Source organism: Chenopodium album, chromosome 15 (genome assembly GCF_948465745.1).
Source record: "Chenopodium album chromosome 15, dcCheAlbu1.1, whole genome shotgun sequence".
Taxonomy (NCBI): Eukaryota; Viridiplantae; Streptophyta; class Magnoliopsida; order Caryophyllales; family Amaranthaceae; genus Chenopodium; species Chenopodium album.
The window spans coordinates 5,884,249-5,956,337 of record NC_137848.1 but is presented as its reverse complement, the minus strand read 5'-3'; the positions used below and the strand labels follow the sequence as shown (position 1 = coordinate 5,956,337).

The following is a 72,089-nucleotide window of genomic DNA, read 5'->3' as shown; positions in this document are numbered from 1 at the left end:
AGATGTATATTTCACAAAGGTTACAGCTTATGCAGAAACCACCTTTTCTTTATCTCTTCGACAATCAGCATTGAAGAAATCGTAGCAGGGAGATTACACCTCTGCTTGGCTTCGAGGTTGGGCCAGACAATACGCAAAGACTTACCGATGTGTGCTGTGCTACCGGTTGAGTGTTTCATTAGTCTGTCTCAACATCGTGCTCAGTTTGTTCAAGGGTTTTTCCTGAGGATATTTTTGGTGATCACGCGGTGTCGTGTACTGGTATTGTAGGTCTTAAACATCGACATAATGTTGTTCAGGATATCCTTGTTGATGTTTGCTATCGATCTGGATTTCACCTAGAAAGAAGGTTATGGAGGCAACGACGAGTCCCTCAGACCTGCAGATGTGTCACTTTATTCCTGGGATCGTGGTCGTGATGTCTGTGTTGACTTGACAGGGTAATCTCCTTTAATTTGACTCAATCTGGGCTATTTGATTTTGTTCATGGACGGGTTGTGGCTAATGTGGCTCATCGAAAGCGAGTCAAGTACGAATTTAGTTGTTGGGAAATTAGATATGGTTTCTTTCCCTTCCCTTTTTCTTCACTTGGGAGTTAGAGAAAGAGGTTGTTGCGCTGCTGAAGCGGGTTCAGAAAGTTCTCGACAACTCTAGACATTGGGGCTCGTGCTGCTGCTCATATTTTTAGTAGGATATGATTTGCGATAGTTAGAGGAGTACGTGGGGGCCTGGATTGTATCTCGGCTTCTCTTAACTTTTTATAGGTTGTATAAGTTTGTCTTTTTTTTTTTTTGAAAAAAGTTTGTCTATTTTTGAGATATAATAATAATAATAATAATAATAATAATAATAATAATAATAATAGTGTCAAGTTGTCCGTAATACAGAAAATCGTAAGAACTAAGAACGATGGTGATATTAAAGTTAAAGTTGCATTAATATACGTGGACCAAACATCAAAACTAAGAAATTTTAATAACATAGCTAGAAGCACACAAAATGTCTTTGCAAATCACTAAATACCATACAATTATTTTGTGTCCCAAAATGGATAAACCTTGTAGCAAAACAAGTTTCAATATCCGCCAAGAAACTTTTTGTAGCTTCAAGCTACACCACACTTCCCTCTTTCAACTTTATCTCTTTGTAATTCCAATTCCCCTCCTTCATTGAAAAACATTGTTCAAAAAAATCAACCAAAATGAATATAAATCAACATAAATTATATAATTATATAATTATCTCTAAACATTTTGGGTGGTTGTGGTCTTACCATTGCTTTCCTTGTTGCCACGTGACAATATTTTATGCTGAATTCTAGTTTTTCATTCCTTAATCTTGACAATGAAATCCAATTTTATTTATCGAAAGAATAATTTCGTTTCTTAATACTTATAACATTTTTACATTAATTATTTAATATTGTACATTACTTAATTTTAATCCAATAGTTTTAAATGCTACAATAATTAAAAATTTTATAAGTTGATACTACCTCCGCTTTTTTAGTTGACACCGATTGACGTTTACACTATTCACAAACTACACTTTGTCTAGCATTTGTGATTCATAGCTACGACAAAATATAGTCAAGTGGGATCTTGTTTAAATCATCTCAATGCATATTTTATTAATATCCACTTTTTATAATTTTACAATGTCGAGAATTAGAGATATTAATCATCAAAATAGTGCGTTGACAAGGTTGAAAAGAGAAATGTGTCAACTAAATAAAAACGGAGGAAGTACTTTTGAAAAATATAAGTTGGGTCAAGTTTAACCATATTTTACCGTATATGATTATGTGAAAATTGAAGTGTTGTAAGAATAAAAAACGGAGTAAATTTTACTTTTCCTACTTAATAAATAAAAGGAATATCCTTATTTTCTTTTCGTGCATTTTCCCATTTGTAATATCTCAACAGTAGACGAGCCCCATTTTTGGCTACTTCACTCTAAGCAAGAACTCTCAGGTATCCTACTTCTTCTCTAATTTGCAGGCCTATTTCCTTTAATTTTGTTTTTTAAAAAGGATCTTTATGATTTATCTGGGAAATTTTTTAGTGAAGATATTCATATTATATGATTAATTGTGATTTTCTGGGTGTTGGGGTTGATATCAATGATGGATTTTTTTATTTACTTATTTTTTTTTTTTTTTTTTAATTTGTTTATTTGTTGAGTATTGAAATGCATGATTACCTAGTTGAAATTAATTCTTTAATTTGCTTTTAAGGGATTGATTTTAGTGATTAATTACATTTGCAGGCCTATTTCCTTTAATTTTGTTTTTTTAAAAAGGATCTTTATGATTTATCTGGGAAATTTTTTAGTGAAGATATTCATATTATATGATTAATTGTGATTTTCTGGGTCTTGGGGTTGATAGCAATGATGGATTTTTTTTTTTTTTTTTTTTTTAATTTGTTTATTTGTTGAGTATTGAAATGCATGATTACCCGGTTGAAATTAATTCTTTAATTTGCTTTTAAGCGATTGATTTTAGTGATTAATTACATGATTATACAATTTATGTGGGTTTGTTGGCTGTATTAGTTGATTATGGTTTTTTATTAGAACTTAATGATGTTTGTTATTGAGTGATGAAACATGGAATTGATGGTTTGTTATTCAAAAGAGGATGATAAGTGTAACCCACATCGTGAATTTTTGCTGTCATTATTTGCTTGCTATTTCGGAAAGTGATAACGTAATTGGGTTCGTTCAATATCGCTGTAGTTTTCTGTTTTTTATTTTTCAAAATCATATTATATATGTCATATTATGAATCAAAAATTAGTATAACTTATTATAATCATAATAATTTTGGAAACTAACAACAAAAATGTGGAAACATACTTTTTTTCTAGTTTCTTTTTTGTTTTTTTGTTTTCTTGTTTTCATGATAACAGAAAACTGAAAACAAAAAACGATCATGAACAAGCCAAGTGCGTTGATTTTATAGCCCTTAAATAAGTTGATTTTGGCATGGTGTTATCAATTTATTTTCAGTTATTCAAACTTTTTGAAGCAGATAACTCTGATGATCAAGATGACTGAAAAGCTGCTTGATTTTAATGTTTTATTTGGCTAAAGAACAGTGGTGACCAAGCATGGGAATGTGTCTAATGGAGTTTGCAGTTTGTAGAAAAATTGCATGGAAAGAAATGTTTAACTATATATTTGCCTAGTCTTTGATGTATGTAATAAAACCTGTCTGTTGGTATTGCTTGTGTAATGCTTTCTTTCTTTTCTTTTTTTTTAAAAAAAAAATATCTAATATGATTGCCACATTTGAATTTCAGGTTTATGATCTGAGCTCATATTACTTGGTGCTGTTTAGTCTCTCTTTTTTTATTGAGGGACATATATCAGCTTGAGTTTTGGCTAAAATGTCAAAGGGACTAGACTATGAGGGATTGAATGAAAATGTGAAGAAGTGCCAATATGCTGTTAGGGGTGAGCTGTATCTTCGAGCTTCTGAGCTCCAGAAAGAGGGGAAGAAGGTAAATGGAATAATGTCTTTGTACTCCATTCTCTGGGCTTGTTGAGACCCCTACTTGATGTGTGATTTTTCTGTTGGGATTTGAGATCAGATTCCTCATCCATTTGATTCTGTCATTCATATTTATATCATTTGTGAAGAAATATATGAATAACTTATCTCTTTTGTTTTGGGCGTGATAACACTGCTTCGAGTGTTCTGTTTCTCTTGCTACTCGACATTACACCTCCTGGTATTAAATGATTTATTCTATTAAACTTACTATTTTAAATGACTAGCCTTGAAGACTGGCCTTCTGCCTTATGACTTGTAATACAGCTGAAAATCCATAGTTAATCTTGTGATTAGTCACAAGGCATATACCTCAGTGATGAACCATGTCTTGAACTAATTCTTCTGCATAATCTTCTCTCTAGACATTTTAATTTAGTGCTCTGTCACACTCAAATCTTGTCTTATTTTCTGACTATTCATGTTCTCATGCAGATCATCTTCACAAATGTTGGAAATCCTCATGCATTAGGGCAGAAACCATTGACGTTCCCGCGCCAGGTTTTACATAATAGGAGTTATATTAGTCACTTTGTGGTTCAGTATTTAAGTTTGTGTATTAACTTTGAAAAGCGTATTCTTCCAGGTGGTTGCTTTGTGTCAAGCTCCATTCCTACTTGATGATCCTAATGTTGGAATTGTATTCCCAGCTGATGCAATTGCAAGGGCTAAGCATTACCTTTCTATGACTTCAGGCGGTCTAGGTACATTTTAAACTTCTGTTTCCTCTTACTGGTGTAGGGATATGCCAGAATTGCTACAAATGAAATCTTATTCATGTTTGCATCTATGTTCTTATCTAATGAGGTTGCATGCATCTGACCATCCTAGATTGTACCGATAATGGATTTATGTTACTTTGTTAATCTAATATCAAGTCAATTTCCATACATCACCCAAGGCGGCTCATGAAAGAAGAGAAGTATCTATTAGAAGTTTGGGTCTATTGCTTTCACTGGGAAAATATTGATGACACTGCTGTTATCCATTATGTTGCTGGATTGGCTCAGTCAATCTGCATTCATGCTAGTAAATCCGTTGATACATCAATATCATTAATATTCTTGGCTGATTGGCATTTCTCCTTGTCGTCGTCTAATCTTTCTGATTTTGTAGGTTGTCTACTACTATACACTATCACTATTGTCTGTAATCCAAATACCTTGCTGATTCATGCAAGTGTACCCCCACCCCAAAATCCCAACTTTACCTCTTTTTCATGTAACAAATGTTCTTTGGGAAATTTTCTTTGGTGAACTCCAACTTTTTAATTTTCTCTATGGTGAACAAAGTTTTATAAAATTATCTTTGGTACTCGTAAACTTTCTATACTTATTACTTATGACATTAATTATTATATTTTATTAAAAATTTAACTATAGTTAGGTTTTTTTTTTAATTTTTAACAATAACATTTAACTATAGTTAGGTTTTTAATCATTTTTTAATAATTATACTTAAAAAAAAAAAAAAAAATCAACCACCCCTTCCCCCACCCACTGCCCAGCCCCCCCCCCCCATCGGCGCCGACACCCTTACCCAACCCTCGACGCCGGCGACCCTACTTCTCCACCTTTCCCCCAGTTTTTTGGCCCCCCAAACCCTTTAAACCCATTCGAAACCACCCTAAAAACCCAAAACCACCCTAAAAACCCGAAACCTCCCTAAAATCCGAAATCCTAGAAAACGGGTAGAACGGATTTTAGGGAGGTGTAGGGTTTTTGAATGGTTTTGAGTGGGTGATTAGGGGTTTTGGGTGTCCGAAAAACAGTGGAGGGGTAATTTCGGTGAGGGGATAGAGCGGTTTGCGGTGGAGGTGGGTGTCGGATTGGGGAGAAATGGAGAAGGGGTGGGTGGGTAACGAGAATGGGGAATGGGGAACGTCGCCTGCCGAGGGTGGGGGAGTTTGGGCGTCTCCGGTCGAGGGTGGGGAGGTCGGGCGTTGCCGGTGGGGGCCTAGCTGCCGGCAAGGTGCTTGGGTGGGGGAGGGGTTTGGGTTATAGTTAAGGATTTTTATTAAAATAACACTTACCAATGGTAATCAATAATTTAAGTTTACCATTGATAATAAAATTTTAAAACGTTTACCACTTAGAAAATGAAAAGGTTGGAGTTCACCAAAGAGAATTTCCCATGTTCTTTTTGTTAGATATTTCACTTTATACTTTGTTTTCATTCCCTTTCTGCATATACGTCTTTTATTACCTAACAAATGTTCACCTCCCTTATTTTATATTTCTTTGTCAACTTCATCTTTCATAATACCTAACATTTGTTCACCTCCCTTATTTTATCAGTCTCTAGGTGCCTTCAGAACCTTACAAAAAATGCAACTTTTGATGCCAAGTTATACTATAGTTCATGAAATGTGGGGTATATGTAACATTTGTTATTGTATGTTGAATTAGGTGCTTACAGTGATTCAAGAGGCATTCCTGGCGTAAGGAAAGAGATTGCAGAGTTTATTGAAAGGCGGGATGGGTATCCAAGGTAATTTAATGCATGTTTCTCATAGCAATGTTATTGATTATCCAGTACTCGAGCCTCAATATGTCTCAGTTTGCTTGTTGACTGTATGACTAATGTTGATTCTGCCTGATTTTCAGTGATCCAGAACTCATCTTCCTAACTGATGGTGCTAGCAAGGGAGTGATGCAAATTTTGAATGCTGTCATTGGAGGCCAAAGTGATGGGGTAAGTCTCTTTTGATCCTTTTTTTCATTTACTTGCCGATATTTTCCCTTTATTTAAGTAGAAGTGTTGATCTCTGGTCATTATTGCCTTATTGATCTATCTTTCTTTCAGATCCTAGTTCCTGTTCCACAGTACCCCCTTTATTCTGCTTCAATATCATTATTGGGTGGTTCTCTTGTCCCATATTACCTGGAGGAGACTGCCAACTGGGGCCTTGATATCAATAATCTCCGTGATGCAATTCAACAAGCGACATTCAAAGGAATAAAAGTAAGTATGCTCTCCTGAATCATGATGTTTGATTTATAGAAAACCGCTAATAGTTTCAGAAAGAAAATTGTAGCAAAGCTGTATTTGATATGTGTGTTTATTCCTAAAAGTTTATCCTCTCTTGCTAGTTGATAAATACTGTACCCTTTAGTTTTTGGAATGCCAAGATTTTAAGGTTTAAGTTGAGGTCATGACTGATGTACTGTTATTGGAATATGTGCTCTAAGTACTACTTCGTACAATTATCTCGGCTTACTGATGGCATGCTAATCTTACATTTTGGTTCTATATGCCTAATGCTATATATATGTGAACTTCTCAAAAAAAAAAAAATTATTTATTTTTTTCAATTTGGTCATTGTTTTTGCGAGATAATATATCTTATTATTAACTTTCATGTTGGTCAGGTACGTGCAATGGTTATTATTAACCCTGGAAATCCTACGGGACAATGCCTTAGTGTACCCAACTTACAAGAAATAGTGAATTTCTGTATTCAAGAAAAGTTGGTGCTTATGGCTGATGAAGTATATCAACAAAACATATACCAAGATGAGCGCCCCTTTGTAAGTGCAAGAAAGGTATGTCATACACTCATACAGAATATTTCAGCGATTGGTAAAATATGGTTCAGGTTCATTTATCTTTCCTTGAAGAATTTAAACTTACCTAATTTCCTTTTCTGGAAGGTTTTAATGGACATGGGCCCACCAATGAACAAGGATCTCCAGCTTGTGTCTTTCCACACAGTGTCAAAAGGGTATTGGGGTGAATGTGGACAGAGGGGTGGATACTTTGAGATGACAAACATTCCTCAGAAGGTTTGTCTTTGTCCCAAATTTTATGCTTTTTGATGGAATTATCTTTTCTTTATGTATAATTTATTTCTTGGTGGCATGAAAAATCAGAAATAATGACTCCACAGCTCACAGACCTCAGTTCTCGCAACTCTGTATAACTAGTGACTTTAAATACCTCATATTACAAAAATTGAAATAAAGCAAAAAAGCCGTCTTTTAATCTTAGCAGTCACGAAAAGATGGGTCTGATTACAATCCTTAGCAGTCCCGAATAATCTCCAGTTGTTTGCTAGTGGTGTTTTTGGCATGCACTTCATGAACAATCTGCATAGCTATGGCTGAGGAGCACCCTTTAGTTACCAAAAATGTTCAGTCAGTCATTTTCTCATTGATTGCGAGTGGAAATATTTTCAAAAATTTATGCTCAAGTAACTTATCTTTTTTACGGTAGAAAGCAAGTAAGCAACTGTTTGGTTGCTTCGTATGAATGGATCGGAAAGTGTATACGCCATCTGATGTTGTTGGTCTCCATTGCAGTCAGTTGATGAAATATACAAGATTGCCTCAATTGCACTAAGTCCCAATGTACCAGGGCAAATATTTGTAAGTTTCTCAAACTTATTTGCAGCTTTGGATGCTCTTGTTTTTCCTTAGGCAAGGTTTTGGATTCTGTATGCACAAAATCATTGTTCTTTTTCCCTTTGACAGTTAGGATTGATGGTCAATCCACCAAAGCCTGGGGATATCTCTTATCTTAGATTTGAACAAGAGAGGTAATTGGTTTACACTTTATTTAGATAGCAGTTAGAAGACATGATTTTATTCCTTCCTGTTCTATTCACGATTTCAACTGAGAAGAAGAATCTCTTATATCAAAGAACAATTTTCTTAACAAGCTTTTTGAGAGGAAAGAAATTTGTATAGGGCTTTATTAGGATGGAGACAAAAACCCATCATGCAGAGTATATAATAAATGCATAAATTTTTGCAGCAAAGGAATTCTGGAATCATTGAGGAAGAGAGCGCGAATAATGACTGATGGGTTTAACAGCTGTAGAAATGTTGTGTGCAATTTCACAGAAGGTAAAGAGTAATTTCCATCTTTTGTGTGTATTTGTGTATCCTGTATTTATTTCTGAACAGAAATTCATCTGCGAGATAAATCCTTGATTCAGGTGCCATGTACTCATTCCCTCAAATATGCTTGCCACCTAAGGCTGTTGAGGCCGCCAAGAATGCTGGCAAACATCCTGATGTTTTCTACTGTCTCAAGCTCTTGGAAGCCACCGGCATCTCCACTGTTCCTGGTTCAGGGTTTGGGCAGAAAGAAGGGTACTGGAACATTACATTCGTATTTGTTATGTTTTTAAAAAAAAGTATTATGCAGCCTTAAGTTACAATTCACATTTAAAATCCTTTACTATTTCTCCACAACCTAATTTTACAAAACAAAAAAAACTGTTGTCTTGTCTCATACGTGGCCCTCTCAGTAAGTCAATATATAACAGACGAGCATCTTGAATTAACTATCATAGTAACTATGATTAGGGTATACTGAGTAATATACACCAATAATGATTCTTATTAACTACAAGCTGATAGTGTTTTTATCTACAGAATCGTTATTCTCTTCAATATCTTGCACAACTGTTCAATTAGTTTGTTAGCCTATTTTTTCAATGTGGAAGAACCTGTCAAACTTGAAAATGTACATCATTTTCCCAATTGAATTTGGTAAACTTATAGCTTTATAGGCATCTGGTGCCCTTTCCTAGGAGAGTTTGGCCACCTGAACTTAGAATTCACAGAACCTGTTCACTCTCTATGTATAACTTTTAACTTCTTTCTTCACTGGTTGAGGTCGAACACTTAGCCACTTAGGTAAACAAGGTTCCATGTTGAGCTTCATTTCTGATTATTTGTGTACATCTATTGAATTTTCTGCATCCTATCCAAAGAAAAGGCTTCAAACCCAAGAAACTTATAAAAGCCAAAAAAAAAACATGATAATGATGTTGAATACTAAGCTATTTTCATTGTGTAACAGGGTTTTCCACATGAGGACTACCATTCTACCTGCTGAGGAAGACATGCCTGCTATCATGGAGAGCTTTAAGAAGTTCAATGATGCGTTCATGGAGCAGTATGAAGATCAACGAGCAGGTTACTCAAGGATGTAAATTATAGGAGATTTCTTTGAAATCCCTTACTTTATGTTATGGTCATGATATGATTCAGTGTATACTCTCCCTCTCCCTCTCCCTCAAATGTGCTTGTAAATTTAAACGCAAAGTTGACGTACACTATGCAAATCAGGATTCTAAACTTTGTATGATTTGTAAACGAATTAGTCGCTTCTGTTACACAAGCTCTCGGTTTCCCTCAATAATGAAGATCATATAGCAGTAATACACAGCATGTGAAGTTGTCTATTGGTTTTCACTTCAGGTTCAATAATAATCTGGTTACTGACAGGAATTTAATTCCAGTATATTATACAGAAGATTTCTTAATTTATCTGATGCTGTCACATGGTATCAAGAATACATAAAACAAAATGGTAAGATTTTGAATAATTACTACGTATAACATAATGGCAGTATTTTTATTTGTTTTTCTAGAAACAGTAAAATGGTTGTGTATTATTAATATTTCCAGAGAAATTGTGTTCCTTCATTTTGTTGAGTGGAAATGGCATTCTGCTTATTACTAATATTGGGTTAAGCTCAATCTTAGGGGTGGCAAGTGGTATGCCAACTACATCTGTGTTCTATTTTCCTTTTTCAGTTTCAGATCTTCAATCTACAGTTATTTTATATGGATAGTATAAAGGGTGTCGGCTTTCATTGCAAACATTACACTATCAACATGGCTATTAATTTCGGACATGAAGGTATATATCATTAGGATATATTTGGAATTATAAGACGAGGGAGGACGTATATGATAACGTGTGAAGGTGTAAAAATCAGTTAATGCAACTTAGGTTGCTTCTTCCCTTGTTTTGAGTCTCCAAAGACTTTTGGTAAACCATTAATTCCAAACATAACGTAAAGCCAAGTGATCAAAGTCATTGTATTGTTGGCTTTTTACATACCAATTGCTATTTGCCTTACTAGAAAGTACGAGGAAAGATTATTTTGTCAAATAGCTTGTTTCTCATGTTGAGAAATTTAATTATTCTCTTTTTCAATGCTCCGAATAAATATTGTATAGCAACAAATTATACTTGTAATGCTAGTTGAGTCGATTGTATTGTCATATTATTGTAAAATGTTATTATTACGGATTTACAAAGTATAATTTTTTAAAATTATAGTCGTCTTAAGTAGTATAATTTCTTTAAACTATAGTCGTCTTAAAGTCGCTATCTACAGCGCGCATCGCGCTCGTTAACCACACTAATATCAACTAAAAGTACAGGAGAAATACAAGAGAATTTGTGATTTTAGATGGTGAGACTATGTAAAAATATTAACTATAGAAGTCGAAAGTATTCACTACTCCATAAGATATAATCATACTCGTACATATGTCAGATGTCAACCTACAAGAGAAAAAGTCTGTAAAAACTCATGCAGTGCGTGGTTCCTACCGGCGCCTGCACCGTGCATTGTACAGACGTTTCTCGCGAAAAGAACATATTATACAAATGTAAAGAACATACAACTATAGTGAAATATACATACTATTAAATTGTAATGAAAATATACCTAAAGAAAAAAAAGAACATATTTGCACTAAAAAAGAGTGAAAAGAACATATGTCCATGTTCTTTGATTGTCAGTATGATGTACTTTTATATGTGATATAATGTTCGTTGTTTATTGCAAAATGTTCTTTGAATTATGTCTTTTAATTATGATGGGTATATATTAATAATTTTCATTTCCTAATATTAATCATGTTCTTTATTAATATTGCGAATGTTCTTTAGATTAAAAAAAAATGTTCTTTACAAAACAATTATATGTTCTTTACAAAATAATTGTATGTTCTTTCCGCGTTTTTTGTATGTACCAAGCATGGTACCACCGCCTGTATCTTAAAATATTCAAAACTCAAGAAGTAAATTTATTGCTTACATCATAAATATCTAGCTATGTTCAATATTTTTCTCAAGTACTAGATCGGAGATCCTGTCGTAGTGCCACCATACGAATACTTTTTTTTTTTAATTGTTTATTTTTGTCACATAACCGTGCTACTTGTAATAATGTCATGATATTGAATTTATGGCCATCGAAAAAGGAAATAAACTTGAATTTATGAGGGTAATCTTATTGAGGTAAAATTTATAAAGGCTCCCTTTTTGGTAAATAGTGTGCTATAAATAGAATTCACTTCTTCTCCGATAAAATTGTATTTAAATTTTTTTTCACCCTAATATAATTTTTAAAGTGCATAAAAAGTCATAAAAGACAATGATGTATATGAAATAGGGATTTAATTACATACTTCTTTCGTTTTTTATTACTTATAACAGTTTGATTTTTACACTATTCATATATTCCACTTTGACTACCTTTGGTAATTTATAGCTAAGTAAAAATATAGTCATGTGAGTATAGATCTTGTTCGATGCATATATTGAACAATTTGACGCAAGACTTTAGTAATTGGTCTAGTTAAAAATTTTGCATCTCACAATCATGAGGTTGTTGACTTGTTGGATCAAATCTCATTAAGGACATTATTACTTTACCCCTAGCCTTTCCCACCACTCCCAAATGATCTAGGCTGCTATTTTGTGTTGAGTTGATTAGTGAGAGGTTTTAGCCTGACTGGGCCACCCTTTTCATTACTTACCCCAAAAAGTGGTTACTTAACTTTAATACTACTCCCTCCGTCGCTTAATTAGATGTCTACTTCCTTTTATTACGTGAGTAATAAATGTTAAAAATAGGTATCTAATAAAGGGACGAAGAGACTAATAAAATTGAAGAGACTAAATGTAATAAATGAGAGAGTAATGTAGTGGACTATCGAGCATTCGTAGCATGGGACAAACTCAAATTAAATAAACGACTCAACAAGAAAAACGGAATAGAATTAAAGGACGGATACAATAATAGTAATAAGTCATGCAACATACACTAAGGTCCAAAGTCACTAACTTATAATTTCTCCATCAACACGCCCCCCCCCCCCCCCCCCCCCCCCCGGGATAGGCGTTGTAGAAGACACACCTCACACCTCGATTTGTTGGCACTTTATTGTATCCTTATTGTGTTTCCTTCATTCTTTACTAAATCTTCCATCCAATCCTTTTTTAAATTAATTAATAATTTGACTCAACGATATTCTAACAACTTGCAATTTGGCAAAGACAACACCAATAATATGGCAATATTGGATACTCTAATTAATTTATTATTAATAGTAAAGTTAACGTTGGACATATTAATTGCATTTGTTATCTTGTGTTAATTAAAATAATTAAATATAAATATTTTTAGCAGTTTCGTCACCTATTAAATAAAATAAAATCATATAAAAATTGAGTAAATATGAGAATTGTGAATTCTTAAGAAAAAATTTCATGATTCAAGAATAATGGTAATGGCCTTTTTGAGAAAAATTTCGCATTAAACTGTTAAATAGTTTTAATGATAAGAATTGTTTAAGCATTATTATTTGTGTCCATAAACATACATTAAAAAATTTCTCGTGATATGCACATTTATTATTTCAAGAAAATTAAAGGGAATGATCATGATCCATTGAACAAAAAAGCTAGTTCGAGTATTATATTATGATATACGCGCGGTTTGAATAGGTAATTTTTGTCCCTCTATTATGTTTGTATTAAACCTTTTAATATTTGCTATAGGTATATACGTAGAACTTAGATTAGTGCTCCTTTATTGCTTTCCAATAAAAAACAGGGTGAGTACTACAAAAGATTAAAAGTGCATTCATCTAATTTAAAAAAGAGAAGAATAAAGATGAAAAAATAAAAAGTTTAGGCCTTAAGTCACTGCCCAATTATTGGTAAAATGACATTAATACCCTTCTCAAGAGTCATGTTTATCATGATCAAACTCATTACTACTAAACTAGCATATAATCACTGTCACTGTATAGGTATTACATATTTATCCTTAATTTACTTTTGGATGTACATGTTTGTCATCATATTATTTAATTTTATATTACATTTTATATGCGCAGTATATAAAGATTGGTAATTTCTTTTTTTTTTTTTATTTTTTAATCTTGTTTTTCAAACCAATTTTTCTCTAAAGAGCATCCCTAACTTGATTGTCGAAGGAGCGTTTTCGAGATCACCCCAAGACATCTTACTCTAAGGTCTTTTAGTTTTGCAGCCTCTGATCTTGAACACACTTGGAAGAATAACTCTCAGCCGCTCTAGTTAAAACGACACCAGACCAATATAAGATCATCCCAAAAGTACCCCTCCTACTAATATTTTTATTTATTTTTTTATTTATTATTTTTTTTTTTTTTTTATTTTTTATTTTTTTTTTTTGAGGAACTCCTACTAATAATTTTAAAATGAATATTCTAGCTGTTTTGGAAATATAAACCATTAACAGTCTTACAACTAGGTTTGGGAATCGAGAGGACTAATAATTGCACAACATACTGTATTACTCCAACAAAACAAAGTTTAACCAAATTCAAGTATACTCACATACTTAAGGATTGCTGGTCACTTTCTTAGAATAACTAGTTATAACTCTATTAATCATTTTAATACACATTATATATATAATAGTACTTAATTTTAGGAACTTTACTTTCCCAAAAAATTGGATTCCTAATCTTCCGAACATGTTACAAAATTGCTGCTATGCTATGCATGCATGCAACAACTTTTCTTTGGAAATTGACAATTTAAGAAGACTTTCACAACGTCAACATAGCTCACAAGGACATATATATTCTACATACTAACCTTTGACTTTTTTTTTTAATACTTGTAGTATAAAATTTGCCATAATTTATTGCTTTTTTCTTTTCTGATGAAAAGTTTCCAAGGAGTGGGGATGCTATAAACTTCACCTTATACGAAGCTGATTTTGATTTTTTTTTTCTTATTTGTCTTTAAGAAATCTTTTTATTGACTACCTTAGCTATAGATGATAAGTAGATAAGTACGTTCGTTCCTATTTTCCCCTGTATTTTACTTTCAAAAAAAAAAAAAAAAAAAAAAGTAGATAAGTACGTTCGAAAAATTAGGTTTTTCAATAATTTAATGGAATTCATCAAGTAATGTTTAGTGAGTATGTTACACATTTTTCTCAGTGTTTATCTTTTGTCTTACTTTTATTAGGTTAGTATTGCCAACCACGAAAGTATCACAATAATATGATTTCGAAAGACTTTTATTACACTGCAAACTGAACTATCAATGCCACTTACATCAACAAACCCCTCTACATGATATATAGACTTACTCGCCATAAAATAAATAAATACATAAATATTTCCAACAATTGTACATTTGTCTAAATCGAAAAACTCCAATATTACCTTTCTTACACGTATATTTAAAAAATGTAAAATTCATATACTCCGTTATAACAATATCTTAAATTTTTAATATAAATAAATAACAGTAATCTAAGATATTTGTAATTAACAAACTCAGTGACCATTGCCTCGTTGGTTTAATACTAGAAACTAGATCTCATTGTGGCCGGCGTAGATCACAAGCCATCATATTCACCATAAAGAAACAATAATAGATAATCTCAATACATTATCCACTGTAAGTTTGTCTAATTCGAAAACTCCATTGTTACCTTCCTTGCTTACACGTATTTCACAATTAAAAAAAAAATATATAGTAAATTTAATACTCCGTAATATCAGTATCTTAATCTACATAATAGTGTAATATTATTTATAATTAACAGAATCAATGAACATTGCCTCGTTAATTGGTTAAACACAAGAGACCCTAGTGTGTTAGGATGCATCTATGACATTACTGAATTACATACCTTATTCATATTTCGAAAACAAAGCAAAATTTATATTGCTACTACGTACATAATAACATCAATAATTTAATATCCTCTGATTTACGTATGTACTCCCTCTTTCTCTTATTTACATGTCTATTTCTTTTTATTATGTGAGCAATAAATGTTAGAAATAAATATGTAAATAAGGAAAGGACGGAGTACTAATCTATCATATAATTCGTATTCTATAATCAACAAAACCAATGATCCATCCTTGGATTAAACACTAGAAACTCTCATTGATTGGATCCGATTGTAAATAATTCACCAAAATCAATTTAAAGAAATCACTAAAATCAAGAGAATTGAAGTGAGTAGACTAGACATTGATAGAAATAGTGCAATTGAAGATCCCTAAAACCCACAAATAATAATGCCGCCAAGAAGAAGGCAAAGTCAAATAGAGTAGACTGCCCGTTTCCAAATTCCGGTCAGCTTAATTCTCGGGCACCCACCCTTAAATTGGAGGGAAAATTATAAACTCAACTCACGAGTTTCCTCGGGTTCCCTTTTTCTCTCTCCTCTCCTTTATATAACTCCTTTCAACTCTTCCTCTTTCTCTTCTTCAATTCCTCCTCTTTCTTCTTAAACGCGTTTACTTTCTCTCTCATCTTTTTTCTTTTTCTCTAAATTAAACCCTTTTTCCTAAATCCTCCAAAACAAAACCTATTATTATTATTATTATTATTATTATTATTATGGGGATTTCTTCTGAGAAATCGTCGAATTCGGTGGTAAACGTGAGGACTCCTCTGATGCCTATCTATACGAGTAGTGGTCTTAGTGTCATTGAAAGTGATGGAGAAAAAGAAAACGAGTCGACGGGACCGACGACTCCGACTTCGGAAGGTTCGAGAATCCCCTCGAAGCTTCCTTGCCCGCCACCCCCTCGAAAGAGGAGTGGTGGCGCATTGTGTAAGAATAAGGTGTTAAACGTGAAAAGGGAGTTCTTTATTACTCCTCCTGATTTGGAAGCTGTTTTTATTCGTCGTCATAATGTTGGCTGTTAATTTAGATAAGATTAAACATAGTCAGTTTTTTTAAATATTATATAAAAATAGTTATTATTACAATTAGATAAAAATATATTGTAATTTTGTGATGACTTAGATGCATCACTTTAATTAATTAGTATAGCTAGATGTATGGAATTATATCTTAGCTTTTTTTAGGCATCTAGGTAGCTTTGAATGAGATTTTATTTTGATGTGTATATTATTATGACATCCTTAAATTTATAATTACTGTTATTTTTATTAGTTTTATTGCTTGCATTATCGCGATTTATTTATATTTTTAACGGGTCTTTTCTTGTTTTTGCATTGATATAGTTGTGTTTTTCATACTACTAGTATATGCATCTTACAATTTTGATGTAGATTTGTTTGTCGACTATATTTTTCCTATCGGTTCGCAGTTTACAATAGCTAAATGGGTCGTTTTTTACATCATACGAAATATTGTTTATTCGGGTTTTTTTGCATGCTATGTGTATTTTGGTGCAGTTTTCATTTATGGAGTACTCATTAAACTTTTTCGCTCATTTTGTTGGGTCAACGAGAGAGACTAAATAAAAACGTCTTTCAAGCATAAAATTAAAATGCAACTATCTACAATGATTAAACTTGTGTAACAGTTCTTTAAATGCTTTTAATACAAAAAACTTCTTTATTTTAATAACAATGAATGATTTCAATATTGATGCTCTGACAATGTTTTTACATTTCTCCCAATTCCGTCTCTAAATGATAGTCCCTTATGGGTAAATTTTAGTCCCAAAATGTTCACCCTATTTGTTTTTTCCAACAATCATTAATATTAATTTTTTACCAAAATTCCCTCCAATTTGCAACAATAGTTGTGTAAATTTAAATTTCCCATGTAATTGTTTTCCCATATAATTTTATTACTTTCTCTTTCTACTTTTTTGCATACCCAATGTCAATTTACTTTTTCAATGTACTTATACTATTATTATTTTTGTTTATTAATTCCCGTGAAAAATACTCATAAAGGACTATCAAAAAGGGACGAAAGGAGTAAAAAAAGTATAACATATGTCAAAGCAATGATGTCGATCAAACCACATAAAAATGTACTTTTTTTTTTTTTTTTTTTTTTTTTTTGGAAACCACATAAAAATGTACTTAGTTATCTGTTAAGCATCATCATGACACCATTTATCCTATGTTTAGATAATTTTATCCTATAGTTTTATGTACATGAATACATGATAAATTGATAATATAAATGTTGTAGCATATAGGATTAGGAGCACATGCAAGTCAATATTGATGCTCTCTCCACTACAATGATAAAAGGGTTGTCCAAAAGATAAGTAAAAGGGTGCAAGAAAATATATTTTTAATGAAAAAGGGGTTAAATATATTACATTAAACTCTCTTCTAACCTTTTATCATAACACTTTTTCATGGAATATATGCTTCTCTAACTCGTTAGTGCTCCAATATAGTGTAAAACTTGTAAAAATTGCCTAAGACACTTTGTAAGAATAAATCCCTCTCCATTGCATGGATGAGGCCCACCAACTACATAAACCAAAAGATTGACCTCTTTTTTAGACTTTACTCTCCTTAAGCTCAATGTTATATAAAAAATAAAGCTAATAAGAAGGAATTTATTTATTTCTTGATTACGATAGTACATGTCGTGTGAATTATTTTATGCTATATTTGTAGAAAATTATTATTTCTGTTCTTAATAAGTATAACTATTATACGATCAGATTAGATCGATGTTACTATAACACGAAAAAACATAGGTGTAACACTTATCATGCATCCTAGTTTCTTGAGTTAAAACCAAAATTTATTTATCTCATAGTGATACCCCACTACACATGTGTTGCTTCTACACCATCTAATAAGGGCTAGGAAGGTTCTCAATCTTTTACTCTCATGCTTTTGTCATAAAGCTAGCTTCATATATTTTTATGGTTATTTCAAATAAAGGACAAGTCACAAATGGATGGGGAGTAGATTAGAATCCTATGTGGGTATGAAATGGACCCTTTATCTACTTATTTATTAGTAGTATAGTAGTAATATACATGTATATAGTAGATTTTCAAAATTCAAACGTTTGTTCAAAGTCTTTTGGACCAATTAATGGACCTAGCTTGCACTTATAAGTTACTACAACATAATAAAGTGGCATTATTAATTGAGTTGTTGTGAGATAATTGTGACGTGGTGTAGTATGTTACTTGCACAATGAGCCGAATGAGGTGCATGCCTATGGTGTTTTTACTTGGAATTGACGGAGGATTTTCCAACTAAGGATCTGTTTTTTTCAGATTATTTTCAGTTCAGTTCAGTTTAATTCTTAATTTCTTTCTCTTATGAAATATTCAGTCCAGCTCAGTTCAGTCAATCAGAACAGGCCCTAAAGATACGTTAAAAGTTTTTTCTTACTCGATGAAATGGTGATCGAATGATATTTTAATTAGAAATTATCTAACAAAAAAATTGTGTAACATACAATAAATACGGATCAAGTATTTGAATTGTACTGAGTGAGTAATTAATTAACAAATCGTATATTTGCTCACACGAAGCACGTACGTGTGTGCGTTTCATGCACATAATGCATGATCCACACATACACAAAGTGTATTATTTGAGGCACGTGTTTGGACGATAATTTTTTTCCTAAAGAATAAAATCAAGATTTGATATTAAGTTTATTGTCATAGAATATAGATCTAAGCAAAATTATGAAATTATAATTTTTACTTAATTTACTTATAAATAAAGCCAAGCCAAACGAGCATCAAGAATACCTGGCCTAAATGGTTGTACAACTTGGTGTAAAAATACATTTATTGCAAATAGATATAAAGTGATTGCGGATTCTCATTTAAGAAAGATATAAATATAACATTTGAAGCAAGTATACTTATAGTACAGTGTTGGCTTTAACTTCTAATCTATTTGTCAACCTTGACGATAAAATTATTTACAAATAAAATGTTTTTCTGAATGTTACTAATCAAAAATAATTAATCTAACAAAAAAATTGTGTAGCTTAGGCCCCGTTCACTTCGCCTTATTTTTGCCGAACTGAAATTATTTTAACTGAACTGAAATTGTTTTTACTGAACTGAAATTACTTTTACTGATTTTCAGTTATATTTCTTCTTTAAGTTTACTGATTTTTACTGAACTGAAATTATTTTTACTAAACTGAACTTATTTTTGCTGAACTGAAATTATTTTTACTGGACTGAAATTATTTTAATTGAATATTATTTTTTTAAGGTGAAGTGAATAGGGCCTAACTGATATGTACGGCGCATTTCGTAGTAAATAAGAGTAATTATTTTTAACACACAACAAAAGTGAGATACATGCAACAAAAAATAAAAATGTACGTGGTAAGTATGTGATTTTTGATACAATATTTCTCTTAACACTTTACTTGATTGGTCTAGAAATGAACAAAGTTCGTTCAGAAATATTATGCTCAATTAATAATTTAATTTTGAAGCTCGGGCAAATAAGCATCAATAATACCTTGCTTAATTCAAAGTAGATCTTGGTGCATATTTATTCAGAGGATTTTGAGATAGATATTCTTGTCGGAAAGAGTTACAACGGGGAATGCTAGCTCGATCTGAATTTCAATCTATTTATTTGTCAACCTTGATGACAACGTCATTAAAAATAATGTTTATTGTCCATTACTTATACAACAATAGTACTCTCTTGGTTTAAGTAATGCCTGTATATTTGTATATAGATTGTACATATAGACATATATATATAGTATGAACACACATAATTAATTTGGAAATTAACTCCATTATATATGAAGTATATAAAAAATAAATAAATAGCTATACATTATATTCATGTTATGTATTTTCTTATGTAGTGTATTGAAAACTCCAAATAACAAGCTCAAAGCAGAGTAAGGTTATGTTCTTTTGAGTTTTTGGGCAGGCAGAGCTAAGTAAAGCTGATTGAGTCAGCAAAATAGAGTAGAGTAGAGCAAATTAGATTTCAGCAGAGTAGAACATAACAGAGCAGAACAACTCAAAAGAACAAAGCCTAAGTAAGTTTACTATATGTACATTATTACAACTAAAGTAAAATTTACTATATAATATTTCCATAGTTCATGTACAAGTCACTTTTACGTATTGATTTTTTTTTAAAAAAAAATTCTAATACTAAGGGTTTTTTCTATTCAGCTCTAATCAGTTCAGTTCAGTTCAGTTCTTGTGCTAATTTATTTGTTTTATATGATTAGACTAATGATATTGTTAATGACAATTTAGTTTAGACATGTCTTTGATCTTTTATGTCCAATCAGTTCAATTCAATTGTTTTTTATAAATTGAATCATGTCCTAAAAACTAATTAGTCGTAAAAAAAATCAAGAATAACAACAAATAAAGGAGAATCAATGAGTGGGAAGTGTCAAAAAAATGATGTGACAAAGCACGAGAGAGAAAGCAAAGTTTAATATGGGGAGTTCGATTCCTCCAAGTATTAAAACAACAAAGACAAACCTTGGGATTGGAGCCAAGCTACTGACTTAATTACTCAATCATAATCTAACACGTACTATTATTCTTACTTTTTAACCATTTTTTTTAAAAGAAAAACTTTTTAACCATTCCTGGTTCTAGTGGATTTTCCTACGCAAGACTAGATCACTAGAGGGATTAATTTGGATGTTCGAGTCAAGTTCAGTGAGCCAGGTTAGACCGGGTCTAATTAATTTCAAATTTGAAATAAATTAGATTATTATGTACTTATGAGTCAAAATCTAAATTGAATATTTTTTCAGGTCAGATTTAAATCAAATTAAGTTTTTACACCTTTATAATCTATATAAAAATGTTACATCATACGAAATATATTCATATTCATACAAACTTGTAAAATAAAAAATTATATTGGTGACCACATGAATTGTAGCTTGAAAGTGCATCATAAAAATAATACTATTGTACATTTGTATTATATGTTAACCTTTTCAATAAATATATAAATAAATATGTACTTAGTACTTTAAGTTGCTAACTATTGGCCTCATACATCTATTGATGGATCGGATAAGGATAAAAATCAAGTTAATGGAAGAATAGGATCAATAATATGCGAGAATATCTATTGGAATCTGTAAGCATGATGGCAAATGGTAATTTTAATTAATATGGTATATGCTTACATAGTAATTTTATATCTTGGTTCATGTTGTCATGCATGCATGCCCAATTGTATGTATGATTTTTCTAACATATTGATATATAGCCTAGGAAGACAAAAAATATTAATGATGATTATACTTCAAAATATATATTTATTTATATCTTATGCATTGTCCATGGTAATTTAATACTTGTTCAACTTTAAGTAAATAATACATAACTTTTCATAATTTTTTGTCAATGATATCATTGATGTGTAATACAGTAATACTCTACCGTTTCTACATTTATAATAAAATTCTTTTTATATCCGTCTTCCTAGTATATGTTGCATGCTAATGTTATTATAGGGCATATAATTTTCACAACTAGTCCCTCTGTTTTAAATACTTGTTCCATTTCTCTTAGACACGTATGCCGATAGCTCGATATTAATCTTTGATTAATAATATCTTTAATTATTAATAAGGATAAATTCTAAGAATTGAAAATCAATAATCTATTGATTAAGACAATTCCAACAAGTACCCACAAGACTATATTTTTTCTTATGTATAAATCACAAACATTAATCAAAGTAGGACAAATAAATAGTGCAAAAAATAGAAATGGAACAAGTATTTAAAAATTTTGAGAGTATAATATAGGCTTATCAATTTGAAGCTGGCGTTGTTATCATATCATTAATTGAAGGTATAAAGCCACATCATACAAGAGACTTAGAGACCTACATACTCTTGTTTAACTAATCACTCAAAACATCGATCTTTAATACTTCATATGAATTTCTAAATATATATATTTGGTAGTACGTACTACATGTATTAAACCTTTTAAATTATTTTATTACACCGTAGTATTTGATTAAATATCTATATTACCACAAAACATACAAAGTATATTGTACTCCGATATAATTATCATAATACCAATGATTGGTGCTTTCAATCAATCTCTGCGAGATCCCCAAGAAAATGAAATTAAGATAAGCCTATGATTCCAGATAATGGTGGCTAGATTCCAATTAACATGCATGTTAATTTAGATGAACCACTATGAGAGGGAGATGAATTGTAATAGGTTTCAATTAGGTCAATCTTTTGCTGAACTTAAAATCAGAACATAAAAGGAACTTAAAGAACACAGCAAGTTTTTAAGAGGAAACCTTCCAGGGTCCAACTGGAAGTAAAACCTCGACCCTTCTCAGGATTTTCACACAAATTCCACTATAATAGGGGAACTCCTAGTTACATACAACCTATTAACACAGACCTTTCTCGCAAGTTTCTCAGTGGACTACTTGCTACCTGATAGGACCCTATCCTACCCAACCTAAGTCCCACTTAGGTTCACTCAGCACTGCCTACACTCGACTTCACAGTAGAAGCTCACTCATTGTGCCCTCACAGCTACCACACGAATTTTAGAGACTTTCAAACTCCTAAAAACATACGAATTTTAGAGAATTCAAACTCCTAAACTCAAATGTGAATTATCAAGAATTCACAAACACCCCAAAACCAATTACAACACAAAGACTCACTCTAATAAATAAATGGAAAGCTACACATGAAACCCGAAATCAAAATGATAAAGCTTAAACCTTTGGCAAACTTACTCTTAAGCACTAAGTGGTTATCATGCTTAAAACTCTCACTTTACTTCGAATTACTTCTTCTTTCTTTATAGAAGTTCAATTCCACTGCTTACAAAGTAGGGTTTTTGGTAAACTAATAAGCCAAACAGAAATTCGGACTTATCATTTCAAAACAGAAATTAAAACATTCTTAATTTCATGTTTAGGAAAACCTTTTCTAACCACATTCGTTTTATTAAAAGATGAGGTTTTATATGAAAAAGATAAACCAAGTAAATCAGATATTAAAAGATAAAATCAAACAAAATACTTTTTCATAAACTTAAACTCATCTTTTACGAATTACTTAGCTTGCCAAGCTTTATCCGATTTCTAATATGTCTCATGCATAACTACCAGATATATATTTACATCAACCTAGAAAACAAACTTATATCTTTTATACAACTTAAGTTATGAAGTTCATCTTTTTCAGTTGATATCTCGAGCTTTGCACTGGTCCTTGATTGTTGAGGTTGTGTTCCATCGTTACACTGGAACCAGGTCGTTACAACTTGTTGATAAATTCCTGTTAGGGAACTCCTTGTACTTCCATCCAGCTATCTTTAGAGAACTTCCTTCTGGAACTCTTCTTCTGACTTTATTTGTCATCCTGGATCTTCTAAAGTTCCTTTGTTTCAATCCTTACTTCAACTCCCAAAGTTTTACTTATCCTGCAAACATCACAACACTATAAAATCCTTATTAGATAGAAGTTTACTCAATCATCAACATCATCATCAAAACCTCATAAGGGTCAACAATGCATGTACTATTGCAAAAATGAAATTACGTTAAAATAGATGGATTGGTTTGGAGGGTAGGCTTATCTAGGTTGTCTCAATTTTTCCCCTCTCGCAGTATATGATCAATTAAGTATCCATCATCCATGACCAATAATCTAATCACTAAATAGAAATTAGCTACATATAGATCATAAATTAATTAATTAAACTAAAAGGCAACATTAGGTTAATTGATGTTATTCGATTTTTTGTATGTAACATGTAAGATATAATATTTCTATATTTCAATAATATGATACATGCATGTTTTAATTTTTGTGAATAATTCAAACTAATTTAAGTACCGTCCAACGCACAATTGTTACTAACTTTTATAATGTAACAAATTGCAATACTAATTTGTGTAAATAATGGTATACATACTATTTTTTTTTTCATGCCTTAGCTTCTACCAATATCAAGGTTATTGAAGCATTATACGAGTACTTTATTTTTTAAAAGAATAAAGTTTAAGTTTTGTATTAAAAAAATTAAAATTTAGATTAATACCAGTGTTGTTATATATTACTACAAATATAGTATATGCATATTATGTTACAAAATTTAATTAAATTTTTTCTTTTAAATTGAAATAAAGTTTACTGTAAAAATAGTAAATTTGAAAGAAAGAAAGAAAAAACGATAATATTATATAAGACACTGTTTACTTCACCTTATTTTTGATGAACTGCAATTAATTTTGCTAAACTGAAATTATTTTTACCGATTCTCTTTTATATTTCTTATTTAAAGTTACTGATTTTTACTGAACTAATTAAAATTATTTTTACTGAACTGAAATTGATTTTGCTGAACTGGACTGATTTTTACTGAATTGAAATTATTTTTACCGTATATTATTATTTTAAGGTGAAGTGAACAATGCCTAAATCTTAGATAGTAGTATTATTTTAATAATCACTCCATATGTAATTTTTTTTAATAAAATACATAAAAGATATGTAAAAATATTCCAATTAAGTGTATATGGAAATATTATATTATAGGTAATAAATATTTTTCTTGAACATTTTACAAAGAAAAAAAAATGGAAAGGAATGAAAAATGGAAGAAATAATTTCAACCAATAAATAACTACATGTGTCATTTTTGGTTTCTCTAAGTTATTGATTTCTTATTTGACATGCAAACCATATCTGAATTTAACCTCTAATAATTTCATATATGTACGTACAAATGCTGTATTAGTACGTACTTCATTTTTTTATTTTTTTATTTTTTTATTTTTTTTATTTTTTAAATACTAATCTAATTATTTCATTTCTCTTATTATTAAACAAGATAAGGCCATACATTATTTGCATTATTTTTTTTGTATTGCCTTGATTAATGCTTTTATGCTGTGAAAAGTTGTATGTTGAGTTTGATTAAATAATTGCATGATACTTACACATCAATATAATTAAAGAGAACAACTAACTTTGGAAAACATACATTGGATAAACCACTTTTGTTTGGTCATTGGTATCAAAAGAAAGAAAAGTTTTGTAATTTTGTGTTTAAAGTTAAGAATTAAACAAGTATAAACAAGTTTAAAAGACATGAATCAAATTCTAAGGACTAAAGAACAATTCTACTAATTAACAATTGACAATGGAATGAATATGTGGTGCTTGCTATAGATAATACAAATGATGAGACAACAAAAAGTTAATGGGAGTTTAATTAAGAATTGATTGCGACTACAGAACGAGGGGCTTTCTCGATTTTTTTTTTTTTTTTTTTTTTTTTTTTTTTTGTGTCTTACTCCAAATAAACTGGAGTAAATTTACATGAATTGAAGTATAAGTAACCCCATTAGACCTGCTTATTGGGTGGGTTAATTACGGGTCAGGTCAAAGAGCGTCATTTTTTATAAGGCCAATAGCGGGTCGCGTGTCAATAGTGGGTCGATAATGGGTGGGCCAACAAATTATCAAATAAAATAAATATTGGACAAAGTCATTATTAAGGGTCTATTCCGATTTACTGAATAGAACTTAACTGAATAGAACTAAACTAAAATGCTTGGAGCTGAACTGAACTAAACTAAATAGAGTTGAAATGAATTTTTTATGAGAGAAGGAAATTAGGAACTGAACTAAACTGATTGGAGCTGAACTGAACTAAACGGAAATGAACTGATTGGAGCTGAACTGAATTGAAGTGAACTGAATAGAGCTGAAATGAATTGTTTATGAGAGATGGAAATTAGGAACTGAACTGAATTGATTAGAGTTGAACTGAACTGAAATTAAGCTAAACAGAACAGGCCCTAAGTATATATGAATACGAAAATACATCAATACCCATTTTCTATATCAATTAAATTGGACAAACATTTTCACACTATTTTAACCCTGCTCAATAAGGTCTTGTCTATTAAAGATCATGTTCATTAAAAGCCTTCTAAACTTGACCATAATTTAATTATCGTTGGACTATCCTACCTAAACTAGATCTAAATTTTTAACTTTAAGCTATTAAGAGCTTTTAGTTGTGATTTATGTTCTTATCGAAATGGAATTGAACATGGATGCATGCCCAAATGGATATGCTATATCTTTATGCATAAAACCTTTTCATATACTTGATATATCATATATTCAAGCTATACTTACACTTTATTAACTTGTTATTATGATAACTTAATTTTAATTAGTAGCTTTTCATTTAAATACTCCATTTATGTTTCAATTATACTTGGTAGTCACATAAACTATTACGGACTATAAAATCTTACTTAGATTAGGACTAAGGGTTTGTTCTCTTCAGCTTAATTTCAGTTCAGTTCAGTTTAGTTTCAATCAGTTCAATTCAGTTTAGTTCAGTTTCTAATTTCCTTCTCTCATAAATAATTCATTTCAGTTCTATTCACTTCACTTCAATTTAATTCAACTCAGTTTAATAAATTAAAACAGACCCTAACAAGTACTTGTAGGAAATTACCACAAAAATAATGAGTTCAAAATCGTATGCCTATCTATCTTGAGTCTTGACTAATCAAGTATTAAAATGGAATGTAATATGAAGAATAAAGGGGCCCACCATAGTCAAAGCTCCATCAAGAATAGTCGGTGGAGGTGGAGCCCATCAACCATACCAACTTGCAGAAATTGGCACAAAATGGATGAGATAAGTGAAATTAAATGTTGGTTGAATTTGCTTCTTCACTTGGGTAGTAAAAATGTGTATAAAAACGGTTGGAATTTAAATGAACTGGGCTTGTATGACTGGTTTGGATGTGATAGATAATTCATCATTATTACCTGATTATTCCATTCCAATGCTACTCCAATTCCATCGATATTTCTATTCTTGTTTCAGACTACTACTATTCTTTGTCAGATTTTGCCTTTTCTTTCATATGGATCCTCTTCCAACCCTCGATATATGGTTCTTGTTTGGTAAATGGTTTATAAATTATTGGAATGGTAATAAATTGTACTCCATATTTGCATACTCATATTGTCATATGCAGTTGATTTCGAAAAAATCATGCTTACCTTCAAGTTATTAAGCTCCTTTTTCTTTTAACTATTACATACTCAGTTTTAACTTTATATAGATATAACATATGATTACGATTGTCAAAATATTCAAAATACACTCTATAATCGGTTGACTTACTTATTGGCATTGTTGCTAGGTGGCTACCTTTTTCTCTTGGCTCGTGTGAGGTCTATCACCACGTGGTACTAACTTTTTGGGGTTCTATAAATACCTAATTTCTAAATTTCGTGGGTTTGCAAACATTTATTATAAAAAGCATCCATTTCACATCTTAACTCCTATGGATCTGTATTAATTACACTGATAGAGGGATTTTTTTAACATGTGTCCATTATCACACGTCAACACTTAAAGATTCTTTATTAATATAATTTTTTTTTTTGAAAGACTTTATTAATATAATTATTCTAACAAATCAAATGAGAATCTTTTCATAGAATAAAAATAAGGAAGTTCATAGATGTTTCTTTAGGGTTCACCATATCATGTTTACTTCTTCATATATAGGTTTTTAGTTAGCGAGTAATATTTAATGGAAAATGCTATACATAACCCTTAGGGCTACATATAAGCATTAAATACACACTACAAAATCGTAAAAATTTAGGAAATCATTAAAATATAAACACTAATAACACTGATTTACGTGTGTTTTTGTCATAAATCCCTAATTTTATAAAATTTTCAAGAGTATCATTACCCATATTTAATTATGTAAATTAAGATATGCTACATAAATGGATACTTTAATCATTTGAGATAATTGACATTCATGTAGATAGTATGAATATGAGCTTGTTTGATTGCAATGGGAATTAACTTTCCATGATAATTTGCAAATCATGGAAAATTATTTCCCTCTTTAAATTCCTAGGAAATTGCTTTATTTTGTTTGGTTGGCATTTAAGGAAATTACAATTCCTAAGAAATTTGAGTTACCAAGGGGGAGGTGGGTAAATGAATTCCCACATTATGTCCTCCACTTTGCACTTTTTTTGGTTAACCAAACAACACACCAATAGTACATTTTCTAGGAATTTTGAGTGCCTACATAAATTTAATGCAACCAAACAAGGCCTGAGTGTTACAAAACTGCCATTTCTGTAACAATGCCTTTTTGTCTGTGCTTGAATTAAATTTGCTATTTAGGGGTGAGTAAAAATCCCGAGTAGGGAAATTGGAATGATTAGAAGCTGACAATTTTACAACTGAAATTCGGTCTTGCTGTTTTAATTCTAGGTAATAAATTAAGGTTGGATTGGGTACTGGTTATAACATAGTGCTCCCTCTGCTTTTAAATACTTGCTCCATTTCTCTTAGGCATGTATGTCGATGCTAATCTTTGATCAATAACATTTGAGACGATTCCAACAAGTAGCCACAAGAATATATTTTTTTCTTATATATAAATCACAAACATTAATCGAAGCAGGATAAATAAATAGTGCAAAAAGTAAAAATAAAGCAAATATTTAAAAAGGACGGAGTATTTATTTGAATGTATTAGAAGCTCAAAATTAATAAAATATAATAATGCATATAAAAATTTAAGTACTAGAAGCTTAAAAATGAAATGAAAAAAAACCTGATAATTGTATATAAATCCGGCAACAATTCCAAATTCGCTTTAAAATTCAAGGAATCGGTTGGACTAAGGGACTGTTCACTTCAGCTTAATTCCAGTTCAGTTCAGTTCGGTTCAGCTCCAATCAGTTCAGTTCAGTTCCTAATTTCCTTCTCTCATAAAATGTTCAGTTCACTTTAGCCAATCAGTTCAATTCCGTTCGGCTAAGTTTCAGTAAATGTGAATATGCCCTAATTCCAATCCCGATCCGAATTAACAATCCCAACTAATCTCAAGTCCAAAACCTAATTCTCAAGTTTTCTCTACTAAAAGTCTAAAACTCAATAAATTATGAAAGTTCCTAATTTAAATTGAGCATTTTGGATCAGCCCAAAAAACTATTATTGGACCAAGGACTAGAGCCTTATTTGACCTAAATTACTCTCAATTGCATGGTAAACCCGAATATTACGCTATGTTAGAAGTTACATGTACAACAAAATTAAATTGTCGTATTCAAAGTGATGCAAATTGTTTTATATATATAAAAACACAAAAAATTGGAAATTGTTCATCTTCTTCAGTTGTATTCTTCACTCACAAATTCACAACCAGCCAATTTCACCTGCCCCGTCAAATCCAACGCCTGAAATTCCTGCAAAAATGAAGCAAAAAACATGGCCATTTCGATCCGACGGTTCTCCATTCACCGCTCTTCCCCTCGCTAAAAACCACCCAATCTCCAAACAATTTTCAGCAAACCACCATTTCTCCAAATCCCACTCTCCCGACCGTCCGATCAAGGCCCGAATCACCTCCTCACCGTCCGATCATCACCACCGTGACTTCTCATCCCTTCCGTACGATCTCCTCAACAAAATAGCATCTGGGTTTTCTCACCGAGACTTAAACGCAGCGTCTTTGGTGTGTAAGTCATGGAACGACGGGTTGAAGCCGTTGAGAGAAGCGATGTTGTTGTTGAGGTGGGGTAAGCGGTTTAAACATGGGCGGGCCGGAGTTCGGGTCGACATGGAAAAGGCGTTGGAGTCTTTCTTGAAAGGGGTGGCCCGTGGGTCGAGTCTTGCTATGGTGGATGCGGGTTTGGTTTATTGGGAAATGGGTCGAAAACAAGATGGGATTGCTTTGTATAGAAGAGCTGCTGAGCTTGGTGATCCTTCTGGTCAGTGTAATTTGGCTATTGCTTACTTACAAGGTAATTAACTCCCTAATTTCAATCAGTTTTGTTATTTTACTTTCTTAATTTGCATTTTTTTTTTTAGTTTGTTTTGGTGTATTGAGTCGCAAATTGTAATGATGTAGACGGGATTTGATTTCGGGTCTTAGGTACTACCCAAAGACCCAATTCTTAGATATTCATGTTTCTAAAATAGGATGGTTTAAGTGTGAGAAAGGGGTAGAATGTAAATTATGGTGGTTTTGTGGAGCTGTGATAAGTGAGAGTGTTGAAATGCATTGGTGTAGGAGTTACATTGTGCTAAAGTAACAAAACTACATAAGAGTATTGATGGTAGGGTGGTAAAAGAGTGGTTCTTGGAGTTATATGGGAGGAAAGTTTCTTTATTTCTAATGTTTTATGTTTTACAAGGTTAACAAAACTGTGGGGGTTCATTGCCTAAGATAAGGAGAATCAAGGTTTGGGTTTTGGATGTGATTATATAAATTAAGCTTATTGTGTGGATAGGTTGTCATGAGGGTCTCTTTACAAAGGAGGGGTTGAGCTAAAGCTTAGGGAATTAGTTGTTGTAGAGGAAGTTTGGAGCTTCAGTGGTTGAGTTTGGATACAAGACATGATCTAGGGGAGGCAAGGGATTGGATTTGGATGGGTATCTGTTTGGAGGAGCTTGGCGCTGTGTTTCTTAGCCACTTCTAGGATAATTTGGGGGCTTGTAACTGTTAAATATTCGAAAGGTTAGTGTGTGCCCCCGTAGCAAACAGTTGTCTACGGTAATAACTCTAATAAGCTGGAACTGTGAGAGAAAGGGAGACTATGTTAAGCAGAGTCATTACCCTGTCCAATTTGTTTATTTTATTATATTTCATATTATAAATTTACAATTTCAGTTTAATTCTGGTGTATAGAGCCACGAAAGGTACTAATGTAGACATGATTCAATATCTGGTCCTAGATGCCATCCCAAGCCGTTTAAAACAACTAAGCTAGGTGATCTTCACATTTTCAAATTAGGAAAGTGAAAGTGTGAGAAAGCAGTGAAATTTAGTGGTTTTTGGAGCTTTGACAGGTGAAGATATAGAATGCATCTGGTGTAGGGTTTATTTGGTACAAATTTACAAGTTTGGTATTAAATGGAGAATTGTAAGAATGGTTTTTGGGGTTAAATGTGAGGAATGTTTCTTAATTTTGTGTATTTCAGTGTTTCCTGATAACAGTACTATGGGGTATTTTGATTATGATAAGGAGAAGCAAGATTTGGCTTTTGGATTTGATTCTAAGAATTAATCTTTTTGTGTGTTAGTTTGTCATTATTCACTCCTTACAAAGGAGAGGTTTTCGGTTGTGCAAGAGAATTTTAAGCATGAGATGTGTTTGTAGTGTGTGTGGTTTGATGGAGAAGTCGGTAGTTCATGGACTTAGGGAGCTTGATTTATTAAGGAAGTGTGGAGGGTTAGTTGCGTTAGTTTGAATGGTAAAAATGACTAGGCGAGCAAGAGAATAATTTGAATATCTGTTTAAAGCTTTGAGATGCGGCTGTTAGCTACTTGTCAGGGGAATTTGGGTGCTTATACGTTATATTTACTATTAAATATTCGAAGTGGTGTATGACCTGTTGCAAAGAGTTGTTTATGGTAATAAACATGTGCAGAGCTGTGAGAGAAAGGGGGGCTATGTTGACCATAGGCATTTTCAAGCCCAGGGCCAGAGCTGGAAGTCACGACTGCTTCCTGGCTTTGTAAAGTTTGAAGTTGGTGTAGGCAGATTGGGAGATTGTGGCATGGGGATGAGGGTGATTGTGCGGTCCAAGTATATCATTATTATGTGCAGATTGCAGTGATGTAATGCAAAAGAATTAGAAATTATAGAGGCTGAAGCTAAACCGGTGCTTTGTAATTTGAAGCTTATGGCGGAGTGTAGATACAATAGTTTTGTGGTTGAAAGTGTCTGTCAAAGCATCATTCATTTCAAAGGGAGTTAGAAGTCCCATTTTGTTTCGAAAATATTTTAAGTTGAACTCTTGGTTTAAACTTTAAAGTTATCTTTTGGTCTTTTTAGGATAGTGCCATAGAGGGTATAGATTCACCCTTTTAATTTTTGAAGCTTGCTGAAGTTTCAGTTATTTCTAGCTCAGCTTCATTCAGTCTAAAAGTACAGGGCCTTATTGGAGATGCACTTTATTATTTGTTTGCAAATTGTAATGAACCGACTCAGGAAAAGAGGTATTTATGGGTAGTTTAGTATGTTAGTAGTCATCAAATGTAGTACATAAGGGAAATTATGCAAGGAACCAATAGATGCCACATGGGCACAAAAAATGACAAACTTTCTAGAATCACCTTAGAAAATATAAATACATAGGGAGAGGGACGGAGAAGAGAATTGTCAGAAATTTGGTGTGAACCTTCGAGAGAGTTATGGCCTAAAGCCATTGTTAGAGAGCTGTGAGCTAAACTCACTGTTGGAGAGTAATAGCCTTAAGCTATTAAACCTATCTTTTGTAATCCCTTCTCCATTATCAATCAAAATATAAAGCTTTCACCTTTATTAGTCCTTAGTAATCATATAATATTTATAGTCAGAAAATCAGTTCATGACACAAATGCTAAGACCTAGTTACCGCTTACCAGAGATTTTAGTTCTGTGGTTCAATTATGGTCTCATATCTCCAAATAGGATCAAGTGATCAACATACTTTGTCCTCTGGCTTCTGCAATGTAAATTTGTAGTACAAATACTTGCTATGTCATTATCCTCGAGTATTTTGAATTAATTTTCCTGAACGAGCAAACTCTTTTTTTTTTTTTTTCGTTCAGCTGAGAAAATTTGAAAACCTATTTAGACTTCTGCCTCTTAACAATGGTGAAAATGTGATACAGTGGTACAAGTGTGTAAAAAATGCTTTTGAATGTTTGAATTGTGCATTAATTGATTTATATGCATGCTTGTGTATATGTAGCTGACTTTGCAAATCCTAAGGAAGCTGTCAAGTGGTTGTTGCAATCTGCCTCTGCTGGACATGTCCGTGCTCAGTACCAACTAGCACTGTGTTTGCATCATGGGCGTGGGATTGAGCGAAATCTACCAGAAGCTGTACGGATTTATTTTACCGTTTTTAAACTTTTGATTTATTACTTCTTGCAGTACAACTGGTGTTAACCAAAAGAAATAGTATTGTGTTGGCAAAATTTCTGAGATGCAGTTCAAGGTTGTTAGTTACAAGACACAGCAGATGATTGATCTTTATAATTTATTTTGAGTAGGCGAAGTGGTACCTCAGGGCTGCAGAGGGTGGATATGTTCGAGCTATGTACAATGTGTCACTCTGTTATTCAGTTGGTGAAGGGTTTGCCAAAAGTCATCCACAAGCGAAGAAATGGATGAAGCGTGCTGCTGATCATGGTCATAGTAAAGCACAATTTGAGCATGGACTTAATCTTTTCTCGGTATGTAGCATCTCCCTTCGCAAAAACTTGTGTGTTTAATTGTGTTTTTTTTACTTGTACCCATGGGCCTTGGGCTGGGCCACCAATTTAAATTACAACCCCATCTCATTCAACCGCTGATAACCCCCTGCCTACAATACTCACCACGCCCCCCCCCCCCCCTCCCCCCAAAGAAAAAGGCAAAAACACACATACAAGGGTGGATGATGAGCGTGCTCCCACATCAACTAACCATGATTCTCGTGTGTATTCTTATATCTTATTGCTTTATCTTTAGCCAAAGTCTGCATTGGGATTTAGTTTGAGAATTCTTCTGCTGCTCCTTTGGCAGGAAGGGGAGTTGCCAAAAGCTGTTGTCTATCTAGAACTTGCTAGCCGTGCAGGGGAGACTGGTGCCTCTCATGTGAAGGATGTCATTGTGCAACAACTATCAGTTAATTCACGTGATCGTGCTATGCGTCTTGCTGAAAATTGGCGTGCATTGCCTTCATCGCGCTGACCAGAATTTATGGACGACTTTTTGTAAAATCCCCCTCCCCTGTCTCCGATTTGCTCCCTTCTGCGGAGGAGCTATGCCTCATTATTCACACTTGGTCATTTGAGGTAAATCATGTAAGCAGTAAGTTACAACTCAAATACTAGTGCATGTTCTTTCATGAAATGTGCCTCAACTCCTCAAGTGATATAAGAGGCTGTATTATATAAACCCTTTGGCCTTTCCTTCTAAAATCTAATAACTTTGTACCATTGCTTGAAAGTGGATCTCACAAGCTTAACTTTAAGTTCAAATGTTCATGGTAATGCAGCAACTATTCTTTCAGATTAATTTTCTAATAGCAAACTACTCGTTCAGACTTTGTCTAATTCTTTTCAGATCAATGTTAGTTGGATGGATCTTACGCAAACAAATTGCAAGTTAGATCAGATTGTACAGCAGCTTCAAAATAAAAAAAAAAAAAAGAGAAAAATAAAAAAAAACAATATAGCAACTTTTGATAAAATTTCTGATCATTATTGGTTAAAGTAATTTTTTAATCAACAAAAACCTAAAATTGCAATTTAAAAAAATAAAAATAAAAATTGCAACACTCATTAGGCTGCAAAAACAGTAGAGGGCCTCCTTTTGTGAACTAAAGCCAGACCCAAAATCATTTGAACTTCCTGTTTCTGATATATAAAGATCCAGACCATTTTGAATACTATTAGATAGATATACAAAACCAGATTATGAAGAATATAGGATAAAAACTAGTTAATTTTGTCACAAACGTTTATTTTTTGTCTGTTAATGTCACTAAAGACCTAAGTATCCCTGGGCTAATCTTGTCAGCAATAGCACCCTTGTCTGAGATTATTAGAGACTTCTCTTTGACAAGAGTCTGCAGCTCATTCAATTCAGAGTCGAGCCTTTCTTGATCTGCAACAACAATAACAAAATAATCAAATTAGACATTATTCCATCAACAATGTCCTATATCTTTCAAATAGCATTACAGCTTAGCTGCTGTAAAATAAAAACAGTTGGTGTGGTAGAATTATATGGTGACTTACTGTGAGGCATTAAAAGTTCCTTATATTCTATAAGGTTCCACATTCACCCCTCAAAATAAAAGTCACTACACCCCAGTTTTATGATATATAATTGTAATTTGTAAGTCTGTTTCAGCAAGAGTTGACACTAAAACCTAATAGCGTAAACATGTTATAATAGCTTATAACATGTTGATTATAATAATATAGTGGTCTCTTGTATGTTGTTACCTTCTTTTGAAGTACAAGAGTACCGTAGACGACGAAAGTAAATCCTTGTTTTCAGATAGCACATGATGAAAGAAATTTTCTAAAACATATGATATAAAATAGGTCAGCGAGTCTCTGTCGAATTTCCCAACTTGTATTGAGTCATTACTAGATGAATTCACCAGGAGTAAGGCCAAATTCAAAGCTATGTTGCTCAAAACTTTTCAATCCACCTTAAGAATTCAAGTCAGATCCTAAGCATTCAGACATGGATATGGACACTTCATTGAGTTCATTCTCTGTCAAATTTCTCTATTAGCTCTAGTTGGCCTAGAAGTGCATTTGTAAAACTAAGCATGATCTGAGCTTGGCTTGGCAAGGTTATATAGGAGATCAGGGCCTAAGTATACAATTGGTAGCATTTTTACGGAGCTATTAGGGCAAGGGCAAAGATTGTAGTGGAGTAAGATGGTATGGTGCAGATTATCAATGCCCGAACATGGATTCAGCCTTTGGTTGCCTATGCTAGAACTTTCGTAATCAGTGAGGTGGTGAAGAGATAGAGACATAAATACTTTTTTTTATTTTTTATTTTTTATTGTGATCATAATAAGTAATGCATTCAGAACATTAAAGGAGGCTAGAGATCAGATCTAATACTACTGATTATCATGTCTTGTCTGGCATTTGGTTTTGTACCTGTGTCAGACACAAGTGCCTGAGTCTAAGTAGCATAGATAAATAACTAGCCCAGAAAATTTCCCAGGCAACTCAAGACTTCAGGGTTGCAAATGATTAGCAAGCAAGTTAACAATCAGTTGATAAGATTCTAGAGTTCACAGTCAGCCATTTTATGCAACTTAGTGCAAGAGTTCAAGGATTTGAATGTTAAAGCCATACAACTTAGGCATGAGTATTTCTACTAGACAGCTACGAGTTAAACTTATCCCAACCTAACCTTATCAGATAGATTTCACTTAGTCACTTTAACATGTAAACAGAACAAGAAGACTAATAATGTCAATAGAAGAGAATGCAATAACACACCTTCCTCTAATATGGTATGAGCAGCATGAAATGGAACCTGAGCAAAGACATCTGTTCCAGGGAACATCATCCACATATTTTCAGTCGCATCATGATTTCCACAGGTTGGACAGACTTCTTGAACTAATGTCTTGGAACCATGGCCTCCAATCTCCTTCATAATAGACTCAAATGGAGAAGGAACACTAGTTTTTGTTGTACGTGCCTTCTTCCTAAGTGCTGTTAATGCCTCCCTGTTCCCATTCCTTAACCTGTCATTTTCCACAACCTACATCTTCACAATGAGAAAACAAACTCCTTTTTCTTGGGGATGGGGGTTGAGGTATTATGTAACTAGCTTTACTCTTATAAATTCCATGAAGTGGTGCAAATTCCAACTGGAATAACTCTTATGGACACTAGCACACTACTAACTAATCAAGCTGAAATTTTGGATTGCAAAAGTAAGTGGCATAAGTTTTTACAAAAAAGTGTAAAGATCAAGCAAAAATTTCAGATGTAAGATCTATTTTAATCAAGAAACAACTTTTAATACCATTTCAAGATTTACCACTTCAACAAAATTACACGAACAGGCATTCTATCATGTCAAAAAAGATAAAATAAAGTAGGGATTAAAAAAAAAAAAAAAAAAAATCCAATAGTCATGCACAGGGACTACTACTCTACTAAATAAGTATCTTGAAAATCAAGACGGTACAACATTACTACCAACACATTACCCCAATGCTTCCAAAGGGTCCATAATTTGTGTGTGTGTGTGTGTGTGTGTGTTAGGGGGGGGGGGGGGGGGGGGTTGGTGGTGGTGGTAGGGTTGGTCTCAGATGCAGCCTAATAATTAAGACAGATTTTTCTACTTTCTAATTGACCCTATATCCAATATGAAAATCATTTCCTAATAATATGACCATCAAACTTAAGCATCCTAATTAGTTAAGTAACCTGGACAGAACCAATGCAAAAAGTTAACTCATGGAGTCGGGTAAAGTACTACCTTGAACACAGACAAGAGACCGTGCTTTTTCACAAATCAGCTTGGTCATTCATAAACTTATTGTTATCATCAAACAAACCTGACAGTGTGAGCTCAACAATACTCCAAAACAAATCAGCTATCTGAAGATGATCTCAAACAACCAAAATCACACTCCATAAAAGACAAATGGTAACAAGGCTTCAGATACAAGATCAATTTGTAATAAACCACAAACACGGCGTAATCATTATGCAAACACAATGAATGATGCACTTGTTGCAGTAAAAAGCACCCCCATTAATTACAGAACACAATAATAAAGTAGTGAACTCATCAACGTTAAACTTTGTCCAAATTACCCCCATAACAAATTCCATCAATATAAAATAGAAAGCGACAACATAACAAGGCATTAAAACATGGATGAACCATAAATTATCACATTCGCGCCTTACAACTAGCACAAAAACATTGACAATACAATCAAACAGCAAGAATGCTAAAAATAAATTATATGACCAGGCATATAGAGCTTAAAATAATACTGACCTGAAGCCGTGCCAAAATCAGATGTTCAGCTTCAATCTCAAGCTCAGTGAGTTGTTGCTGGACTTGTGTTACATTTTCATTCATATTCTTTCTATTTCTTCAAAGAGCAACCTAAAAATTCAAATAAAAGAAAAGAAAATTAGTATAGCATAAAATAAAGACTAATAAATGTGGGATACAAAATTACAGGCCCCAAAAGGCCAAAACAGTGGTGGATCTCAGGATTTGGGGAATGGGGGTACAAACTCAATTAAAAATATTACTTGTATAATTATTCAATAGAAGAAAAAAAAAATTCAATATTAAAAAATATAAAAATTACAGGAATGGGGGTACAAACTCTATTAAAAATATTACTTGTATAATTATTCAATAGAAGAAAAAAAAAAATCAATATTAAAAAAAATAAAAATTACATAATTCGTATTACATTACATATAACTAAGAGAGAAAGATTACATAAGTTCAAATAAAATTTTACAATTGCATACGACGAGTTTTCACAATTTGGAATCGGTTAATTACATCGTCATCATAAGCATTAACTTGCAAAAGCAAGTCCCTCTCAGTAAATGTAACTAAACAACCATTCAAAAACTGGTCCATCAAGTTATTCCGCAATTTATTTTTCAAAATTGTCATCGAGGAAAAAAAAAAAACTCTTTCCACACTTGCAGTTGCAACCGGAAGAATCACGGCTAGTTTTTAAAAGCAGGTAAAATAGTTTATATGAATTGTGTTTCTCGGTTTGAACTAACATCATGGATGGTTCCCCAAGATCTTTGTGACTTCCAAAAGTATTCTAAACTCCAATTTATCATCTTCCAATTCTAGCATATAAAATCAAAACCCATAACTAGTCTAAATCTAATAGCCATTTCATCTTCCAGTTCTACTGTCATTTCATCGAACAGGTGGTGGGCATCATCCCAAATAGGAAAAAGCAAGGAGTTTTTCGATTAGCATTTAGCATAGCAATGCCCAGAACTTATTTCTTCTTGATTAAACATTAAATTTGAAACTATATGAACCGATAATCTGAGGATATGGAGCTGTATAGTAACAAATGCAAAGTAATTAATAATAAATAAATTAGCGAAAAATTGAAAGAAGGCAAAAATCAATAACACCAAATATGAATTAGGGGCAAGAATTAGAAGAAAATAGGGGTAAAATATATGAATTAGAGGGGAAAAGAGTACCTGAGAAGTTGGGAATTATGAGAGTTGTGCGCTTTCTCTGTCAATGGAGGTTGATTGTTGACGGAGGCAGCTGAACGGTGTATCAGGCTTCGTGTTGTGACTTCGGGCTTGTTATTTGCGGTAATGTGGTACTCCCTTGGTTTTATTTGCTCGTCCCGGCTCAATTTACTTGTAAAACATATTAAGAATATGGCAAACGTTAAGGGTATGTTCTGATTTATAGAACTGAGTTGAACTGAATTAAAGTGATTAGAGCTGAATTGAATTGAACTGGATTGTTTATGAAATAAGGAAATTAGGAACTGAACTGAACTGATTGGAGCTGAACTGAATTGAACTAAAATTAAGCGGAAGAGAATAGACCCTAAGTCGTTAAAGAACGCCCCAGGCTTTAGATAAGATAATTAAAACTTAAATAATCAACTTGAAATAAACATTAATACATCGATGCATGATTTTGGCATGTATTTCCAAATTAATACCATTTTATAAACTATTTTAAGGGATTATTTAACACCCCCGGAACGTTCATTAGTAAGATCCTACAAATATAGGAAACCTTAAAAACAAAATTGGGTCAAATAAAATGTCTATTGACTCAAAATAAAGGGTTGAAACTCTTGAGATTATTTAAATCCTACTCCCTACTTTATGGAGTTACTTCATGTTAAGATTAGATTTTATACTCACGACATAATCCGTAATTTTTTTAGAAAATTTTTTTGATTTAGCTTTAGAAGATTTAAAATTTTGCCTTGTAATGGTTTTAAACAACGATTTATTGTGTTTCGGTATTTTGGTTGTTATTGCTTCTTAATTTATTTGATTGTGCTAAAACTTTGTTGTTTCTAACTTTCTAAACAATCAATTTCGTACACTTAACTCCAATTAGAAACTTGATTTTGTTTAGCTATTTTAATTTTATTAAATTCAAAATTTAACATGTATTAGAAGACCATGAAAATTAAGTATGCAATCAAAAAGGAAATGAATAGGACAGTGGCCTATTCATTAACTTATAGCTTGTAAGGCTTGTATTACGATTGTTGTAATAAAATTGAATAAAAGTTATGAATTGGCCAACTCTACACTCCAAAAATCATCCTAGAAAACAACAAATGAAAAACTATTGGTGTGCAATTTTGATATTTCCTTTGATCATGTGCTCAGTTGTTCACTGATTTTGTAGCAATTGCAATTTGCAACCGGGCTACTCCAAGTTGACAGTGGTCCATGAGGCTTGTTTTGTTTCTTCAGACACACATGGCACTACCTTCCCAAAGTAAAGGCCTTTATTATGGAGCAAAAATACAAATTGGAAGCTAGAAGCACACTGTCTGAATCCATGATATTTTGTTATGTTGCTGCCTGTTTGCTAGTTAGGCTGTCAACTCATTATATAGCATGGGACTGATGTGAGATATGTAGAAAAAATACCGAGATTAACACTTTGAAGCTGTAAAGCCAATTTCATCATCGTCCACTAAACAGACAAAGACGAGTTTCAAAGAAGTGCCTATCAATCTTTCTCTAATGTCATCTACAAGAAAATTCAGAATGTCGAACCCCTAACAATCGTACTCAAGTTTATAATTGACATACATTTGTGGGCATAATTACATAAATTGTTTTCACATAGATTAGAATAAGTAGTCTCAACCTAGCAGTACAGAAGCAAGAAATATTTTTTTTTTTTAAAATAAGAAAATTTTGCAGCAGAAGTTGAAGAAAGGGTAACTATGGTCTATTTTGTTCAATTAAAATAAGCAAAAGACTTCCAGGTATAAGGTGACCAGCTATAAAAATTCATGGACAATTATTCAAAATGAAGTGAATCTGTATTCAATTCTCTCATTACTTTCCCTCTGCACACTAGTAACAAAGCTACTTTTTCCAGAATGTCTATTTACATTACACGAAAAATCCCTTTTTCTATCTTATATACGCAGGGAAGATTGCCTAAGAGGATGAGCATCTCCATGGTAGAGACCAAGATGGTACATAGCCTTGACAATCAAATCTCTCAACTGAGGATACTGAGCAGTAAGATTTCGATCAGTACCCTCAAGGGCGGTCAGAAGCCTAGCTCGTTCTAATGCCTCGCTGTTGCCAGCATTTATAGCAAGGTGACAAAGGAGAACCAATCCATTTACTTGAGCCCTCTCGCTTTCCCTAAGCAATCTCAACAAAGGAACTACCCCATCAAACTCGATGATCGCCTTAGAATGTTCATGACACAGGAAATTCTCCGGATCAACAAACTTAGCTAGAGAAACAGCAGCCTCAGTACCAACCTCATGATTATTACTGCTAAGCTGCTCAACCAAAGGCCCGATTACTCGAGTCTCTTTAGCAGAGAATGTCCTAGACAGACACCCAATTGATTTTAAAGCTGCAATTTGCAAAACAGGATCACTAGACTCTTTGATCACCCTTAAAAGCTGCACCACCACTGCCTTACCAGCAGGGGAACTCGTCTTGAAAGCCGACCTTCGAAGGTCAGCATTCGATTCAGCAGCCAATGTGATCTCCATTACAGCCATTACACAATTCTTCCTCAACTCCCCTGTTTCTCTCTCAATCAACTTAGCCAAACTAAGCAACCCTTTTGTCTCAGTAATCCTATGACTGTTTAAAACACTATCCTTAGCAAGCATCCAAAGTGCCTTAGCACAGCTAATCTTAAGCTCCATCTTAACCTCAGCACTCTCATTCCCTCTTCCCTTCCTAGTCTGCCCTCCTTTACTAACCCCAACATCCGAATACAACGATGAAAACGACGAATAACTCGAATTCAGCTTCGGTTTCCATGACTCTCCTCCTACCCTCTCCTTCTCCCTATTAATCTGAACAATAGAGTGAATACTATGATGATTCTTCTTCATTAACTCGGGTTCGTCTTCTAACATCTCGAACGACAGCAACGACACCAAGGGACGAATCACATTCTCCCTCCCAAACTCCTCCCTAGCAACACCACCATCAAATTCAGCCATCCTTGCAACTAATTCCGCCATCTTAACCTGAACCCTCATAGGAGAATCCCCCAAAACTTGAACAATCAAAGGAATACCCAAACAATCAACAATAACCCTAACTCTATCTCCATCATTAGCAACATTATACAACGCTGTTGCCGCTGTAATCTGCGCCTCGGCGGAGTTCATTTCCTTCAATAATCTCAACAATGGCGGAACCCCACCTTCTTCAACAATTATCTTCTTGTTACGATCATTGTCTCGGGCCAAAAACCCGATCTCATGACCCGCCTCGATTCGGGCGGGTAGAGAAGAACCCATTTGAACAGTCGCGGTGTAAGACCAAACCCAGGCTAAAATCGGGTCGTTGCTTGCGATTGGTGGAAGAGACAAAACAACGACGTCGTCGTTATTGACGTTATCGTCGTTTACGTCGACATGGAAGACTGAGAGAAGCCAGCGTAAGTCGGCGGCGGAAGTGTCGAGGAGAGAGAGAAGCTTCCGGAAATCAGCGGCGGTGATGAGGTTGACGATGCGGTGGAAGAAGGTTCTGCGACGGCGGCATTTGCGGACGAGGGTGTAGGCCCGATGAAGGGTTCGAGAAACTTCGGCGGAGATGCGACGGAGAGGGCGGTCGTAAATTGCGGAGGAGTTGGTGGTGGTGAAGCGGACGAGTGAGCGGAGCATGTGGGCGAGACGGTCGACGTATTTAGCGAGTTCATAGCAGTCGAGTTTGAAGGAGGTTGACTCGTTGGCTAACTCGCGAACTCGTTCAGCGAGTACAATTGGTTCAGAGAGTTGTTCTTCGAGGGGTTTTTCGTCGTCAATTAGCGTCGCCGGGATTACAGTCGCCGGCGTCGGAAGTTTCGTCATTTTATGGGGGAGAAAATTAGGAAGATTTTTTTGAATTATTATTTTTTATTTTTTTATTTTTTTATTTTGAGGGAAAAGGAAATGAAAGGGAAGATATAATTTGTGAGAGTCAATTTATGAGTTTCGGATGTCAGTTTCAATCTTTTCGGACTCCTTTTGTTTTCTGCTTTTTGTTTTTGGTTTTTTTATTTTGGATTATTATATTTTTATATTTTGATTGTGATGATTTTTGTTATTAAATGAGCTAAATGAGAGAGAATTAGAGAAAAAGATATATGTTACTTTGTATTAAAATGGATTAAGTTAACTATAATACATTAATACCATATCACCTACCTGATTATTGTTATTAAATGAGCTAAATTGATAGGTGGGCACCTAATAACCTTACGAGTGTTTGATTGGAGAGATAGGAATAAGAGGGATAAGAAGGGGGGATAAAGACAGAGAATTGATAGGTAGGACAAGGATAAATAATTCTTATCCCATGTTTGATAAGTATGGGAAATAAATTAGGGATAAGTTGTAAAATTATAAAAATACCCTTATTAACTTCTACTCTTTCCCTTATCCTATTAATTTCATTAAGGATAATTTGGTATTTTTAACCTATTTCTTATCCCTTTCCCTTATACCACCCCCTTAGTTATAGAAATGGAGGGACAAGAGGGTGTTTTAATCTCTATCCTCAACCCCCTTTTAATCCACATTCCTCTAAACAAACACTACTTTTCTTCTATCTTCATCCTTTATTCTTATTCCTCCCTTTTTATCCCCTTAAACAAATAACCCCCCATAGTTCTATAGGCTATAGTCCAATTACTCATAACTACCACCACCACCAATCCAGTAATCCACCATAGCTTACTCAGGGAGTCAAGGTTGATGGTCTTAACACGCATTGTAGCTCTACATGCATTACAACGACGACAAAATTAAAATATACTTCTTTTATTTCGGTCCTATCTATTTTAATGTTGGTATTTAAATATCAACTACCTTTTTGACTTGTACGATGTACGATTTATTTACAGTAAAATAATGTGTTTTTGTTTATCATATGTTAATCTTATTCAACATACTAGTATATAAAAATCACAAGGGAGTGGAAATGGTGAACATTGATGACTTTCATAATGTTTATATTGAATTAACTTTAAGACTACTTATTTTAATATACTATCTCCGTTTATTTCAAGTTGCATATAATAATTAACGGATTTTGTAAATATTTTGTAAAATTAGATAAAAAAAATTAGAGGGAAGTGTGACATGTAGCAATGTTGGTTTGACTAGGTATAGATATAGACATCTTCAACTATACCTATATATTTTACAGTAGCAATTTTAAAAATTTTGATCATCAAAAACTATATATTAATACTAATCCATCTAACATGATTTTATATGAATATATTTTTTCTTATTTATATCGAATATTGTTTATATGGAGGAATTTTTTTTTTTTCGTCTAAGTAACACATTGGCAATCAATAAACTTTTAATCAAATAAATTTCATTTGAAACTCATTAGCTCGATAGATTCATGAATATCGTGGCAGGGGATTAAGTATAAAATATGTAAGGGTTGTTAAAACTTACGAGTACTATTAAAATAAGAAGTATCAATAGCCTAGTAGGAGTATTTTCAGGTGTCACATATTCACATTCACATCTATTTATTGCTTAATTAAAGTAAGTCCACTCCGTATTTGCTAAACTATACTTTAAAAATCGAAGTGATAAAATAATGAAGCTAAACCACATTAACGGATCAGAATGTCTGCTAAACTTTTTATTGGTTCCCCAAAAATTTTATACAATATCAATGCTTCCTCATTACCGTAGTAGGGGACATACATTGTCTTTAACTAGCCTTTTGACCCGTTCGATGCACAGGTTGTTACTTGGATAAATTATTTTCAAATAAAGGTATACTTTTCATAAATTGAAACTTTTTATATAGTATACAAAGTAATTGTTTCATTGCTAAAACTTTAAAAAAAAAAAAATGGTTAGAGTAGAATTTTGAAAGAAGATGAAGGATTAAGTATATATACATGAAGATTGTGGAATATGAAATGACGTATTAGTTTAAGTTATAATTTAAGTGTAGGAGATGAAAAGACAATTTTGATTATAATTCATACTATATTTTATTTAATATGTACAAATTATGGTGGAAATGAAACACTTCATTTTCTTTCTAGAATTTCCAAGTTATAGAATGCATAAAGACTTGAACAAAAAAATTAAGGGAGGTGACATGTGGCATATGGGATAATGAGTGACTTGTGATGACATGTGTCATGTGAAAATATGTGGTTTGTGTTTTTAAATACTAAGTATAGATGAGATGAATTCTCTCTTTTAAATGGAATTAATATGTGTAGTACTCCCTCCATTTTTTTTATTGGCTCCGTTTTTTTTATTTGCATTATTTTAAATTGCACAAAATTTTAGGAGGGTAATATAATATTGTAAGTGAATGAATAAATTATTACTCCCTCCGTCTCCCTTTGATTGTCACTTTTGTCATTTTAAGTGCCCCTAAATGTTTGTCACATTTTATATTTTCATAATTATTAAGATACATAAAAAGACTTTTATACCCGCATTTTTTTTTGTTTTTATTAAGTCTTCTTCCTATTTTACCCTAACATTTGCTATAAAAGTTGTGTTAACTTTTGACTAATTTAATGTTTTACACTCTTGAATCTATCAATTTATCTTTCCCATGTACTTTAATTATTTTTTTAATTGAAAATGTCTCTTTCCCATGCACTTTTATTACTTTATTAATTAGAAATTTCACTTTTCCATATACTTTCATTACTTCACATTGTCTACCTTAATTTCCGTGATTTTCCTTCAAAAGTGACAATCAAATGGGGACGGAGAGAGTATAATAAAAGTAAGATGGAGACCATGAAAGAGAAAGTATGTGAGAGATGATAGATATTTTTATTATTTTAGTGGGGATCATGGAAAAGAGAGATATGATAAAATAAGTTGAGTGAGGTTTAAAGTAAGAGAGAGAAATAGGGTTGTTCATCGGTCCAAGACCGGACCGACCCGGATTGGACCGAAGACCGAAAATTAGAATTTTAAGAACCGAAGACCGGACCAGTTAAACTAGGACTGAACAGAAAGAATTGGTCCAAAACCCGGACCGGACCGCTTTGGACCGATTTAAGAATTTTTTTAAAAAGAATACTAAATTTTTAATAAAAGTTATGGAAAACACACAAAAAAGTAAAGGAAAAACTATATTTTACCGCCATTTTTACGTCTTTTTTTGTATGTTTAGTACAAAAAAACTTATAAAGTTAAAGTTTTCTAAGTTTGTTAACGATAATTTTAACCATTATTTAAGGTTTCACGTATATTTTTAATAAAAAAATCGGCCCAGTCCAAGACCGGTTTTTATAGGGTTTTGGAACGGACCGGACCGAAGACCAGAAAAATGAATTTCAAGACTCGAACGGACCGGAAAAATGAATTTCACGTATATTATTAATCGGTCCGGTCCGGGTTCGGTTCGAGGTGGGTCCGGTCCATTTTTTCGGTCCGGACCAATTTATGAACACCCCTAGAGAGAAATGATAAAATATAGTATAAAGTTACCAAAAATAGAAGTGATGCATTTATAAAAAAACACCCCAAAAAGAAAAGTGATGTAAATAAAAAAAACGGAGGGAATAGTATTCTTCCCGTCCTATGTACTCAAGTCTTTTCATAATAAAATACTCTGTACAACAAGAGACAAATCACGCAGCGGATTGGATAGCTAATATAGGTCATTTAGTATGTAGTAGTATGGATATTGATAAGAGGCAGGGCTATAAATTCCAACATTGGAAGTGATCCGGTGCAATTTTGTTAAATTGGCCCTAAAATTATTTTTTTAGGAAAAATATGTTACTAAATTCAAAAATTAGGGCCTTTTATATTAGTTTCACTTAGGGCCTGTTTACTTCAACTTAATTTCAGTTCAATTCAGTTCTGTTCAGCTCCTAATTTCCTTCTCTCATAAAATATTCATTTCAGCTTAGTTCAATTCACTTCAGTTCAGTTCATCTCTAATTTGTTCAGTTCAGTTCAACTCACTTCATTAAATGTGAATAGGCCCTAAGGGCCCTTTGCGATCGACCACCCTGCACATGCTTAGAACCACTACTAAAAATTGGCCAAATTGCGATCGCCGCAAACGATCGCAAAAAATAGTGAAAACAGTCGCAAAACGTAATTGCGACCGTCAACGGTTGTAACATGGTGGTCGTTATTCTCTTGGTCGCAAAAATAAAATAAAATATTACGAGCGTTTGGCGGTCGCAGATTTTTAACGGCCGTTTTAACTATTTTCAACGACCGTTAAAAAACGATCGCAAATATTAAAAATTGCGACTGCCTTAAGAAACGGTCGCAAATCTGGAAATTAGCGATCGTCAAAAGCGATCGCTAAAAGTTTTTTAAAAAATTAAAAAAAGAAAAAGAAAAAAATCACCTAATTCCTACACTTCACATCAGCCCCGCCACCACTGCCACCTTAAACACCACAAACCATCACAGCCGACCCTTAAACACCACTAGCCGCCACTGCCGACCTTTGAACACCACCAGCCACCGAGAGAACTCCACCCAGCCACCACGGAGTTTCGTCTTTCACCCCGAAAACTTCAACCACCCACCACAAATAATCAAATAAGAAATAACCAAAAACAAACCAAAAATATAATCAAACCAAAAATCAAATAAGAAACAACCAAAATCAAACAAAAAATATAATCAAACCAAAAATCAAATCAAACCCAAATAACATACCAAAAACAAACCAACCAAATTACCAAAAAATCAACCAAAACAAAACGAAAAAGCAACCAAAAACGAAAATCAACCAAAAATGGGACAAAAAATCAACAAAAAAAAAAAAATCAAATTTCCCAAATAAACAGACAAAAAAAAAAACCAACCAAATTACCCAAAATCAACCAAAATGAAACGACAATCAACTAAAAACGAGACCAAAAATCAACCAAAAACAAGAAAACATAACTCAAACCTTGATTTGACTTCGAACTTGACCTCAAATTTGGTTTAATAAGGCCAAATTCAGCCATGAAAACTCTAGATCTAGAGCTTTCATGGTCGAATTTGACCTTAAAAACCATGAACTAGTTAACAACACCACCAAAGCATCTTGAGGGAGGCGTTTTCGTACTCAACAACACCACCATGAGTGCCGTAATTCTTAAAAAAAAGAGAGAGGAAGGAGTAGGAGGGACTAGTGGCGGATTGGAGGACGAAAGAGTTACCACGCTGGTAAAGATGGAGGATAAGGAAAGAGAAAGGAAGGGGAAGGGAGGAGAGAGAAGAAAGAGGAGAAAGAATAAAGAGAAGGAAAGAGAAAAGAGAAAAGGCTGAGCGGCGTGAGGGATTGAGTGAGCATTAGGGTTAGGGTGAGGGGTTCCTTTTATACACGTTTTTTTAAAAAAAAAAAAAACTCTTTGCGACCAGTAAGGACGGTCGCAAATTTGCGACCGTTTCACAAGCGGTCGCAATTTTGTGCAATTTGCGACCGTTTCTAACGGTCGTAATAGGATAAATTATTTTACAATTATTTTAAACATGTATTTTTTTTAAAAGAAAATTGTTCAAATACTCTTGCGACCGTTTTTTGGACCAAAAACGGTCGCAGATTCCCACTTTTGCGACCGTTTTTATGACGGCCGTAAAAAACAGGTCGCAATTTGACCGAATTTTAGTAGTGAACCACCCCTAATATTGATAAATGTAATCTCTAGTTTGTATATTATTCTTTCTTTTGATACATTAGGAATTTCCTTTATGAGTAGGGCTTCCTAATGTTTATTTCTTCTTACATTTTCAAAAAAAAAAAAGTTATTGTTATTATTGCATTGTGGATTTTGTGGTACATAATAAATTTATAAAATAATGTTACACTCATACTTTTTATGGTAAGGAGAAAGGTCCTATCAAACCGGAATATCTCACAGGTCTAACCCGACCCGGGTTAGCGGACAAGAAAATTTGGGAGTGGGGGGAAGGGTAAGGGAATCCCCATCCCAAAGTGCCTCTAATGGGATTTGATTCCAAAGATTATAAGGTGACAAATCTTACCACTAGACCAAACTTTGCTTGATATTTTTCACTCATACATAGCAGCACAGAGTACATAGTAAAGTAACTAAACAATATAGTATATATAGGTAAAGTAAACAAGACGCCATTATATTTAGCTCTTAATAAACCCAATAATTCAAACCAATACGAAAATGACAATTTTGATTGTAAGAAACTAGAAACCAAGAAAATAATGACTTTTATCCACGAAGAATCTATCAAATGGAAGAGAATAGAGAAGGTTCAACTAGTAATAATTAGGGGTGTCTATTCGGTTTTCGGTTTGGATTTAGGCCAAATCCAATCCGATCCGAAATAAAATTCGGTTTTTGATTTTTCAATCCAATCCAATCCGAATTTCTTATGAATCCAATCCGATCCAATCCGAAATAAAATTCGGTTATTTGGATCCGATCCGAAAATCCGAATTAAAATACATTGCAAATTTTTTAGGGACTTAAGTGATTATAAAAATAAAAATTCAATTATGAAAAGCCTAGTTTTAAATACATAGTTCCTCATGATTAATACAAATATTAAAAACATAATTTTTCATAGTTTATATTAATGTAATTATCAAAAAAAATTTACATGATTAATATAATGTATCCTTATTTGTAAAAGTGTGGTTTTATATTTCGGTTAATTCGGTTTTTTGGATCCGAACAAGGTCAATCCGATCCGATCCGAAAATCCGAATTTTCAAAAAATTTCAATCCGATCCGATCCGATTTAAAGTTTGGATCCGATCCGAATTAATAATTCGGTTTGGATTGGATTGGATTTCGGTTTTTATCCGAATAATGGACACCCCTAGTAATAATGGGAACCTGTTCTATACACCCGGGTGTACCTTCCAGGGGCATATTCGTAATTTTGTGATTAGTTTACCTGGTTGGACTTTCATGCTCTTTCGTCCTCGTTCAAATCAAACTTCCTCATAACACTCATTCACCAAATCAAACTTCCTCATTTCATGCCAAATCAAACCATTACTTAGGAGAATCAAACCAAATTAAATTGTTCCTCATCTCATGCCAAATCAAACCAAATCAATTTTTTCGATTAGTGACAGAACTCCTGCAACATCACCGGCGATTGCGAGAATGTCGGCGGCGGCTTGTGAAGCTCCATGTGTTCTTTTATGCCAGCATTTGTGAGATCGACGACGAAGTTCCGATCTAGAGATGATAGCTGAGCTTCCATAGTTGAAGCTTAACCGATTTGGAGAAGCAAGAAGGTTTGAGTTGACTCAGTTGAGTTAGACATTGTTGAAGCTGAAGAGAGAGGAAGGTAAGGGAGAAGTTTTAGGAGAGAGAAACAAATTTGATGATAATAATGCTGAATCAAATTACAAAGAAGAGGAAGATGATGATGGTTCTTTAAGTTTTGTAGAGCTATTGGTAATACCATTGATGACGATACTTCAAATGATGTTTTGCTCATTTAATCAACAAATGAGCAATAATTATTTTCTCATTTGTTGATTAAATAAGCAAATGGCCCTGGTAATACCATTGATGACGATACTTCAAATGATGTTTTGCTCATTTAATCAACAAATGAGCAATAATTATTTTCTCATTTGTTGATTAAATAAGCAAATGGCCCTGGGTATAGCGGGTGTACGGTACACTCGGGTACATAACACAATTTCTAGTAATAATAAGTCGCAAATTTGAGATTGAAGTTTTGTTTTTCTCTCTCACGAAATCATGAGACCAACTACTTCTAGTGAGTAATGAGCCAACTAAAGTACCCATAATTGAGGTTCCATGGTAGATATTTAGTATCATTGTAATAAAATTTTGGAAAAATTAGAAAATAACACCACAAATTTTTCAAAAATTGGAGTATAACATCACAAAATTTAAAATTTTTATCATAACACCACATAAAAGCCAAAAAAATGGATTCCACCACCACTTAACAAAACTCATCCAAAAAATCATTAGTGGGCCCCATAATCGGCATGTGTCACTATTATATTGGATTTTAAAAAATTAAAAGAAAAAGGAAAAAAAAAAACTCTAAATCCTAACCCAGCCACCACCCTCACCTCCGACAGCCCTACAACCCATTATCGACAAGCCCGTATCCAGCCACCACCCTCACCAAAACTTCCTCCTTCACCTTCGAAATGACCACCAGCCCCCGTCAAACCCAATCACCCACCAGCCCCACCCTTTACAAGTCCACATCCCCTCGTAATCAAAACTCTACCTTCGACTATAACCATAAAAAGGGTCGTCGGAGCGCACAGTAATAGAGGGAACAAGAAGAGGATGTGTTATGGTTTTCACGATTGGGAATCAGAGAAGATGGTGGGTTACGATTGATGGTTGTGGTGGGTTCGGTTGGTGGGGAAAAGGGTTTATCGGAGGTTATGTGGTGGTTTCGGGGCTGTAGTGGGTTCGGCTGGTGGGCAAAGGGTTTGTCGGAGGTTAAGTGCTGGTTTCAGGGTTGTATTGGGTTCGACTAGTGAGCAATGGGGTTTAGGTGGTGGGTTTGGCTGGGTTATGAGGGTTACGTGGCGGTCCCGACGGCTGGGAGCAGGTTGCCGGCGGTGAGGTCAAGGCCGCGGTGGTGGGTTGGCGGCTGGGTTAGAGTTTAGGGTTTTTTTCTTTTATTTTTAAATTTTTGTATAATTTAATTTTCTTTTTTAAAACCAATATCGTATTGACACATGGCCATAGTGGATCCCACTAACGGATTCCATCCAAAAAACCGTTATTTGGTGGCTTAGTGAAATCCAGATTTTGGGATGTTTTGTGGTGTTATAATAAAAGTTTTAGATTTTGTGGTATAATTAGGGCTGGGCAAAAAATTTGATCCGTGATCCGGCTAATCCAATCCGGAAAATTGGATACCCAATCCGGATTTTTACTCGGATATTTCGGATCGGATATCCGAAAATTTTCGGATCGAATTCGGATCACGAATGTAGACATTTCGGATATCCAATCCGATCCGATTTTTTATTAAAAAAAATTAAAATTAAAAGTCTTAACAAAAATAATACAATCTGTCAAATGCTCAAAGGACCTCAAAATCTGCAACTCTCACTGCCTTTTCACTTAATCTCTCTCACGAAACTACATTGCCTATCCACCCACAATCTCACTCACTATCAATTAGCCACTGAAACTCCCACCGCATGACCGCTTCAATAAAGTGACGCAGCCAACCATAGATCCACAACCACGCACTCGTTCTGTCGTAGCCCAATTGTGTTCCAGGAGATGCCGCTCATCGCTTGAGTACTTCGTGTTCCGGCAGCCGTCGCCCACTCTTGTGTACTTCGTGTTCCGGCAGATGTCGCTCATCACGTTTCACTCAATGAGGCTTGTAAATCTGAAGTTGCATAGTTGATTTATGATTTTTTTTTCTTTTTTATTTTTAATTAATTTGAATATTTGATTGTTTGGCGGTGAAACTCACGAGGAATAGTGAACCTTCTGGAAGTAGTATTAATTTGATTGTTTGGCAAGCAAGGTTCACTATTTTATGTTGCTAATTTATGTAAATTAATTATTTAATGAACCTTCTGGAAGTAGTATGTGCTTCTTCAGCTTCCCAATAATAATATGTAGTACATATAATTTCGGATCGGATATCCGGTCGATTCGATCTGAAATTTCAGATATCCGAAAAATCGGATATCCGGTTTTTTCGGATCGGATTCGGATCGATATATTACCGATCCGAAATTTTCGAATATCCGAAATTTCGGATCGGATTGGATATCCGATTTGGCCAGCCCTAAGTATAATCCAATTTTTGCAAATTTGTGGTGTTATTTTCTAACTTTTCCTAAATTTTAAGAGGTCTAACAACCAAACACCACCCCTTTTTAAATGCATGTTTTTTTTTTTTTTTTTTGACAACTTTTTTTTTTTTTTTTGACAACTTTAAATGCATGTTGAGCTTGAAGATTATTTTATAAATGAATTCAACATTGGCATGCTACCCAATTATCCATCTCCTTGTTTTAAGTATAATTGACGATAATAGTAAACTCCTAAATTTGATTAGTTTCAAGTAGGGATATCAATGGGGCAGGGTGGGACGGATGTTGGCTTTTTCATTCCCATCCCCACCTAACATTCTCATCCCCATCCCCACCCCCATCCTCACGACGGGTCCAAAATCCATCCCCATCTCCGCTCCGACGGGTACAATCCCAAAACCATCCCCGCCCCACCCCCCACTTAGATATCCACCTTTACCTAATCTCCACCTAAGACCTACCTAATTCCCACTGTCTAAATACAACTATATTACAATAAATGATTAAAAAAAAAAAAAACCATTGTTAAGTTACACATTTTTTTTTATTCATAATTTAAGTCTATTACAAAGTATTTTACTTTTACTATATTTTTTTTACTGAATTTATATTTAAAATAGTAAAAAAAGTACAGAGTATATATTTATATGTAATAATATATATGGGTATGGGGTGGGTACAAAGTTGGGTGGGGTGGGTATGAAGTGGGGATGAGGCGGGTACGAAGTAAGACGGGTGGGGCGGGGTGGGTATGAAGTGGGGATGGGGCGAGTACAACATAAAATCCACCCCCGTCCCATCACCCATGGAGGGTATGATTTTTATCCCCATTCCCGCCCCACTACCCGCCACATCGAAATCCATCTCCGCCTCACTGGGGCGGGTCTTGACCCGCTCCACTGACATCCTTAGTTTCAAGTCTTTCAACTATATTTTGTTTTAAACTATTGGTTGGTAACATTATTTATTTTCTTTTGAATAGTTACCAACTATGAAATCAATTCAATGATTCATATTATTTATACGTCATAATTATTACGGAGTATGCTATTTCTTCTAAGAGATATGTGACAAAAAAAATAAAAAAAAAAAAATAAATAAATAATAATAATAATAATAATAATAATAATAATAATAATAATAATAATAATAATAATAATAATAATAATAAATAAATTCACTGGGGAGTATTATTTAGTAAATATGCACAAATTCTTGCAATACTTTCAAATTGTTATTGGCTAATCTGCTTAGACTTTGAACGTATAACATGTATGGCATGTATCCTTAAATTTCTATTAGTACAATCATTAATATTTAATAACATCCTTTAAATTTTAATTAGTTGTTTGAATGATAATTCAAAATGCATTATGATACAATTCATACGAATTAACAACTACAGACATTACAATATATTATAGCCAAGGGAGTATATGGAATAATATATTGTCAAAATGCTAAAAAACTAAAGATTGGATATGGAAAATGAGTTGATTAAGTAGGTGTAAGCCAATATCCAATCATTTAAATATTTAATTAAGTAGTGGATATTTCATATTTGTCCATCCAGAACCACATGCCGCCTCTAAACCCTGTGATGAAGACAATCTAGTTAAGAGCTTGTCTTTTATTAAAAAAACTTAAATATTAAAATTAAAATTAAAATTAAAGATGTGTACCCATTAGAAAATTAATTTTACTCAAATAGCTTCATACTCCCCATATTCCTTATTTTTTGTTTCATTTGACGTTTACGGTTTTCAAGATATGTATTCAAATATATTATGAAGTACTCCGTATATCTTAATTTCTATACACATAAAAATTCTACTCTGTATATAAATAAATTATACAATAAGATGATTCTTATAAAATCGTACATAAATTGTTGAATATATTATCATTTATAAATTAATGAGAAATTCATAGTCAAAGTTTTATAAATTTGACCAATATATTTACAATGAGACAAAAAAAAGTGACAAAGAAGGGAGTAGCTTGATAATTATTCACTTATAGGCTTATAGCCTTGCTATTCTTTGCACACTCGAAGCTCGCAATTATGATTACGTATAAACATTGCATTCTTTTAATAAAATAAAATAAAATAAATAAAATCAATCAGTGTTCAACTAACTAATGAACACATCACGTACTTCTTTGGGGCTAAAGTTTACAGTATAATCCGTAATTATTAATGGCCGGGGAAAAGGGGTGCTTGCACGGTTGTAGTAGGTGGAACTATAAAAGCCATGCATTCTATCTAACAGATTGATGATACTTCAATATCTGTATTCTGTGGGCATAAAACCAAGACCAAAGTATGGTTGCATTCTCAGGAATGCCATATGAGACAAGTTACAGCTCAAAATTATAAAACGCGTTTTTTTATGTGACTAGCTATACCGTACAGTCAACTGACACACATCAAAACACTAAACAGGTAACCCTTGATAAAAAAAACTCCCGATCGAATAACCTATAACCTACCGAGTAACCCCTAAATAATACCGACCACACGTTGTGGCCAGTTACATATAAAATTTTGTAATATCAAAATACATGTCTAATACTCCCATGGTAACTAGTAAGTGAAGGTTTTTTTAGAAAGTTTTAATTCCTATGAAATTGCCAACCATAGCACAAATATATTTTGTAGGAAATCAATTTCTCAAGTTCTTTTCTTTTTTTTTTTTTTTTTTGTCAACCATTCAAATATTGAGTACCTCTTACTAAGTTACTAAATTCTGCGGAGCTTATGAACATCAAGTCATGTTATTAATAAAAGTACTAGTAATTAAGTCTGGGCAATGCTCCGAATCATTACATGGGAATGCATTAAAGTACGTTTTAATTTATGAGTCAACTATCTGTAATTAAATTTGTTTTTCATATTGACATTCACTACATATTAATATTTGCATTCGAAAAATGACATAAAGTATGATGTAGTTTGATGGTATGACACTTAGTTTTACCATTAAATTAAAGACATTTGACATGTAAATATGTAATAGAAACATATGGAGGAGAGCACCATGAACAATTTTGTACCTTTTTTTTTAAAAGAACAATTTTGTACCTTTTGTTACAATGATAATTAATAATATCCAATTTTCTTAAGGTCATTTTGGAAATTAACACATTTGTTTTCTCAAAAAAAAAAAAAGGTGTCCGAAAATTGCACTTTGACAAAAGTACCATCATAAACGATATTCAATCTAAACACTATGGTTCACATTGGGATCAACCCATTGACATCGTTATAACAAGAAATTATTGGGCAACTCCAATGATAGATTTCAAGCTAATGGACACTGCAATTACAAGTAAACAGACATTCTCAAGAAAGATATTTTTCCTTAGAGTTTGGCAATCATCGCATTTTGAATAGGCTTAGCACCCACAACATTAGCTTCCTTCATATCAGACTCATGTGTGTTGGGTGGTACATCAACTGCAGGTGAACAATTGAAGAATCCATGGGGCTGCAAATAGCGAAGCAGAAACAAATGGATAGCATGAGTATGTACTCCGTAGTATCTATTCGGATAGGGGAAACTGGCTAAAAACATACTATCTGTGATCAACATTAAGCAATAAGAGGAAGCAGATAAAAGACTCAGCATGTTTTTCGCACAAACAATTCAGAGTATTGAAGTCATAGGATAGTTGGCTAAGTGGTCTATGTTCTGATTGTCCCTTGGATCTGGAGCTAGATATGAAATTGTGATGTCATAGGAAAGAATTTTAATGACCTCTTTTTATTCTATTAGCTAAAGTTTACAATAAACTAAAGTTTCAGAAATAAAGCAAATTGTTATATAGTTAACAGAATGGTCCAGAATTTAGTATACACTGAATTTTCCCTTTCTTTATAATAGGTGAAGCAGAGTCTGATCCAACAAAAGAAGGATTAGCTTACCATGAGTGTAAAGCCCAGATGTTCGACAGGCATGACTGGCCAGTCCTCCAGACACGGTATGTGTGTCAACCCAAATACATACCTACAGCAATTTGAAACATGAGTAGGTGCACAAGAAAAAATTAAAGTTGACTGGCGATTAGGAAAAATGTATAAAGATTAGCCATGAGTGATATCATACAAAGTTTCCAGACTTGAGAAATCCAAAGAAGAGTTTAAAAAACGAAAAATTGAGACATGTTTATTTATAAACACATGCTAGTGCAACTGCAGTTATTCAGCCTATTGAGAACCTGCACTCCTGCGGTTCAGAAAGAAAACTTACCAAAGAACTACATCAGCCTCCTCCAAAGAACGATTTTGTTTAACCCAAGAAGCCAGCCCTTCCCCAGCACGTGGATTTTGATTTGGAAATTCTCCACCAGGAAACATCTCATTAGGAGCATATTGTGTAACCCATAAGTTATGCTTCAAGAAGGCAGCTCTTCTCAGGAATTTCGCCTCAGGACCCGCTAATGGTAAACAGTTTGACCCCGGCATAAGCTTGTAACCAGTCAGCTGGCCAGTACGGTTAACTGTTCTTGTATTCCTGACCTAGATTATGAAATTGAATTCAGAAATTTGCACTCAATGTTAAGAAAGGAGCAAAATAAAAGATAAAGGTTCAAAAGCACAATTGCTAGCTAGCATAGAATGCATTATTATGAACAATAATAGCTATAAATTGAGAAGTTAATGCTAACCAGGTTCTGAGGATTAAATTGAGGAGTTTACCAATGCTAGCTAGCTCTACTTTGGAATACACAGTTAAACCTTTACTATTCCCTCTCCTTCCTTCCTTCCTTCCTTCCTTCCTTCCTTCCTTTGGAGTATATGTTTACAATCTACAAATATCTTAACATCTCTTCCTTTTTTTCAATTTCAATTTTAGTAATTTACAAAATGATAATCAAAGAAATTTCAGACGATGAACAACGTCAACATTCTTCTTCTCAGAAGTACGAAATTTCCTTAATAATCAATTTGGAAATTACTAAAATTGAAATCGAAAAAAGGGAAGAGATGTTTTGTAGAATGTAAAAATATACTCCAAAGGAAGGAAGGAAGAAGAGGGAATAGTAAGGGTTAAAGTACGTATTCCAAAGTAGAGCTAGCTAGCATTGGTAAACTCCTCAATTTATTAAGAGGGGTGGGGGGTGTGGGGGGGTGGGGGGTGTGGGGGGGTGGGGGTTCATCAGCAGTTAAGAGGTACTTCAAAGGGTCAGTATCTTACAATCCAGTGGCGGGCAGTCAATGGATTACAATCACGCACTGCCTGTAACTCAGATCTAAGTAGCTTCTCCTCAGCATAGAATGCATTATTATGAACATTGTCTTTCCCAGGTTCCTCTACCTTGACATTCAGCTCAACAACCTGCAGAGAGCAGATAAGCATTAAATGATAGAGCATTGCAATAGAACAAGTTGCCAATCTTAAGAAGACAGTCAGACAAATATGTCAGCACCCAGGTCACAGGCATACTGCAGTTGTATTTTCTCCATATCAACTACACAACACAGCCTCGGAAATTCAGTGTACAGTTTACTGCTTGACCTCAAAAGCTGATACTATTAAAAAAATAAAACTTTACCATATAGGATGCAAAACCAATGCATCCATAAGAGCATATGTAAAAAAAATATTGCTATAACTTGCAATCACATGAAGTACCTGATTCAGAGCTTCACCAGGCTTGCAATCAACAGCCATGTCCATACGAGCAACGAAAAAGTGCTGATGTACAGGTGCATACAACCCAGGAGCAATTGTAGTACCATATTTTCGTACTTCACCAGGCAGAAGTGCTCCAACGCTGAGAATCCCAGTGAGTTTAACTTCAGCCTCAATCTTGCCATCCTGTAAGACACAACTCAAACATTTAGGTTCCCATATAAGAGCAAGTAAAATGTGGAGACACAGAATCAGAAACTATTTCCCATAAAGCTAACAGATTACAGAGCTATGCTTCTAACTAATTTACAATCACTAATGATCCAACCATCAAACACTCACAAAGTTTCAAATTTTGTCTACTAACCAAACAAAATGATTCCTTGGTTGGATCTAGGAGCTTAACTTCTTAAGAAATGGTACATGTCAAGGAAAGCAATATCCTGTGATGTACCCTAAATTGTCAGCTTGATAAATCTTGTTTCGGCTAACTTACAAGGGCAAGGTAAGAACATTTCCCTATTTTGAGGTATAATTGCAGCATTTTTGTTAACCACATAGTCAAAACTTGGTACTGCCATGAAAGTGCAATCTGCTGAATCTTTTTTGTAAATAAGCACTAAATAGAACCATTGCAGAAACAGGCAAAAAAAACAACTTGCCTGGTAAAAGTGCCAATAGAATCCATACTCATAATTGGCCACTGTGCAGATGAAGGAAACAGTAAGCCTTCTAGATCTTCTCACTTCAGCTAACCCTGTTCGCCAGTCTTGATGCTTCCATAATATTCCATGGTCTTCCTCGTGCAAACAGACACAATTTTCAATTGTTTCAACACCTCCAGTAAAGTTTGTAAAATGGGAATCAAAATATTTGATAGAGCCTAAACAATCACAACCCTGCAGCATTGAAAATGTAACAACACAGTTACTTCATATTCTATCCAAAAAGCAGCAAAGAATTTGGCTTAAGATTACCCAAGTAATCAGAAAAGCAGACTAACAATGGGCAGATATTAACCTTTTTCAGAGAGTGCGCATTCTTTCCCAGACCATCTTCACCAGCATCAAATGCGTTCTTCCTGTAATGTGGTTCATTTGGATCACCATAAGGAACCACCATCTCAACAAAGCTTAACCTCTGAGCTACAGAACGGCGGCCTCTACTTCCATCAACATATGCAACAGAATGTATAACCAATCCTTCCCGAGGAGTAAATCCAACACGAAAACTCCACTGCCAAACAAATTTAAGCAAAATAAGAGAGACAATTAAGTACAATAAGTATGATTCAGTATGACAGTTTAAAAACATAGATGCACTTGCAAGGTTATGCTACAAAGCAATTTAAACAAGCAATAAAGCACCTTTTGCCATTCAACAAAATGGCCTTTCACTCGAAAACTGGGCCCTTCAGGCTGAAGAATATGCAATGGTTTTACATCACTTCGATCAACACCTCCTCTTGTTTCACCAGGTGTGTAATTTCTTAATGGATCAGCAGGTGGTAGAGGAACAAATTTTTTGTCCTCAAACTCAACCAATACCATATTTTGCATATCAACCAGAACATGGATTCCTTCAACTGGACGAGCATAACCATTCTCCATTGGACAATCACTCTCAGTTCTGCAGAAGATGAGGGGCTTAGCGAGCCTACGGCTTGGAGAGTCAGCCTCACTGTGATAACCAACGCACCTGCAGAACAGTAATGGTAACGATAGTGATTCATTTAAAGATCAAAAAGAGGAAAATGAGCAGACGAAAGAAAGCTGCTAAACTTGAAAGCAAGTACTAATTTTCTGTAACTCACCATGCATCTACCATAACAAGATCCATATCATCAATACCCCTCTTTTTCATTGCCTCTCGGAAGGGAGGATAATCCTTCACGACTGCTTCACATTCAGCATATTCTACAGCATCCTGCAATTTTATTAAAAGAAACGGGAAGATATTAAATGGAAATAGACAACTATGGGCACACAACAAACAACAAGAATGAAAAAACACAGCTATAGCTATCAACAAGTAACAAGATCTATCTTTGTCCAATAGTTAATCTCTTCGCCATGAGATATGAGAAATGCTTTTTAATATGAATCACTTAAGAATGAGAAGCTTAAGGAGAACATTTTTGAAGTCAAAGTAGAAAGTTGGGCCATATAAGGTGAAGAGAGCAGAGCCTTAGCCATTTTCTAGAAGCCAGTCATAAAAGATGTAACCCCATGAGGCCATGACACTAATCATTATATTGCTCACAAACAAAAAGGCACTTTTTGGGTAAATACTGAAATCCCAAATTGGAAAATGAGATTCCCTATAGACTATAGAGTACTCTAATACGAAAAATTAACAGGCTAATACATTCATTGCCAATTGAATTTGGAGTTGGACCTCACTGTGGTGTGTATACTTGGGCTTATATTCCTCCCTACACCCTCTCCCCCCCCCCCCCCTCTCTCTCTCTTTTCTCCCCCAAACATGTCTCCACAAAAACTCTAGAATGGTACAAACAACCTTTCAGGGACAATGTCCAATAACTTCATCATAACAACTACCAAAAAAAATTTAAAAAAAAAATAAAAAAAAATCAACTTGGCCGAAAATAATAACAAATGTGTGGTATTGAGGCTGTTAACAATCTGAACCCAGCCTTTGGTCAATATGAAATCGTGAGATAGATCATTCATAAATCCCTTTCTTTCCATATCCATTGGTAACTATATATAAATGATTTATGTCACTTACTAATGTATATTTTGTAAAGATATAATGACTAAATGAAATTGCTAATGTAGACTACTGTTTCAAGAAAAGTTAGGAAAAGTGAGTAGGTTTGACTGAGAATACGGAGGATAAAGCAAGAGAGATATAGGTGGGCCAAAGGCAGATGTAATAAAAAAAAATGTGGATAGAGTAAGCGAGTGAGTGAAAAGAGCTAAAAAGTCTGGGGGTAGAAAGGATAATGTAGTAAGTGAGGCTTGCTAAATATGGAATAGAAGTAAGAGCGTGTCAAATTTTCTAAAAACCCAACGACAGAAAGTGATTTAAAATTTCAGGAACGAAAGGAGTATATAATGTCAATTTGGTAGTGAAAACAACAGCAAAAGCATATTACTCATGATACTGTGTAAACAAAGTGTTTCAGAGTAAGAATAACAAAATATCCATGATCAATTTTTGACCTTTTTCCACACCATCAAGCTAGAGTGCTGGACTGAACTGATGGCGAACAAGACCAGATCATACTAGATACCAACTAAAGCACCAACCCCATTGATACTTCTTGTTTTATTCAAGAAGCATGAGGGGCAAAATCCCAATCTCCCATCCACACACACACACACGCATTACATCCATTGACAATGGAGAAGGATGAATATCAAGTACATGGAGAAATACATCACAAGATAAAGCATTATTCACTTGACTTGTGAAAGGAAAAAACATAATCCTAAATGTTGTTGCAGCACATACCATGGGAGGCTGAACATCAGGGACAACTTTGGACGAAATGACTTTGCCCTTATGGTGGCCCCCTCGTGTAGTAGCATGAATTTCGAGGAGTTCAACAATCCATATGCTAGTCTCATTTGACTTTTTATTGTAGACAATGAGTCTTGCCTGACGCGGGGGAAGCTTAGAAGGTATTACAGGCCTGCCTTTTACCCTGGGCAGCAAAGAGGGCTGGAAAGGAGGAAAGAAATATGCATCTGCCATAGCAATGACAAGCTTTTCTGGCTCCACTAAAACCACCTCAATAAACCGCATGCTATCTCTCTCCTGACAAAACAAACATGAAAGAGATCCAAAAAAAACAATGCATCAAATATTTGGTTATTCTAATGAATCAACCACAAACCCAAGAAAATACAACCAAGTCAAACAGAAAGAAACCTCCGGAGTTGCTCCTGCAGCTCTTACAGTAGCAACTGCCACCTTGATTTCAGTAGCTGATAATGGATCCAATGGGTGGCTTGTTCGACCCCTCCATGGCAAAGAGGCCCCTGTCAAAGTAGCACAGTTAGAGACAAATAGAGCGCAAGGATGGAGAAAAGGGGACGGATCACAATCACATATGTGACCCCTTAATTAATCAAATACACAAAATTTACTTAAGTTCAAAATGTCACAAATTCTTCCTTGATAACAAAAGAATATGTTATTTCGTTAAACCAGGAAACTACAATCATCCATTTTCAAACAAGCCTGTTTCTTTCATAAATGAAACCAACAGTCCGCGTAATACAGACACTCACTCAAAGCTCCCAGAGGAGCCAGAACATCATCACTTAGTCAAACACAATGCAAGAACTATTGCAATGGTGGGTAGAAGAAGATAAGTCAACAAAAACCAGAGACCTTAATACCTGGAAATCATTCTCTAGCAAGACCTAAAGAATCTCTGATAAGAAATCGAGTAAACGAAATAATCATCTACTTGTTACTTCGTATTATTTTAATTTACTTCTTGGATAACTTGGATTTTAATGCAACTATCTGGCTGACAACATGATATGGATTACAAAGAATAGTTCAACATGTCTCATACTTTCATGCATTTCTAGACTCTTAGTTATACTCAATAAGGCCTCTAGTTATAATTTGTTGTTGACAACTCCATTGAAATCATCAACCAACATCGTACTAGAAGTTTCCTATTTAATTTTATTCAAGATGGACAAATGACGCTTCTCTGTGAGCTCTGTTTGAGTGTAAATCACTAAATCATATATCGATAAGCTCATGTCTATCCCATAAATCAAGTTCATCCACAAAACTTCAAGAACTATTACGAATTTACAAATCCACTTGGCAAAGACCATTACACAGTTAGTCTGATGCACGAATAAAACTCAGTAATATTTAATTCTAACATTTTCTTGACCCAGTCTTGAAAACTAGCTTCCATGCAACAAATCAAATTTAAAAAAACAACTGCAAAATCAAACAAAATTATGGATGAATTTGCGATAGTTAATTCAACATTTTGATAAACATTATCTAATCCATTTGATTAAAATTAATCGGATAAACTTCAAAATGATTAAATTTAAATTTCTCCATAGTACGACAAAACAAGCTTCAATAATGATGATCATTATCATCAATTTCACCGTCTTTTATCGAGAAATTAGCACAAATTAGCAAAATGCATAGAATCGCAACTTATTCTCGCACAATTCACAAATTAAAAATCAACGAAACTTCTAGAAACAAGAGAGAGCAACAACCTTTAGCTTTGGAAGCAGCAGTTACGGTAGGACTTTCAGGAAGCGATTCAACAGGATGAATCAAACTCGCTTGTCTCTCACCGACAATCCGATCATCGGTGACCGGAGACCGATCGACGACGACGGAAGACGGCGAAGAATCACGGATCTCGCCGGAATTGCAGCAGATTGGAGAAGAAGAAGAAGACGTCGTTTTTTGCGAAGTTGAGGCCATTGAAGAGGATTAGAGATCCCAGTGTAATAGTAATAGTAATTATCGTCAGCAAAGTACTCAACAATTGACATACAGCAGCACTTTCACTCTCTCTGTTGGTTGCACCGCCCACTCGCCGCCGCAATCGCCGCCGGAATCGCCGGAACTCCGCCGCCGGAGAAGGAAGCTTCTGGAGAATGTAGGAGTTGCTGTAATGGAGTCTCTGGAAGAGGAAAGGGTGTGGGTGGATTTATAGGAGAGAGAAAGGGGCTTCACGTGTAATGGAGCCTTTTTTAGTGGCCATTTTTTTATTTTTTTTTTAATTTAAATTTTAATTTCTGAAATTGGTTTGTTGATAAAACAAAGATAGTTTACCACAAAAAGGAACTTTGTTTTTGATCTTGATGGTTTTGGTGGTTGTTTATTTTAATACTTGGTTTGGTATACTAATAATACTACAACTCTACAAGTGAGGTGTAAGTAGTGTCTAGTACCACGGTACACCCCGTAATTGGTATCTTGATAGGACAATTATATGATATGATACGTAAACATTTTGACTAGAATCATTAGAATGGAGGTTTAGGTAGTCTAATTACGTCTATCACTATATTCGCTCTTTATGAATGCAATATGTATAAGAAGAGATAAAATGCGTGTAAGCGAGTGTGATTATTCAATGTTATAAGAGAAATTATATGTCCTTTTTAAAATTATTTATAATGTAAACATGTGAATTTTAAAAGCCTATTTTTTTTTCTTGTCTTTTTTCATTAAGAAATTATTTGCAAAATACAAAGATGATTAGAGTTGATTGCTCCAAACTTATTTGATTTTTTCTAGTTAATAAAAGATATTTTGCGTAACGTATTTTCAGCCATAAAATATTACCCACTAAATAATATTTTCTATTTTAGCCCCCAAAATTATTCATTACAATAATTTGGGCATAAACATCTATGTTCCTTAGAGCAACTCCAATAGTTGTAGCTAAAGATTTGCTTGCAATTACAACAATTCCCTAGCTACTAGCTTGACCATTGGAGCTAGAAATCTCAATTAGCTTGGCGCTTTGCCAAGCTAATTTGCTTGGGAATTAAACTTGCCAAAATAAAATGCTCATTGCACTAATTACGCTATTTCCATGTACTTTCTATCCAATAACTACTACTACACTAATAGCTAGCCATTGAAGCAAACAGTAGCTAAAATGATTAATTACCTTAAAAGATTATGTGGCATGGCAAGCTAATTGTCAAATTAGCTTGTCATTGGACTTGCTCTTATATTTTTCCCTGACTTTTCTCCCTTAATTATGGTATTATAACATCAATTTTTCCTATTTATATTACATTAAGAAGAAGCAATAAAAAGTAGTACTCCTTAAAAACTAATACTCCAATTCTTTCGACCTCACGATCTATTTCATATTATATACTTCTTAAAGAGACACTCCTACTCCTCTCTTTAGAATGCACTGAAGTTAGAGGAGGAGACGTTAACCCTAGAATTGAATCCCACAGTCCTGCCGCACCGTAGAGGGGGAATTCGGACTTAGGGCAGTGGTACATCTCCCACGGCGTCTCGTATATTCTAGATAAGTTGTTCCAATTTTAGCTTAGTTTTTAACAAAAATTGATGATGTATATGCTTAATTGTTACGCGTAAGCAAATTATTGGAATTCCTTTTTCTTTTCTTTCAAACATCTATAAAATTATGTGTGACTTCGTTATAAGTTAGTTCTACTTTTGGGTTGATTAAATTAGGTTGAGTATTAGTATGATTATATAGTTCGAGTTAGTGTGACTAATCTTGCTACTTTGAATTCATGTTTTTTCCTTCAAAAACATTTCTTTATAAGTGACTAGATAATGCTCGGTCATGCTCGGATGCTCGGTTTTTAACTTAATACGGAGTGTTAATAGAATATAGAAATCTTTATATAAATAACAGTCAATAGTAACTGTAAACTAATTTTGTGCCGAGGCGATGCCCATATTTTCGATAAAACTTTAGAATAAATTTATTGGTTTTACTGTTAAATACGGTCATATAATCCCTTTTGATAATGCAGAATATTCAGACATATGATATCATATGCTTATTTATAAAATTAAAAAAAAAAAAAAAGGTGTACTTTTTATAGTTTTGTTTGTAAATAGAAATCTATGTTATTATTAGGATTTTTTTCACTTTTACCACAAAAAAGGGGGTTTTTTACCACCAAAACTTCTAAATCTTTTATTTTACCACCAAAAAAATTCTAAAAATTGTTTTTTACCATCTACCGTCAAGAAAACCATTAAATCTAACGGTTTTAAAAAATTCTTCAATATATGTGCACAAAACATGTTCTTCAAAGGTTTAGGAGGGCATTTTTCGCCTATGGAAACATCCAAATTCAGGTCAGAACTGAAAAAAAGGATCGAAAATTACGCAAAACGAGGTATTTTTAAGCAGGAAAAACGAGCCATTTACGATCATTTTTTGTCAATTCTAACCTCAAATCGAACCCAAAGGCCCAAAATGCCCTCCTAAAACCCTTAAAAACCATGTGTTTGGCACGAAAATTGAACAATTTAAAAAATTTCGTTAGATTTACAGGTTATTTCGACGGCATGTAGTAAAAAATAATTTTTTAAGTTTTAGAAGTTTTGGTGGTAAAAAATAATTTTTCGATTTTTTTTTTTTGGTAAAAGTAAAAAAAATAAAATAAAATAAATATTAATTTGATTTTTTATTTATTTTTAATTCAACTTAAGTTATTTTACTAAACTGAAAATATTTTTACCAAACTAAAATTATTTTTCTGGTCAAAACTAATTTTTACTGATTTTCTATTTTTAAAAATAAATTGAATATATTATAAATAGATCTTCTTTTTAAAATGAATTTTATGATAGAAGTAGAACCGAGTTATATGATATTTATTAAAAGCTAATATTAATTTTGTATACGAAGTGTATGAAATATTAGAAGTTTATCGATAACAAAACTTTATACAATATTTTTATCATAAAAAACCTATTCAAAATTCACTTACTTAGCATCATATGTGACACAATAGTACCCTTTTTTTTCAAAAGAAATATAAATTATTTTATGTATACTCTTTTATCCTAAACGAATCTATCAAATCTAATCTAATCACAATAAAATCTATCTATTGCCTACGTGGCTTAACACTTGGCGAAAATTTGGAATGTCAAGTGCCGCTGTCTTATGGCCTGACTGCGAGACCATCTTTATTTATTAATGATATGATAATGAAGTTTATATATTAAAATAATGATTTTGGAAAAAAAAAAAAAAAAGAGAGTTAAGCAGGGAAAATTCCTCCAAAAAATACTTCACTTTAGTATGGGTATTTAGATTGATTTTTGTAAGAAAAAATTGTGTAATTAATATCACGAATTACCTTTTTGTTGATAATTGTAGGCTATAAATATATTGTAATTTATTTAAAACTATAAGGGCATATTATAAATTTAAGGTGGACACCACTCCTTTCCCTTTACTTATATACAAGTTTAACTTTTGACACTATTCACAAAATTTATTTTGACTATTTTGACTTTTTACACGAGCTTTAAACCTTAACAAGACCAAGAATATACAAGTATAGGCTTATGCTGACCTTTATAAATTTCAAATCAATCAATCATCATACTTTTGCATTAAACATCATACAAACATCAAACTTTTGCATTATTAAACATCATTACACATATTATAAGCTAAGTAATTATCCTAAAAATCGTGTACGTCAAAACCTAATACAACTAGGAGAACTAATTCTAATTTGTAAAGATATATCTAATTTTGCAAACATGATCTTTAATCTTATTTTATCTTCTAATTAATAACTGATAAATTACACCAACAAATACAAAGTATATGCTAATAAATTTAGTCACCTAATAACAAAATAATAATTAAAAAAATAATAAAAATTATTAACTATTACTAAAATAGAGTATGCTAATGTCATCACTATCCACATGTCACTCTCTTAATAAATTTTTTCCCACCTAAATGCAAGAATGATGTCTTTTTTTTTTAGAGCTACATACCATATTTAACATATTTGAAAATCGAATATTAAAAGCTTCTACATTACAACTACAACCTGTCAATTAATCCTAGGAAATTGAAATAGTTTAAATAACACTATAATAAATGACCTCCTACATTATAATATGTATTAGCCGAAGTTGAACAGGTATTATATACTCTCTCCGTTTTTTTAAATGCACCAATTTGACTTTTGCACTATTCACATGCCATGTTTGACTTATTTTTTTTGCTTTTATAAAATAAATAATGCTATTATATAATATATCATTAAATTCGTCACAATGTCTACTTTCATATTATAATTTTATTACAATTTTACTAATAAACAATTATTAAAGACATTAATGGTCAAAGTTACGTCTTGGCAAATGTGCCCGTCAAACTAATGCATTAAAAAAAATGATGTAGTATATCATAATTTTGATTAATATCTCAAATTATAAAATTATTACACATATTTTTGTATAAGGTGCATAATTCTTAGGAAATTTTAGATTACACAAACTTTTAAAAAAATCGGGTGCATAATAATTATTGTACGTACATCCATTATAAGATAGCCTAAAGTGATCAAAAGTTACCTCTAAAATGAATAAAAGTTACCCCAATATGCATAAAAGTAACCCAATACAAAAAAAATTATCTACGCTTTATTAGTAAATAATCACATTTTAAATGACTAAAAATCAATTATTAGTGATTGAATGTAATTAAATTACCTTTATAAAACTTTTCTTGTTGTCTATTTATATAAAAATTGTATTATGTTTAAAGTTACCCAAAAAAAAGACAAAAAGTTACCCTAAAATTAGCTAAAAGTTACCCTTATACTGCTCGATATGATGTACACTAATATTAATGTAAATCGGGTGTATATAAAAGTTTTTCTTGACATTTTAACACTAGGAAAAAACCCGAAAATGGTTTTTAAGACCCCCATAAAAAAAATTAATTTTAACACCATAAAAATTTTCGAAAATTTGACTTTACCACTACTTCACATATTCCGTCCAAGAATCCGTTAAGTGGGGCCCACACTGCCACGTGTTGTAATACTATTAGTTTTTTTAAAAAAAAAATAAAAGAAGGAAAAAAACGGAAAAAACCTACAGCCACCCAAACACCACCATCACCAACATCGCATCCCCACCCCACACGCACGGCTTCAACCCGCCGGCACTGTAACTCACCCCCTCCCTAGCCTAGACCACCATAAACCACTCTCCTCCCCAGCCCCGACCACCGGAACCCATTCCCCTCCCATCCCGCACCCATAAACCCGACCAAAACGAAAACCTAAATTCTAAAAAACGGCCACGATTTCGGCCACTTGGCTGGTTTTGGGGTTGATTGGCCTAAACCGACCGATTTTGGCCATTAGTGGCCGGAATCATGGTCGTTTTTGGGGTAAAGGGGTATGCGTTCTGGTGCTCGTGCGCCGATTTTTGGCTGCGGGAAAGGGATAGGTTGGGTTCCGGTGGGGCTTGGTTAAAAGCTGGGAGAAGTTCTGGTGTCGGTGATGGGGCGGGGGCCGGAGGCTACGCCGGGCCAGGGCGGAAAGCAAGGAGGTAGTGACGTGGTGGCGTGGAGGTGGCTGGGTAGTTTTAGATTTTTTTTTTAATTTTACTGACTAACCACAAAGCGACACGTGGCACTGTGGACCTGACAGGATATAGTCGTATCTCCTAATCAAAAGAATTACCTAAGTCCTCTAACTAAGTAGATAGGAAGTAGGGTCGAATCACAAGGAAACTAGTCAATTTATTCCTAATTAATTAAACTAATCTAAATTATTAAGTAACCGATTTATTGTTGTAAAAATGATGAAACTAAGGAGATTAAAGTAGAGAGAAATCAAATAATAAAAGCGTAGGATATAAGTTCATCAATAAATAATATTCCAGGGTAAAACACAATAATCAATCATCAATGCATCAATTAATCAGATCATAAAGGGCTTTCGCTACGTATTACAATCACAGAATTAATCTACCGGTATTAAATCGCATCTCTCGAATCTTGACTTAACCATTTATAAATTAACCTGCCTATTGAAACTAAGCCTAAACATTAATTCTCATCTTTCAAATCTCGAATCAATATTGCATAACTTATACAATTCAACCAGACTTAATCTGATTGCATAGCATTAAATCAATCAATAGGAAATTAATCAAGCATTGACTATCAACAATAATAAATTACCCCTTCATATTATTTATGGATCCCCACAACCCTAGTAAATAATCTACTCACACATAATTAAATATAAACTAATCAAAGCAATTAAACAAAGCGTGATGAACAAAAGCAAATAAATTACTGAAATAAAAGGGAAGAAATCGATACCAAAATTAACGGAAATAATGAATTATATAAAAGCCAAGAGTCGTAGAGAGGAAAAAACAAGAGAGAAGTCTAAGCTTAAGAGAGATTTAGCTAATGAAAGAGAGGTAATTGTATCAAAACTAAATAAAACGTATTTATACAAAACATAAAAATCCTAATTAGAAACCAAGTAAAAGAACGTCGGAAATCGCCTCCCAAAACACGCGCTCGGTCGGGCGTCATCTCGCCCGGTCGGGCGCGCCTTTTTCTTCAAGGGACGTCACGTCCGATCGGGCGTGAGCTTGGGCGCGGGAGCGTTTTCTTCCTCTTCCGCACCGCCCGGTCGGGCGCACCTCAGGGCGAGGGATGCCCGATCGGGCTGACTACTTGGGCATTGCTTTAGACTCTCGTTTGGGCTTCAATTCTTAGCCTTATATCCGGATTTCCTCTTTGTGGCTTGATAACTCGGTCCAATGTCTCGTTTCCTTTTAAGTTGAGCCCTTAATCACCGGTTTGATGACTCTAACCAGCCTTGGGCTATGAAAGATGGTCAATATCTTCTAGTGGTCGTAATGGCTCCAAATAAAACCGGGAAAATGCTCCAAATCTGTAATTTCCTACAAAATACTACCAAAGCTACGAAAACACTAGAAAACACATATTAGTAATAAAAGTGGCTCTAAAGAGCCAAAAATATTCCTAACTAGATGTGACCCCGTGCGATGCACGGTTCTAGTAAATCATTTTATTTAATTTAAAATTTTGTAAATTTATGAAGATCATTCATTAAATATATGGATAAAATTCCTAATATCATAAGATACTTTTTTAATTTTATCCCTAAAGTTATCTTTTGTTGTTTTATTTATTTTATGTGATGCTTGAATTTAAAATCCCAAACCTTATTCACTAATTTTGCTTATGTGACAATTTAAATTTTTAATTCAAAAAAGAAATGACAAATCTCATTTTCTTATTGATCAAAATAAGTCTTTTGCCTATGCGTTAATTTAATATACTCGTTGTGTTTAAAATGTTAGTCTCATTTATAATCGTTCAACTATTAAAAATTATGGGGAATTAGTCATATGAGATATAGTTTTATTCGTCTTGATGAGTAAATTATTAAAATCAAACTTTTATAATATTTGTTAGGGAGAGATTAAAGATATTTGCGGTCAAAAATTTGCATCCATATATGTAAAAAAGATAATTATTACTTTTTTTTTTGAGAAGATAATTATTGGTTTTTAAAAATAATTTAAATTTTAATTATTCTTTATTCGTTGTTTTTACCTATGTGTCAAAATTCTAAAATCTTATTCGTCACTTTTGCTTAGGTGGCGAGTAAATTTTTTAATTCTAAAATAAATTATTATTCTAATTTTTCATTAGACAAAATAATACATTTTCTTATGTGGCGCGCCAAATGCTCCCAAAAAATGCCTACTTTATTTATATATATTAGATTATAACCAAGTGCAGGTAAATAACTATATAAAATAGACATATCAGGACCCCACTTAACGGATTCTTGGACGGAATCTGTTAAGTAGTGGTAAAATCAAATTTTCAAAAAATTTTATGGTGTAAAATTTTAAATTTTTTTTTTTTTTTTTTTTTTTTTTTTTTTTTTTTTTTTTTGTTATGGGGGTGTTAAAAACCATTTTCGGGTTTTTTC

At 33.4% G+C, this 72,089-nt stretch overlaps 5 protein-coding genes across 5 annotated transcripts; 2 read left to right on the top strand and 3 right to left on the bottom strand.

The window, feature by feature from the left end:
* The first annotated feature begins 1,812 nt into the window (after window positions 1-1,812).
* On the top strand, window positions 1,813-9,738 carry LOC145582798 (glutamate--glyoxylate aminotransferase 2-like). The gene is made up of 14 exons (XM_081639820.1): window positions 1,813-1,973; window positions 3,306-3,506; window positions 3,992-4,057; window positions 4,143-4,260; window positions 5,965-6,046; window positions 6,163-6,250; window positions 6,362-6,520; window positions 6,928-7,101; window positions 7,210-7,341; window positions 7,858-7,923; window positions 8,029-8,093; window positions 8,312-8,403; window positions 8,496-8,652; window positions 9,368-9,738. The coding sequence occupies exons 2-14, from the start codon at window positions 3,393-3,395 to the stop codon at window positions 9,498-9,500; spliced, it is 1,446 nt and encodes a 481-aa protein (XP_081495946.1). The 5' UTR covers window positions 1,813-1,973; window positions 3,306-3,392; the 3' UTR covers window positions 9,501-9,738.
* Window positions 9,739-29,568: 19,830 nt separating this feature from the next.
* Window positions 29,569-34,615, top strand: LOC145582796 (F-box protein At1g70590-like). Its single transcript, XM_081639818.1, has 4 exons — window positions 29,569-30,209; window positions 33,148-33,281; window positions 33,452-33,634; window positions 33,966-34,615. Exons 1-4 carry the CDS (start codon window positions 29,660-29,662, stop codon window positions 34,131-34,133), a joined length of 1,035 nt encoding a protein of 344 aa, XP_081495944.1. The 5' UTR covers window positions 29,569-29,659; the 3' UTR covers window positions 34,134-34,615.
* Window positions 34,616-34,782: 167 nt separating this feature from the next.
* On the bottom strand, window positions 34,783-39,299 carry LOC145582797 (uncharacterized). Its single transcript, XM_081639819.1, has 4 exons — window positions 39,149-39,299; window positions 37,947-38,057; window positions 36,422-36,689; window positions 34,783-35,051 (listed from the first exon to the last, which is right to left on the bottom strand). The coding sequence occupies exons 2-4, from the start codon at window positions 38,028-38,030 to the stop codon at window positions 34,906-34,908; spliced, it is 498 nt and encodes a 165-aa protein (XP_081495945.1). The 5' UTR covers window positions 38,031-38,057; window positions 39,149-39,299; the 3' UTR covers window positions 34,783-34,905.
* A 1,571-nt stretch (window positions 39,300-40,870) lies between these two features.
* LOC145581715 (uncharacterized) lies at window positions 40,871-43,098 on the bottom strand. The gene has a single exon (XM_081638743.1). It carries the CDS (start codon window positions 42,997-42,999, stop codon window positions 41,086-41,088), a length of 1,914 nt encoding a protein of 637 aa, XP_081494869.1. The 5' UTR covers window positions 43,000-43,098; the 3' UTR covers window positions 40,871-41,085.
* Window positions 43,099-55,975: 12,877 nt separating this feature from the next.
* Window positions 55,976-64,322, bottom strand: LOC145582795 (amine oxidase [copper-containing] zeta, peroxisomal-like). The gene is made up of 12 exons (XM_081639817.1): window positions 63,810-64,322; window positions 62,473-62,582; window positions 62,053-62,358; window positions 60,386-60,498; window positions 59,940-60,270; window positions 59,593-59,808; window positions 59,235-59,471; window positions 58,573-58,758; window positions 58,135-58,275; window positions 57,187-57,455; window positions 56,862-56,943; window positions 55,976-56,424 (listed from the first exon to the last, which is right to left on the bottom strand). Exons 1-12 carry the CDS (start codon window positions 64,021-64,023, stop codon window positions 56,299-56,301), a joined length of 2,331 nt encoding a protein of 776 aa, XP_081495943.1. The 5' UTR covers window positions 64,024-64,322; the 3' UTR covers window positions 55,976-56,298.
* Between the last annotated feature and the right edge of the window lie 7,767 nt (window positions 64,323-72,089).

Bases quoted from the DNA above. Each gene is read 5' to 3' on its own strand.
- LOC145582795 (XM_081639817.1), bottom strand. From the start codon at position 64,023: ATGGCCTCAACTTCGCAAAAAACGACGTCTTCTTCTTCTTCTCCAATC. The intron at 60,499-62,052 runs GTATGTGCTGCA...ATAAAATTGCAG, and splicing joins CTGATGTTCAGCCTCCCATG to GATGCTGTAGAATATGCTGA. The intron at 56,944-57,186 runs GTAAGTTTTCTT...AAATTGCTGTAG, and splicing joins GAGGCTGATGTAGTTCTTTG to GTATGTATTTGGGTTGACAC.
- LOC145582796 (XM_081639818.1), top strand. From the start codon at position 29,660: ATGAAGCAAAAAACATGGCCATTTCGATCCGACGGTTCTCCATTCACC. The intron at 30,210-33,147 runs GTAATTAACTCC...GTGTATATGTAG, and splicing joins GGCTATTGCTTACTTACAAG to CTGACTTTGCAAATCCTAAG. The intron at 33,635-33,965 runs GTATGTAGCATC...CTCCTTTGGCAG, and splicing joins ATGGACTTAATCTTTTCTCG to GAAGGGGAGTTGCCAAAAGC.
- LOC145582797 (XM_081639819.1), bottom strand. From the start codon at position 38,030: ATGAATGAAAATGTAACACAAGTCCAGCAACAACTCACTGAGCTTGAG. The intron at 36,690-37,946 runs GTCAGTATTATT...GTGAAGATGTAG, and splicing joins TGATTTTGGCACGGCTTCAG to GTTGTGGAAAATGACAGGTT. The intron at 35,052-36,421 runs GTGTGTTATTGC...TTGTTGTTGCAG, and splicing joins TCATACCATATTAGAGGAAG to ATCAAGAAAGGCTCGACTCT.
- LOC145582798 (XM_081639820.1), top strand. From the start codon at position 3,393: ATGTCAAAGGGACTAGACTATGAGGGATTGAATGAAAATGTGAAGAAG. The intron at 4,058-4,142 runs GTTTTACATAAT...GTATTCTTCCAG, and splicing joins CATTGACGTTCCCGCGCCAG to GTGGTTGCTTTGTGTCAAGC. The intron at 6,251-6,361 runs GTAAGTCTCTTT...TCTTTCTTTCAG, and splicing joins TTGGAGGCCAAAGTGATGGG to ATCCTAGTTCCTGTTCCACA.
- LOC145581715 (XM_081638743.1), bottom strand. From the start codon at position 42,999: ATGACGAAACTTCCGACGCCGGCGACTGTAATCCCGGCGACGCTAATT.